The sequence below is a fragment of the Apium graveolens genome, chromosome 9 (genome assembly GCF_009905375.1).
Source record: "Apium graveolens cultivar Ventura chromosome 9, ASM990537v1, whole genome shotgun sequence".
Classification (NCBI taxonomy): Eukaryota; Viridiplantae; Streptophyta; class Magnoliopsida; order Apiales; family Apiaceae; genus Apium; species Apium graveolens.
Window position 1 is genome coordinate 108,211,354 of NC_133655.1, and position 72,089 is coordinate 108,283,442.

At 36.1% G+C, this 72,089-nt stretch overlaps 1 pseudogene; it reads left to right on the forward strand.

The window, feature by feature from the left end:
- Positions 1–35,551: 35,551 nt before the first annotated feature.
- LOC141685468 (GDSL lipase-like) lies at positions 35,552–46,479 on the forward strand (annotated as a pseudogene).
- The last annotated feature ends 25,610 nt before the right edge of the window (positions 46,480–72,089 follow it).

Below are 72,089 nucleotides of genomic sequence, written 5' to 3' on the forward strand. Positions count from 1 at the left end.
GACCTATCATTCTTCTAGATCTATCTCTATAGATCTTCATATCGAGAATGTAGGATGCTTCTCCCAAGTCCTTCATGGTGAAGTTCTTTGATAGCCATACTTTGACTGATTGCAGCATCGGTATATCATTTCCTATAAGAAGTATGTCATCCACATATAATACAAGAAATGTTACCGCGCTCCCACTAACCTTCTTGTAGACACATGGTTCATCTATGTTTTTGATAAAATCAAACTCTTTGATTGTCTCATCAAAACGGGTGTTCCATCTACGAGAAGCTTGCCTTAAACCATATATGGTTCGCAGCAGCTTACACACTAGGTGTTCATTTCCCTTGGAAAGAAAACCTTCTGGCTGTGTCATATACACTTCCTCCTCAAGTTCCCCATTGAGGAAGGCCGTTTTCACGTCCATTTGCCAGATCTCATAATCGTAGTAAGCAGCAATCGCAAGCAAAATCCGAATTGATTTTAACAGGGCTACAGGCGAATAGGTTTCATCAAAGTCAATCCCTTGTCTTTGATTAAATCCTTTTGCCACTAGCCTAGCCTTATAGGTCTCCACCTGGCCATCTGCTCCAATCTTTCTCTTATGATGAATCTTCGGATGATGATGTGGCCCCAAGGAGGAGGCGTGCTGGTAAAGAACTGATGCATGATGGTAACCAGCGTCCTAGAAGCACCCGAGGGACGAATCTCCAAGAAGTGCAGGAGAGAATCAGGGCTCACGAGGCTGAGATTCAAAGGCTGAAGCGTCACCTGGAGGCGCACCTGATCCCCAGATCCCCACTACCACCAGGGAGGAGAAATCCTCCTCCAATTATAGACCTAGATGGTCCAGAGCAGAGAAGGGTTGTTGTCCTAAGGGCTGATCCAAGTGATCTTCTACCCTAGGAGATCCTGACGATCCCACTCCACCATTTACTGAAGAGATAATGAATGCCCATATCTCAAGGAAGTTTAAGATGCCCACCATCAAGGCTTATACTGGCACTGGAGACCCCGCTAATCATTTCAGGACGTTCTCTAATGCACTATTGTTGTAGCCCGTGAATGACGCTATTAAGTGTCGAGCTTTTCCTCAAACCTTGTCGGGAATGGCTCAAAGATGGTACAGCCGTTTGCCTCCGAATTCTATTAGGTCCTTCAGAGAGCTAAGTCAAGCTTTTATTAAGCAATTCATTAGTGAGAGAGTGCATGAGAAGAGTTCAGCATCCCTTATGAGCATTATGCAGGGAGAAAAAGAGTCATTGAGAGACTATCTGAATCGTTTCACTAAGGAAACTTTGAAGGTCCCTGACCTTGATGACAAAGTAGCTTTGATAGCACTGCAACAGGGAACAAGGGACGAGTTTTTCAAGATGTCATTAGCCAAGCGACCCCCTGAAAGCATGTTGCGGCTCCAAGATAGGGTCGGGAAGTACATCAAAGTGGAGGAGATCATGAGGAAACCGGTAGTGAATAACGAGCATGCTGGTGGCAAGAAGCGAAAGACTGACCTGGAATATATAGCTAAGGACAAGTATCCTAGAACTGAGAAAAACACTGATCCAACCCCCAAAGAAGGGAGGACCTAGGCAAAAGTTCACTGAATATGCTAAGTTGAATGCTCCTAGAAGCTAGATCTTGATGGAAATTGAGAAAGATAGAGATGTTCGTTGGCCTAAGCCCCTGAAGGCTGACCCTACCAAGCTAGACAAGAGTAATTATTGCAGATTCCATAAGGATATTGGCCATGACACCAATGAGTGTAGAAAATTGAAGGATGAAATAGAGTTCCTCATTCGAAAAGGGAGGTTGAGCAAGTACACTGGAGATGGAGGAGATAAGAATAATAACAGAAGAAAGAATTTTGATGATCATAGGAGGGACCAAGACGATCAGGGGAGAAATCCCCAGCCTTGGGGAACGGTGATACATGCAATCTTTGGAGGACCACGACCCCGAGGACCTGTGATAAATACAATTTTTGGAGGACCAACTGCTGCTGGTTCATCTAAAAATTCAAGGAAAGCATATACTAGAGAAGTTATGCATATCATTGGGGAAGCCCCGACGAGGGCTAGGATGGGAGTGACAATGTCATTTGATGATTCTGACTTGGAGGGTGTGAAATTCCCTCATGATGATCCGCTGGTTATAACACCGATAATAGGGAACAACCCAATAAAAAGGGTCATTGTAGATAATGGTGCCTCGGTGGACATTTTGCTCCATGATACTTTTTTAAGGATGGGCTACAATGATTCTCTATTAACCCCAACCGATATGCTGATATTTGGATTCGCAGGAGTGGAGTGCCCTGTGGAAGGGATAATCAAGTTGCCAATGACCATAGGTCAAGAACCGAGACAAGCAACACAGATGTTGTCCTTTGTAGTGGTAAAGGATGGATCGACTTACAATACAATCATGGGAAGAACGGGAATACATGCTTTCAAAGCAGTCCCTTCTTCCTACCATTCAGTAATGAAGTTTCCCACCCGAAATGGGATTGGAGAAGAGAGAGGAGATCAAAAGATGGCAAGGAGTTGTTATGTGGCCTCTCTTAGGGCTGATGGAGTTGAGGGGCAGGCTCTGCCTATTGAAGATATGGATATCCGTTAAAATGATGAGAAAAGAGGGAAACCAGCAAAAGACTTGGTTCTGATTCCTTTGGCTCTCGAGGACCCTAAGAAAGTAACTTTCATTGGAGCATTACTGGAAGAGCCCCTCAGAGGGAAGTTGGTGAAGTTTTTAGAAGAAAATAGTGATGTGTTCGCATAGTCGGCGGCTGATATGCCAGGCTTAGACCCGGAACTGCTCACTCACAAGCTGAACATGGACCCAAATTGAAAGACTGTGAAGCAAAAGAAAAGAAGCTTTGCTCCAGAGAGGAAAGAAGCTATTAAACAAGAAGTAGAGAAGCTCTTAGAGGCTGGTTTCATTGAAGAGATATAGTTTCCAGAATGGTTAGCAAACCCTATAATGGTGAAGAAGGCTAATGGAAAATGGAGGATGTGCGTGGATTTCACCGATCTGAATGACGCATGCCCTAAGGACTATTTTCCATTACCAAGGATGGATACATTGATAGATGCTACTGCTGGTCATGAGATGCTGAGCTTCATGAATGGATTCAGTGGATACAATCAGATTAAGATGCATAAGGATGATATCCCAAAGGTATCGTTCATTACTGACTTTGGTGTTTTATGTTATCTTGTTATGGCATTTCGTCTCAAGAATGCAGGAGCCACCTATCAAAGATTGATAAATAAGATTTTCAAGGACCTTATTGGAAAAACTATGGAAATTTATGTTGATGACATGTTAGTTAAGAGTTTGTTAATAGCTGATCATATAACCCATTTGAAGGAAGCCTTTGAGGTGTTGAGATATCACAAAATGATGCTAAATCCTGCAAAGTGCGCTTTTGGAGTAGGATCTGAGAAGTTTTTAGGTCTGATGGTCTCCAAGAGGGAAATCGAGGCTAATCCTGATAAAATAAAGGCTATCCTGGATATAAAGCACCATGTTCCATAAAGGACGTTTAGAAACTCACTAGAAGAGTTGCAGCTCTAGGACGTTTCATCTCCAAATCTGGAGACAAGTGTTTTCCATTCTTTAAATCCCTGAAGAAGGTTAAAGATTTTATATCGACTGAGGAAAGCCATGAGGCATTTGAAGGAAAGAAATATATGGTCCAAGCCCCGTTGTTGGCCAAGCCAGCTCTGAATGAAACTTTGTACTTATACTTGGCCGTTTCAGATAATGCCTTGAGTGCTGTATTGGTTAAGGAGGAACTTAAAGTCCAGAAACCCGTATACTATGTTAGCAAAATTCTGTATGGAGTTGAGTTGAATTATTCAACTATTGAGAAGTTTGCTTTAGACTTGGTAATGGCTTCGAGGAAGTTGTGTCCTTACTTTCAGGCTCATAAAGTTGAAGTGCTAACAAATCAGCCACTGAGAAACATTATTCATAGTCCCAAAGCTAGTGGGAGGCTGATTAAGTGGACAATAGAATTGGGAGAATTTGACATCAAGTACAAGCCACAAACGGTAATAAAAGCCTAGGCATTGGCTGACTTCATGGTGGAATGTACCATACCCAACCAAGACTTATCGGGGGGCAGGAAGTTACCATACCTCAAGACACAGAAGGTGATAAAGGAGATGAAGAAATGGACATTAAGGAGAAGAAATATCGGGTTCTCTATTTTGATGGAGCATCAAAAACAAATTCAAGCGGAACATGGCTAATTTTACAAAGCCCCGATGGGTTCTTAATTGAATATGCTATGAAGTTAGACTTTCCAACTACAAATAATGAAGTAGAATATGAAGCTCTGATAGCCGGCCTCGGCCTGGCAGGGACATTGAGGGTCAAGAACTTAAAAGTCTGTGGAGACTCGAAGTTGATCATATCCCAGGTCAAAAGAGAGTTTGAGGCAAGAGATGATACAATGGCTAAGTACATCCGCTTAGTAAGGGTTGTGATGACTCAATTCGATGAATGCCATGTTGAGCACATTCCAAGGGAGGAAAATGCTAAGGCAGATGCATTGTCTAAGTTCGCTTCATCAAAGATAGAGAAAAGTTGTGGAAGCGTATACTTCCGTGTTTTAAAAACACGAAGCATTGATGTTAAGCTTGTAGCCCCTATAGGGATGGGGACATCATGATAAATCCCATTAAGGCCCATATTCAAACTGGTTGGCTGCCAAATGATGTGGCTGGAGCACGAAAGTTGGATGTTCGAGCACTGAGATACTCCTTGATCGATGGGATCTTGTATAAAAGATCTTATATGGTTCCTTACTTAAGATGTCTCAGACCTGATGAGGCACGTTTGGCTCTTGAAGAAGTACACGAAGGTATCTGTGGGCAACACCTGGGGGGCAGAGCACTGGCCCATAAAATAACCTGTTTAGGCTTTTATTGGCCAGAGATGATGGCCGATGCCAAAGATTATGTGAGGAAGTGTGAACATTGTCAGAAACATACACCGGTTGTTCGACAACCTCCTGAGATGCTAACTTCCATTAATTCTCCCATCCCTTTTGCTATGTGGGGAATGGATATACTTGGGCCTTTTTCCATAGCCACAACTAAAAGGAAGTTCATGATTGTAGCCATAGATTATTTTACCAAGTGGATTGAAGCCAAACCTTTGGCTAAGATCACAACTAAGCAGGTTGCACAATTCCTGTGGGAAAATATCATCTGCCGATATGGAATCCCCCGTATCCTGTTACCGACAATGAAACACAATTCAACAATAAGGAATTCAAGAAATATCGCGAGGAGAATGAGATTGAGTTGTGGTTTACCTCAGTAGCTCACCCACAAGCCAATGGGCAAGCGGAAGTGGCGAATTGTATAATCCTGGATGGACTGAAAAAGAGGGTCGAGAAATCAAGGAATAACTGGGTGGATGAAATACTCCTGATATTGTGTGTAACGCCTGTAAATATTTGATATGAATGTAATATGATAATCTATTTTGTGCTAAAAAATATTTGTGTGAATATAATGTGTTCGTATATATTCTTCGTTGTATGGCATTCCGAATATCGCTAGGTTATTTAAGTGTATAATTTAGCGTACACAAGCTAATTTCGTTACGCGAGTAAATAATATTTGAGTTGTTGTAGTTGCGATTAAGCGATAGATTATTATTCGGCTTAGAATCAAATTATTTGCATTTTCTTATGTGGTTTAGAATATTTATTATGGTTTGTTTAATAGAGTATTTACCTTAGAAAAATTCTTTTAAAATATATTCTTGTTCAAAATTTTTGAAAACACTTTTATAAAACTTCTAAAATTTTATAGTATTTATCGTATTAATTTTGTGATTTATGAAGCTATATTTTATTTACTAAAATTCATTCTTTTTAATCATACTTTTATTAATTATTGAATTACTAGTATACCCTTGCATGCATTTAAGCTTATAAGAGAATCCAAGGCTAGTATTGTCCATTCCAACCCCACTAACTTGCAAGATTACCTCTTTAACCTTGCATGCATTTTTGTCACTATTAGAAAGAAGGACATTATTGAACATTCCTCATTCCACTACCTTTCTAGTCAAATTAAAAAGACAAAAACCAAGTGAGTGCCCTCATTTTTATCAACACACCCACTCAAACACCCTCCCCTCTCCTCTCTTTACTCCCTCTTGGCCGAAGCCCATCCCCACCCCCATTCTTGCCATTTTCTTTATTTTTCTTCATCTTCTTTCACTTTTCAAGTTAGTCAAGCCAAGAACTTCATCATTTAGTGGAGTAGCATCATTTTGAGGTGAGTTTTATGCTTGCATGTTGAAGAAGCCGAGGTTGAGACCTTGGTTCTTATGAACTTAAGGTTGCAACCATGGTGGCTTATAGAATGAACAAGATATGATCTTGGGGAGATTTTACACTTATATTTTACCAAGTCATACTCATTGTTTATAAACATTTGGAAATGATTTCTTAAGAGCCGGATGTAAAGTGTTGATTTTGAGAAGTTTTTATGAAAAAGGACCATGGATGTTTATTTTTAAAGTCTTGCTCTTTATAAATGTTGTTTTGTTAAGTCTAAACCCTTGCATGCTATTTTTCCTTCAAGATATCTTAAGTTTAGTACTTGCATGTTGATTTTAGTACTTGCATGTTGATTTAAGCACTTGCATGTTGGATATAATACTTGCATGTCGACTCAAAAGTGATTTTCAAATTAGAGACCATACTTGTTGATTTTGTGCCTTGATACTTGACTTGTAAGAGATTGCATGCTATGGTTTTTGGTTATAAAATGCTAGATAAAGTATTCCAAGATGATAAGTGATTATATTCAGTAGATATCAAGTGATTATTTTGGGGTTATAGTTCGAATTTTTCTTAAAAACTCGAGGACATGATGTTACTATTATAGTTGATCTTTTAACCTCTTAATACTTTATTTTTGTGAGTTGCATGCTATGATACCTTTGATAAAATGATAGTTTAAGTTATATACAATGAAATGAGCTTAAGGTCAGTAGGTGTCATGAAGTTATCATGCATGCATACTTCGAATTCTTGCTTAAAAATGCAAAGTAATGGCTTGTCTTGTGATATATTACTTTGCTTGTTTTTATAAGTAATCTTCATGCTGAATAAATTGTAAATGAACCCTATATGTTGTTAGTCAGTAGGTATTAGTATATGTTAGTGCTTTCCTTGGTTGGTTGTTGAATTTAATTGGTTTGGTGTAGTAAAGGGAGTTAAGGTGTAAGGAGTCGCATTGATCTTAGTTGGGCAGATTTTTGTACTAGAGGTTTAGGTCACTTTAGGTGAGTTTTAGCAAGGTCTTGATAGGAATGAGATCAAGGGAGTTGGGAATTGGTTCATACTTGAGTCCAGTAGCTTTATATTGCATAAAAGCTTGCATTTGGTTAGGCATACACACACAAACCCGAGAACAACTCAAAACAGGGCAGATTTGGGTAAACTTGACTTTTGGTTGATTATCATCATGTCATAGGTTAGGACTTCATGGGGACTTGGTCTAAATAGATGTAATAAAGTCTTAGTAAGCTTAACAAGTCATTAAAACCAATAATTGAACTAAATAAGTGATTTTTAAGTTGGTAAAATCAAGGCAGTTTGGAAATCAGGGAAGGCAGTTTTGTGTCAACTTCCACTTGAGGCCTAGGGAGGCCTGAGTGAGGCCTTTGAGTCATTCCAACTTTGAGATTAATTTTAGAGTCTTAATAACCTTTGAGAGTTGGTTTGTAGTGAAGTCCCAAGGTGGAGATACCTTATTTCCACCAAAACATCTGAGAGTCACCATTAGAGTTGCCTTTAGAAGCTTTAGAGTGGTACGTTGCATTTGTGTGTCTTTTAAGTGAGGCTTTGATGTCAAACCAATTGTTAAATTTATGTTTAAGTCATAATAATTCATAGGATTCATAATATAGCAAAGTCCCAGGGTATAACTTCATATTTTTGCCAAGGCACAGAATTGGTGCCAAGGTGTGCATTTGGTAAAGTTTAGTAGTAGGCATTGTATTTGTGAGTCATATGAGGTGAGGCATAAGTGTGCCTTACTAAATTTAGGTTGAGTTGAGGTCTGTTAAGGAGGATTAGGAGTATTGGTCATGATAATTGTATGTATGTGATTGAATGCCTAAGTGACTAAGGTCGTAAATAGAGTCTAGTTGTGTACTATTAACTAAGTAATAAATTGCCATGTCATTACTTGCTATGTGTTATGTGGTTTATATGGTGCATATATTATTTGTAATTAGTAGAATTTAAGTGTATATATATATATAAGTGTGTATATGTGTATATGAATATTTATAGTATACGCGAAAGGGTAGTAGCAAGAGTTGTAATGAGGATACTATTTATCATAGGTCCTAGTAGGAGGCCAGGAAAGGAGCCCATAGACGATTCAATTCAAGTACTCAATAAGCATTGTCCAGGCAAGTAAACTCTCAACTTACCTCTATAATTATGTTGTTGGTGGTTAAAAACCATGTGAATTCTTGACTACAGTTTCAATAAGATTAATTAGTCTCTGACATCACCCAATGATTAAGTCTTGAATCTAGTTAATCTCTTTCATACTTGAATTGATTCATTTTCCTCACATATTACCTCATATCCATGTGAATACCCTACAATAGTTTCTTAATAAATCATGTGAATCCTAATACCCTCAAAACCTATAATTATTTCCTTTGGAAACCCAAACACTAGCATCGTTTCCTTCATTTGAACTTTGACAATACCAACCCTTGTTATCTTGTCCTTGATCTAGAACCCTTTTTAAATTAAAATGAATTGATTAAAAGGGATTAAATGGTATGTTTTGATAAGACTGAGGTGCCAGTCACTGTTAAAACCTCAGTAGTAGGGAGCCTGATGGTTTTTATATGGCCAATGTGTGTCAAGGATCCTCAAAGGTTGTGAATCACTTGTTATGTGGTTCAGAGCTTTGATGTGGGCTGATCACCCCTCATTGCTCATAGCGCTGTATGATTTCCAATCCCATTCACTCATTATAGAAGAAATTTTAGAGATTAGATTTTGAATTTCAGAGTTGAGTGTTAGCAGCTCCCCTTGAATAAATGAGGGAGCTTCAAAAGATGTTCTCTTTGTGTGTTCCATCCTTATTTCTTCTTTCATACACTTGAATGTGTTCAAGTGTTGGTGCAGACTCTTTACAAGGTGCACTAGGGATAATGCTCTTTTCAATAGAGACACCCTGTTGAGAGGATGTCCCTAAAGTCTGTTATATGCCCTCTTTGGTCAACTCAGTTTGCTTGACCTTCTTTGGTTTCTTGACCAAGCTAGACTCTGGTTCTGTTTGATTCTCACCACTCTCATTTATCACAGTCATAGGTGGCTTCTTTCTCTTCTTTTTACTCACTTCGCCCTTTTGAGATGATAAAGTTGTTGGTTTCCTAGCTTCTAATGATAGAGAAGAAATGGTCTCATCTTGGGAAGGTCCCTGTTGGTGTTCCTGTGTTTGTTCTTCCATAGGTACAGGAGCCATTAATGAACTAGTTGTGACTGTAGACCTCATGTCAGACATTGGGTAAGGGTAAGTCCTGAATCTCTCTAACATAAATGGAGTGATCCTAAGACTTACATACCTTGTTCTTTGTAATGAGTGAACCAAATAGTACTTTAAACACTTGTTTACAGTTTCCTATTTTAGTTCTATATATACCATTAAACATATGAATGTCATGAACTTTATGATTTAAAGCAGACATTATGAATCAAGGAAGAAATATTTCCTTACCTCTTGATGTCAAAGGCATTGTTAGCCTGGTGCTGAGCTTCTCCATTATCAGATGTCCTACATTGAGGTGTCTGTTGTGAGCCATAGAAAACACCAGCTTCTGAACAACACTTGAGATGTTTTCATATCCCGTCTTCCTACACTTGAGAAAGAGCTTGAAATGAGTGAAAACTATTTGGATTTAGAAAAATTAGGTCACTTAGAGATCTTGAAGGCGTAAAGAGGTGTATGTTGAGATGTCTGGGTATTTATAGTAAAAGGTAAATAACTTATCAAGAACTTAAAATAGACATTTTGGATTTGCTTATCGAGAAGTCATACTGAAAAAATAGATACATAACAATATGTTATTTTCCTAACTCTTATCGAGAACTAGAAAATGACTTATCGAGATGTCAAATAAATACCCAGTTTGTCCTGAATGGACTTAGTTTTTCCAATTTTTATTTGAATAAATCAAAATAAAATTAGAATGAATTTTATCAAAAGTATTTTACCAAAATAATTTATTAAATCAAATTATTTCAGTTCTAAGTTGTTGATAAGTATAAAATTTATACTTGTAAATAACTCTGTGAGTTAACACTAATAGAGATTTCTACAATGACTTATCGATAAGTCATAATGAAGTTTGTCGAGAAGTCCTTCAAGAATTCTGAAAAATGACTTATCGAGAACTCAGTTCTCTATATACTTTTGATCTTTTGGTTCTGTCTTGTGCTAATTTTACATATTAAGAATGTAAATTATCAGTTAAACAGTTTTCTCAGAATTGAAAAGTTCCAAGCTAAATTTTGAATTTTGGAAAATAAATATGCAGAGAATTCTGAAATATTTATAACTCATATTCCAGTTAATTTCCAATTAAATCAAATTAATTTGGATTTATTAGAAATCAATCTGCTACAAAATATTAGCTGAGTTCCTGACTTTAGGATGAAGAATTTAGCATTCCAATTTTACCTACAAGTCTAGTGAAAGTTGCTTCATCCAAAGGTTTAGTAAAAATGTGAGCTAACTGTTTTTCTGTTGGAACAAAAATGAGCTCAATGATACCATTTGCAGCATGTTCTCTAATAAAATGGTACCTTACATCAATGTTCTTTGTTCTAGAATGATTAACTGGATTAGCCACAATAGATATAACACTAGAATTGTCACACATAATTGGAATTTTGTGTAACCCTAGGCCATAATCCATTAACTGATTTCTAATCCAAAGCACTTGAGCACAACAACTTCCAACAGCTATATATTAAGTCTCAGCTGTGGAAGTTGACGCAAATTGTTGTTTCTTGCTATCCCAAGATACAAGTCTTTGTCCAAGAAATTGACAGCTTCCACTAGTGCTCTTTCTGTCAAACCTACATCCAGCAAAATCTGCATCTGTGTATCCAACAGCTTCAAATCCTGTTCCCTTAGGATACCATAATCCCAAGTTTGGAGTCCCCTTCAAGTATCTGAAAATCCTTTTCACAACCATCAAATGTGATTCTTTTAGATTGGCTTGAAATCTTGCACACAGAAAAATTGCAAACATAATGTCTGGTCTACTAGCAGTCAAATATAACAAAGATCCAATCATTCCTCTATACCCTGAAATGTCCACACTTTTCCATTTCCCATCTTCATCCAACTTAGTAGCTGTAGACATATGTGTAGATGCAGGTGAACACTCAACCATACCAAACTTCTTCAATAGAACTTTAACATACTTGGTTTGACTGATAAAGATTCCATCACTTCTTAGACTGACTTGTAGTCCAAGAAAGTAACTTAATTTTCCCATCATACTCATTTCATATTCACTCTGCATGAGTTTTGAGAATATTTGACATAGCTTTTTATTTGTAGAGCCGAAAATGATATCATCCACATAGATCTGAACTAGGATCATATCACTACATGTTGCATGTAGAAAAGAGTCTTATCAATAGTTCCTCTAGTAAATCCATGTTTGAGCAAACATTCTGACAGAGTGTCATACCATGCTCTAGGTTCTTGATTTAATCCATATAGAACCTTGATCCATATAGAACCTTGAGCAGTTTTTACACAAAGTTTGGAAATTCTGAATCTTCAAAACCAGGTGGATGTTGCACATAAACTTCTTATTCCAACTCACCATTAAGGAATTCACTCTTTACATCCATTTGATACACCTTAAAATTTGAGTGTGCAGCAAATACAAGAAAGATCCTTCTTTCTTCAAGTCTTGCAACTAGAGCAAAAGTTTCATCATAATCAATCCCTTTGGTGTAGGAACCAACTCCCAAACTTTGTTTTTTTCAAACTGATTTAGCTCCTCTTGAATAGCAGATATCCAATCAGGATCAAGTAGAGTTTGTTCAGATTTTTTAGGCTCAATTTGTGAAAGAAAACATGCATGTAAATATTCATTTGCAGTTGCACTTCTAGTCCTTACTCTAACATTTGGATCACCAATAATTGCTTCTCTTGTGTGACTCCTATCCCATTTCCTGGTTTGAGTTTGTTGACTTGGGTTCTTTGCATCTTCTTCATCATTGGCATGACTTGCAAAACTTTCCCCTCTTTCTCCCCTATCAAATTCAGGTGTTTGAAACTAGCTTCCATTCTCATGATTCACTTGTTCAGTTGACTCTTCATCTATTTTGTTCACTTCAGCTTCATCTTCAGAATCACTATCAATATTGAGATTTTCAAATTTAAGGGCCTCAGCTTCATTTTCATCAAGGCATTCCAAGCCTGGACACTTGTCACCATCAAAAGTCACATCTGTGCTTTCCATAATTTTCTTATGTTCAAGCACATAGACCTTGTAGGAAGTTCTCTTCAATGAATATCCCAGAAAATTGCTTCAAAAACCTTAGAGTCAAATTTTCCCACATTTCATAGTTGTCTTTCAAAGTATAACACTTGCTCCCAAACACATGAAGATGCTTCACAACAGGCTTTTTTTAGATACGATTGAGTAGGGTAATTTTCCAAGATTCTTGTTAATGAGATATCTGTTTTGAGTATAACATGCATTGTTGACAGCTTCTTCCCAAAAACATGTTGGCAATTTGGCATCCCGGAGCATTGTTCTAGCACCCTCTACTAGTGTTCTATTCTTTCTCTCAACTACCCCATTTTGCTGAGGTGTTCTAGTAGCTGAGAATTCTTGAACAATGCCTTTATCTTTGCGGAATTCAATTAAAGTTGCATTTATGAATTATGTGCCATTGTCACTCCTCAATCTTTTCACATAATTCTGATCTTCAGCCTGCTTCTCAATCTTCTTGATGTGTTCAATTATGACGTGTGGAGTTTCATCCTTAGAATGCATAAATTCTACCCATATGTACCTTGAGTAGTCATCCACCATCACAAGTGCATATTTCTTCCTTGAAATTGACAAGACATTAACTGGTCCAAATTAGTCCATGTGAATAAGTTGCAAGGGTGTACTTATGGAATTCACAGTTTTACTCTTGTGACATGAATTCTTCATTTTGCCTTTTTGAAAAGCCTCACAAACTTCATTTTGAGCAAACTCTAGATTTTTCATGTTTCTTACTAACTTCTTTTTCACCAGGGTGTTGATTTCCTTGTAATTCAGGTGCGAGAGCTTTTTTGTGCCACAGATTATTTTGCTCTACAGATGCCTTGGTGTAGAAGCAACAAATTCCTTCTTTATCTGCTGAGTGTAAATCTGCAACAAATAGGCTTCCCTTTCTTACTCCTTTCAGAGCAACTTCACTAGTCTTTTTGCTAATGATTAAGCATTCTCCTTTGTCAAATACACCATTGAATCCTCTATCTGTGAATTGAATGATACTTAGGAGATTCACTACAAACCAGCAACTAGTGTTACATCTTCAATGACAACATTTACAGAAATTAACTTGTCGTATCCCATTGTGAAACCCTTGTTGTTGTCTCCAAAAGTCACTAATGGGACAACCATCTCCTTAGACTGTGATAACAGGTCCTTATCACCTGTCATATGTCTTGAGCATCCACTATCTATGATCCATATGACTTTCTTCATTTTGCCTTGCACATAATGAGGATTAAGTGTGTTTAGCTACCCAAGCAGTGTTGGATACTTTCGTCTTGTTAACAAAAATTGTAGAATTAGAATGAGTTGATTCAGAAAGAATGGTGTTCATTGATTGATTTGTATGTTCCTTTTTATTTGCAAACCCAATATTGACTTCTTTGAAGTCTACTCTCAGCATGTGGCAATTTATCATTACTTTCATATTGCAAGGAATGCAATCAAACTTATCACAGAAAGAGTAGGAATCTTCAGTCTTTGCTTCATCTGATTTGCATGCTCCTAATCTTAGCTCACTAACAGCCTTTTTACAAAGGTGAGTTAGATGATTTGTAGAGTCACATTTTTGACACTATTTCCTAGGAGCATCTGCAATAAATGCAAAGTTATTGCACTTATTTATCCCAATCTTCCCATTTCTATTTTTTTTCTTCGTTCCTGCATTCTCAGTCTTAACCTCCTTGACTTCTTGGGGGTTTGATCCACCATGGTCTGCTTTTCAGTTTTAGAAGGTGGAGTTGTTTCTTTGCATTTCTTTTTATTATCCTCATCAGCAAGTTCTTGCTTTATGATCAACTCATCTTCACTGAAATGTACTTCACATGCTTTGAACAGTGGTGAACCAACCTTTCTCAGCAAAGCTAGGAAATCTTTGTAACGCCCCCAAATCCGGGGTCAGGGGATTTGGTCGTCACTATAAAACCTCAATCCAAAATAACCCGTTTAATCAATATACAATTTCCAGTGGAAGATATTTATCATTTATGACCCCAAACTAATCCAAGATCTTTTAAGGTTACAATTCTAGAAACAAGATATCCAAATTCCAAAAATAAATTTTCACTTTCTTTTAAAACTCTTTTCAATAATTGCAAACCTTAAAACTTAAACCGCTAGTATAACTTCAAAAAGAAGTATACTAGGCCCAAATACAATACACAACTATAATATATAATATAATATAAATAACTTTACAGAACAAGACTTACACTAGTCCACAAACCCTGGGCCAACCACCTTCCAAAAGCTTCTTCCTTGCTTCCTTGAATTACGTGGCTAAACAGCGCAAGTTAATCCTCACTGGAGGTTAGATTTAAAAACAGGCAAGTATGAGTGAAAGAAATGCTCAGCAAGATCATTTTAGAAAATATAGGGTCATTTTGATATAAAACCGACATCTGCAATAGCGCAGAACATTTTAAAAATCATAATTGTTGAAACAGAAAATTTATTAAAGAATCGGATAACTATTTCTCACTGTAATCAAAACTCTTTTTCATATTTTCGAGCGAAATGCTTCAGCAATACTTTGAATCTTGAAGAGAATAAAACTCGTAAAATAGTGTTTACGGAAATATCGTAAACGACACTAACATGAAACAATGATTATGGAGTGAATCATAAACATTATTCAAAACCGAACTCTTGATATTAATACTCATTTTGTTGTCATATCAAATTAGATATCAATACGAACTTTGATGCTCACAACATCCCATACCGAAGTCAACATCAATCATCTATACTAATACCACCTTTGATATTAACAACAAAGTAAGTATCAGCTTAAATCATAAACTAAATCAAAACTGCACTTCACCTTTTATTCAAAACCAAAACACTTGATAAATCATAAATGATATAATAATTTAGATTGGAATCTATCTCCGACAGATGTACTATCACATGCTGATCAGCCCGTGTGATAACACTGGATCATGATTCCTAGAAACATGTCCCAAAACATGAGTACTCAAATAAAAAGGCAATATATCTGCATGTGGCATAAATTGTGTCATAATATTTCATATAACACTTAGCAATATCCTTCGGCTGGACCGTCCGTCCCGGTCACTTATGCATTGATCCAATCTTAAAACCTTTTATTGAAAAGGAGTCATAATAATTGACACGCAAAATAATTATATTCCCCCCATTTACTTGGGTAGGAATACTCACAACCAAATCATCTTTCTCAAAATCCAAAACATTTATAAATCCAGTAATTTGATAAGTAAAACACTTAACTATTCTGAACAAAGAATAGCAGAAGAGTACTTACATAATAAACTTTTAATTCAGCGATATGTAAAATATTTATCTATTCTGAACTGAGAATAGAGAAAGCAATACTTGCATAATGGGATTCAAAATAAATATCACTTGAACAATAAGTGATGATAGGGATACTTGCCTTTAGGTTTTTAGCAGTTAAACACACTTGCTATAACACAACCCCTCATTCTGAAATTTCATGGCATCACTGTCTTTCCTTTCGCCACTTCATTGGTATGTTGCTCATGCGATTGCTAGAAGCTTGATTACCAACTCATCCCATTCCATTCTTTCCAATGATTGGTCCCGATCAACTTGAACAATCCGCATCTATAATTAAAAGATACAGCTTTAATCGTCTAAACGGTAATTACTCGAAGAACTGTGCGTCAAAATCCTATCATCTACCCATACGATAGCCCACATATAAAGAAGACAGTCAAATATAAGACCCTTGACCCACGTACACACGTACTACACATAGCACATAATAATATAAGCCACGTATTACATAATTCATATCATATATGACTCGGTTCATCAAAAGGTTCGACTGGGTACGTTTAAAACTGAAATCGGGTCAAAAATATGATTTTTCAGTCACTACGCGACTCAGAATCAATTTACAAAACAAGCGACCTTTCGAAACAAAAGGTTTTGGGTCTCGAAAGTATTTTTATTGAAAGCAGAATATATTTCTAAGTCTATACGCGTTCGTTCCGTATTAAACAGACAAACGGTCTATTTATTACGAATAAAATAAGAATAAATCAATTAATAATAATATTAATTGATTTTTTAAATACCAAAATATATTTTTAAAAGCTCAAAATAATTTTTAAATCATTATTTAGGAAAAATCAGAATTAAAAATGATTTTTCCATAATTTTTTGAATTAAAATATAATTAATACAAATTATCTAAATAAACTGATTAATTATCAAAATAATTAATCAATTTAAATGAATAAAATTTCAGATTTTTAAAAATAATAAAAGAAAATAATTTTTTGAATTTAAAATTATTAAGTAAATTTTTTTTATAATTTGAAATAATAAGTAAATGATTTTTAAAATTAAAGAAAATGATTTTTAGAATTTTAGAATTAGATTTTTGAAATAAAAGTAAAAAGAAAATAACATAAACATGATTATAAACTTGGAACGGGACTGAACGGATCAAAGGGCGGCCATCCAAGAACATGGTCGGAGTTCTTGAAGAACACCGTCGGAATCTGGAAAACCCAGAAACCGGTCGGTCCGGTCGAGTTCTGACAGCCTTACATGGGGCCAAAACAGCGGGGTTTAATCCCGTTTTCACCATTAACACACTCACAACACTGTCCATAACTCAGAATCACGATTAACACTAACAGACGATCGAACCTTCACCAAATTCGGCAAAAATCAAGCTCTTCTCCAATGAACCAAATCGGAAACTCGATTTCAATCAAATCAACACCAAAACTCGAGTTTTCGGTAACAAAACAAATCCCAAAGCAATTAGAAACCAACCCAATCATTAAAAAAATCATCAAGAACATCACAACCATCTCAAAAATCGACTTGAAAAATCAGAAAAACTTAGAACTCGAACTTACTCAAATCATAATCAAAACTAACGAAATAAGATGTTAAACCACTCCTTGTAATCCCAGGAACAATTATCAACCAACCAAATCATCAAACAATACTTCTAAAATCAAAAACGAATTTAGACAATAAACTAGAAAAATCGAATTTACAGAATACTGCACCTCGATTTATGAAATTGGTACCATTAGCTCGGGCTTCAAACAATGATCAATTTGATATATAGAATGTTCGATTTTGGTTTCCCAGTCAGTCCAAAATCATCAATCAAAGTTTGATTACGGGGAATAATTTTAAAAGTGATAAAATATAACATTTATATCAAAATTTCCCAGAAATTGTGAATAATTTAAAAAATGCAAAAATATTGGGTATTTGAAATACGATTGATTTTATAAAAATAAAAACATGAATTTTGTGGACTTTGACGTCCCGGTGGGGTCCCGGTCCGTTTATTTTTGAAAAATAGAAACGATTTCTAAATTAACAGAAAACCCCGAAAACATATAAAATGCATTCAAACACACATAAAATGAGTACCTCGATAAAGACAAAAATAAACACGCGTCCAGATGCGTATACTCTCATATAAACGCATTTTAAACACGTAAAGAGTATCCCGTTGGATCATATCAGATCCGAAAATAGATTACTTAGCCGCTAAGTAACTATAAATAAGATACAATTTAATATCAGATAAGGATAATTATCAAAACCGAGCTTCTTATAAAACACTTTATACGAAAATAATGTTATCGAAATGGTTCTCGTATCGAAAATTTTATGCTGGCACTCGTATGGGTCAAACCATAATCCGGATTGAAAAAGTCAAAATACGAAAAATGTCCAGAATTATCATAGCAGGTTAGGAAGGAGTTTTCCAAAGACTTTCGGTTATAAAAACATAAAAACGGTTAAGGTTGGACAATTCCCGATTTTATAAAATTAGTTTTGTAATTATACCGAAAATAATTATTAAATTTGTAAATCATTATAAAATCATATAGCAATCCAAAAATTAACAGGGAAATACTATAATTATCTATACTTTATTCTGGACATAGAAAAATTAGAATACTCAAAGAATATAACATATAAACATCCAAAACATCAACTCCAATTACCAGATAATTCACTAAAATTCACATAAAAATCACATAAACAATTTCAAATATCAATAATAATAATATCTGAAAATATGGGATATTATAATCTACCCCTTATAAGGATTCCGTCCTCGGAATCAGCAGAAGAAAGTACTAAGGGTTGTGTTACCAACTTCCCAATCTTGCATATGCAACTTTTCTCAAAATTTCAGATAAACTTGGATTCTTTGTATGACTCGATAATCAAGGGAGCTTCACTTCGCACTATTAATTTGACCAACTTCTCAATAGGATCACTTTTACTGGTCGGGAGAAAGAAGAATAGAGAGAAAGATAAAGAGGAAGAAAAAGGAAAAAGAAATAGAGATGAATAGAGAGGGAAATAAAGAAACAGACTGGCCGCGTTATACGCCACCAATATTTTCATCGCATTGCAATTCACTGTTGTTGTTGGTAATCCCATCACATAGCCTTACTTTGATTTGACAAAGATAACTCAGCCCAACTTGATTGGCATTCCTTCAAATATTTGAGATAATATAAATCATAGAATTCCAAAGAGAAAAGAATTTCATGTCACAACAGGACCAAAATCTGAATTTGTGAAAAAAATTGTTGAAATAAAGAATAACTGAGAGATCAATATGATCAAATGAACTTGGTGTTGCGTGTCCAAATTAAGACACGACTAAAGGTTGTTAACTTCTTATAGTCACAACACACAAAAGTGATGGTGTCCCATCCAACTCCTATCACACAGACAGGTATACCTTGTGTCCCTTATAGATAGGGTTGTTCATCTCAGTTAGAATAAAAGAATATCAAAGAAATTCAAAATCAAGTGAATAATCAAAGGTTTTTGAGAAATAACTTGTTAATGCAATCCTTGGATCAAAATTAAAAAATTTTAAAGCTGATATTTCTGGAGAAAATGAAATCCAGAAAACAAGATTCTGGAATAAAATGATTAAACGGGTGTTATGGATTATATCCTCTAACATATACCTCTTTTGAGAGAGGTCAAAATAAGTTATAGAAAGAGAAGGTATTGCCAAAGTCTTAATATTTATCTTTTATTTGAACTCTTCTGTTGACTCGTCATCCGATTCTAGACACTTCTTCATGTTCCAAGGATATCGATAATCTCCATCATTGTCTAAACGTAGTAGCCTCGAAAGATTCCACAATAGAAGTTTGCAACTGCCAGGATTTTTTTTTGTCCAGCTCATGACAACCAGCTCAAACGAATGCGCCTAGCTTATCTTACTCGTTCGTACTATATCCAATAATCCAACAGGAACTCGATATGAGCTCAAACATCCTTACATAACTATACACGCTCCTACACACTCTCATTTCTAGTTTACTATAACCTCGGCTCTAATACCAACCTGTAACGCCCCCAAATCCGGGGTCAGGGGATTTGGTCGTCACTATGAAATCTCAATCTAAAATAACCCGTTTAATCAATATACAATTGCCAGCGGAAGATATTTATCATTTATGACCCCAAACTACTTAAGATCTTTTAAGGTTACAGTTCTAGAAACAAGATATCCAAATTCCATAAATAAATTTTCACTTTCTTTTAAAACTCTTTTCAATAATTCCAAACCTTAAAACTTAACCTGCTAGTATAACTTCAAAAAGAAGTATACTAGGCCCAAATACAATACACAACTATAATATAATATAATTTAAACAACTTTACACAACAAGACTTACACTAGTCCGCAAACCCTGGGCCAACCACCTTCCAAAAGTTTCTTCCTTGCTTCCTTGAATTACGTGGCTAAACAGCGCATTCTAATCCTCACTGGAGGTTAGATTTAAAAACAGGCAAGTTTGAGCGAAAGAAATGCTCAGCAAGATCATTATAGCAAATATAGGGGTCGTTTTGATATAAAACTGACATCTGCAATAGCGCATAACATTTTAAAATCATAATTGCTGAAACAGAAAATTTATTAAAGAATCAGATACTTGTTTCTCACTGTATTCAAAACTCTTTTTTATATTTTCGAGCGAAATGCTTCAGCAATACTTTGAATCTTGACGAGAATAAAACTCGTAAAATAGTGTTTACGGAAATATCGTAAACGACACTAACATGAAACAATGATTATGGAGTGAATCATAAACTTTATTCAAAACCGAACTCTTAATATTAATACTCATTTTGTTGTCATATCAAATTAGATATCAATACGAACTTTGATGCTCACAACATCCCATACTGAAGTCAATATCAATCATCTATACTAATACTACCTTTGATATCAACAACAAAGTAAGTATCAGCTTAAATCAGAAACTAAATCAAAACTGCATTTCACCTTTTATTCAAAACCAAAACATTTGATAAATCATAAATGATATAATAATTTAGATTGGAATCTATCTCCGATGGACATACTATCACATGCTGATCAGCCCGTGTGATAGCACTGGATCATGATTCGTAGAAACATGTCCCAAAACACGAGTACTCAAATAAAAAGGCAATATATCTGCATGTGGCATAAATTGTGTCATAATATTTCATATAACACTTAGCAATAGCCCTCCGCTGGACCTTCCGTCCCGGTCACTTACGTATTGATCCAATCTTAAAACCTTTTATTGAAAAGGAGACATAATAATTGACACCTAAAATAATTTTATTCCCCCATTTACTTGGGTAGGAATACTCGCAACCAAATCATCTTTCTCAAAATCCAAAACATTTATAAATCCAGTAATTTGATAAGTAAAACACTTAACTATTCTGAACATAGAATAGCAGAAGAGTACTTGCATAATAAACTTTTAATTAAATGATACTTAAAACATTTATCTATTCTGAACTGAGAATAGGGAAAGTAATACTTGCGTAATGGGATTCAAAATAAATATCACTTGAAAAATAAGTGATGATAGGGATACTTGCCTTTAGATTTTTAGCAGTTAGTCAAAGTCGCTATAACACAATTCTTCATTCTGACATTTTATGGAATCACCGTCTTTCCTTTCGATACTTCATTGGTATGTTGCTCATGCGATTTCTAGAAGCTTGATAACCAACTCATCCCATTCCATTCTTTCCAATGATCGGTCCCAATCAACTTGAACAATCCCCATTTATAATTAAAAGATACAGCTTTAATTGTCTAAACGGTAATTACTTGAAGAATTGTGCATTAAAATCCTATCATCCACCCATACGATAGCCCACACATAAAGAAAACAATCAAATACAAGACCCTTGACCCACGTACATACGTACTTCATATAGCACATAATCATATAAGCCATGTATCACATAATTCATATCACATATGACTCGGTTCGTCAAAAGGTTCGACTGGGTACGTTTTAAACTGAAATCGGGTCAAAAATATGATTTTTCAGTTACTACGCGACTCAGAATCGATTTACAAAACAAGCGAGCTTTCGAAACAAAAGGTTTTGGGTCTCGAAAGTATTTTTATTGAAAGCAGAATATTTTTCTGAGTCTATATGCGTTCGTTCCATATTAAACAGACAAACGGTCTATTTATTACGAATAAAATAAGAATAAATTAATTAATAATAATATTAATTAATTTTTAAATACCTAAATATATTTTTAAAAGCTCAAAATAATTTTTAAATCACTATTTAGGAAAAATCAGAATTAAAAATGATTTTTCCATAATTTTTGAAATAATTTTTGAAATTAAAATACAATTAATACAAATTATCTAAATATATTGGTTAATTATCAAAATAATTAATCAATTTAAATGAATTAAATTTTAATATTTTTGATAATAATAAAAGAAAATAATTTTTGGAATTTAAAATAATTAAGTAAATAATTTTCAGAAATTAAAATAATAAGTAAATGATTTTTAAAATTAAAGGAAATAATTTTTAGAATTTAAGAATTAGATTTTTGAAATAAAAGTTAAAAGAAAATAATAGAAACATGATTATAAACTTGGAACTGGACTGAACGGATCAAAGGGCGGCCATCCAAGAACACGACCGGAGTTCTTGAAGAACACCGCCGGAATCTGGAAAACCCAGCAACCGGCCGGTGACCTTGATCTTCCGATCGAGTTCCGGAAGCTTTATATGGGGCCAAAACAGCGGGGTTTAATCCCATTTTAACCGTCAACACAGTCACAACACCATCCATAACTCAGAATCACGATTAACACTAACAGACAATTGAACACTTAGCAAATCCGGCAAAAATCGAGCTCTTCTCCGATGAACCAAATCGGAAAACTCAATTTCAATCAAATCAACACAAAACTCGAGTTTTCGGTACCAAAAAAAAGCCTAGATGATAGGGAATAAAATAAACCCTGATTGCGTAATTAATATCGCATTAATTATATAAGAACTGGGATGACAGCTAAGCCCGTTAGAAAGGGCCCAAAACCCTGAATATTAATTAATTTTGTAATTAATTAATATGGGATAGATCAAATGATAAATAAAGTCCGATTAAGGATACAATTCCTTGGAGATTGGTCTCTAAGAAACCTCATAGGATAACAAGTCAGTTTCTTACTTCCCAGGATTCCAAAGTCCATTCTAATTCAGAGACTTGCCCACCAACTCTCCTAACTCTAGTCCAATTTAAGGACTCCCAAACATCTATATAAGGGGACTCACCCCAAAGATCAGAACTACATTTTGACTTGATCCTTAGAATTCATCAAGGTACGTAGGCATCTTGTTAAGGCAGATCGAGTCACGAGACGTAAGAGCAGTCAAATCGAGCCTCGAAGCTCACGAACCCTAATAGTAAATACAACAATTAATATACCTTAGTTTTTAATCCATAACATTTGGCGCCCTATGTGGGAAAGCATAACAACAACCATGGTGAGAAAATGGAGTGGAAACAGCGCCCTTGGAGGAACACCAGCTGGGACGACCCAAACAATTTCGTCAATGGTGGAGATACCTCCGTATTCGACCTATGCCGCCACCCAAGGAGGAGCCCATGTAGGGGCAACTGAACCTCAACCACAAAGGACGATTCCCCCGACTCCTCAAGGGACGAATCCCCAACTTCAACAGCTACATACACCTGTGAATTCTCGACCCGTTGGGTATGAGTATTCAACTGTTGTGAACACTAACCCCCCTTATGGGATGCCCCTTTACCCCGAGGTTGGAGGAAGTGGACATGCTAATCGGAGTGAAGCACAAGGGCAGACGCCCCAATATATACTTTTGGCTCCTATCCCGGAGGATCAAGAATTCTCTAGTCCTTACCCTGAGAGAGACTCCGAATCTTCGGATGATGATGTGGCCTCAAGAAGGAGGTGTGTTGGTAAAGAGCCGATGCCTGATGGTAACCAGCGCCTCAGGAGCACCCGAGGGACGAATTCCCAAGAAGTGCAGGAGAGAATCAGGGTCACGAGGCTGAATTCAAAGGCTGAAGTGCGATTTGGAGGCGCACCAGACCTCCATACCCCCACTACCTCCAAGGGGGAGAAATCCTCCTCCAATCATAGACATGGATGGTCCGCTACAGAGAAGGACTGTTGTCCCAAAGGCTGATCCAAGTACTCTTCTTCCCCTGGGAGATCCTGATGACCCTACTCCGCCATTCACTGAAGAAATAATGAACGCCCATATCTCAAGAAAGTTTAAGATTCCCACCATCAAAGCTTATGATGACACTGGAGATCCCGCTAATCATGTCAGGACATTTTCTAATGCACTGTTACTGCAGCCCGTGAACGACGCTATTAAGTGTCGAGCCTTTCCTCAAACCCTGTCAGGAATGGCTCAAAGATGGTATAGCCGTTTGCCTCCAAATTCTATTGGATCCTTCAGAGAGCTAAGTCAGGCTTTTATTAAGCAATTCATCTGTGGGAAAGTGCATGAGAAAAGCTCAGCATCCCTCATGAGCATTGTGCAAGGAGCAAAAGAGTCCTTGAGAGACTATCTGAATCATTTCACCAAGGAAGCTTTAAATGTCCCAGATCTTGATGACAAGGTAGCTATGATAGCACTGCAACAGGGAACCAGGGACGAATTCTTCAAGATGTCATTGGCCAAGCATCCCCTTGAAAGTATGTTACAGCTTCAAGATAGGGCCGAGAAATACATCAAAGTGGAGGAGAGCATGAGGAAGACAGTAGTGAATAACGAGCCTGCTGGTGGCAAAAAGCGAAAGACTGATCTGAAATATATTGCTAAGGACAAGTATCCAAGAACTGAGCAAAACAATGATTCATCCTCAAAGAAGGGAGGACCTGGGCAAAATTTCACTGAATATGCTAAGTTGAATGCTTCTAGAAGCCAGATCTTGATGGAAACTGAGAAAGATAGAGATATTCGTTGGCCTAAACCCCTGAAGGCTGATCCTACCAAGCTAGATAAGAGCAAGTATTGCAGATTTCATAAGGACACTGGTCATGACACCGATGAGTGTAGATAATTTTAAGATGAAATAGAGTTCCTCATTCAAAAAGGAAGGTTGAGCAAGTACACAAGAGATGGGGGAGATAGGAATAATAATGGGAGGATGAATTTTGATGATCGTAGGAGGGACCAAGACGATCAAGGGCGAAATCCCCAGCCTAGGGGACCGGTGATACATGCAATCTTTGGAGGACCACGACCCCAAGGACTTGTGATAAATACTATCTTTGGAGGGCCAACTGCTGCTGGTTCATCCAAAAACTCAAGAAAAGCATATACTAGAGAAGTTATGCATATTGTGGGGGATGCCCCGAATAGGGCTAGAACAGGAGTGATATTGGCATTTGATGATTCTGACTTGGAGGGTGTGAAATTTCCTCATGATGACCCGCTGGTCATAACACCGATAATAGGGAATAGCCCAGTGAAGAGGGTCCTTGTAGATAATGGTGCCTCGGTGGACATCTTGCTCCATGATACCTTTTTAAGGATGGGTTACAATGATTCTCAATTAACCCCGACCGATATGCCGATATATGGATTCGGAGGAATGGAGTGCCCCGTGGAAGGGATAATTAAGTTGCCAACGACCATAGGTCAGGAACCAAGGCCAGCAACACAAATGTTGGACTTTGTGGTGGTGAAGGCTAGTTCAACTTACAACGCAATCATGGGAAGAACATGAATAAATGCCTTCAAGGCAGTCCCTTCTTTCTACCATTCAGTGATGAAGTTTCCCACCCGAAATGGGATTGGAGAAAAGATGGCAAGGAGTTGTTATGTGGCCTCTCTTAGGGCAGATGGAGTTGGAGGGGGGGGCAGGTTCTGCTTATTGAAGACCTGGATATCCGTGAGAATGATGAGAAAAGAGGGAAGCCAGAAGAAGACTTAATTATGATTCCTTTGGCTCCCAAGGATCCTGAGAAAGTGACTTTTATTGGAGCAACACTAGAGGAGCCCCTTAGAGGGAAGTTGGAGAAATTTTTACAAGAAAATAGTGATGTGTTTGCATGGTCGGCAGCTGATATGCCAGGCATAGACCCGGAACTGATCACACATAAGATGGATGTGGATCCAAATCGAAAGACTGTGAAGCAAAAGAAAAGAAGCTTTGCTCCAGAGAGGCAAGAAGCTATTAAACAAGAAGTAGAGAAGCTCTTAGAGGCTGGTTTCATTGAGGAGATACAGTTTACGGAATGGTTAGCAAACCCTGTGATGGTAAAGAAGGTTAATGGAAAATGGAGGATGTGTGTGGATTTCACCGATCTGAATGACGCATACCCTAAGGACTGTTTCCCATTGCCAATGATAGACATATTGATAGATGCTACTGTCGGTCATGAGATACTGAGCTTCATGGATGGATTCAGTGGATATAATCAGATCAAGATGCACAAGGATGACATCCCAAAGGTATCATTCATTACTGACTTTGTTATTTTTTGTTATCTTGTTATGGCATTTGGTCTCAAGAATACAGGAGCCACCTATCAAAGGTTGGTAATAAAAGCAGTTGAATTTGAGAATGATAAAAGAAAATAATTGAAATGAAATAAGCTTTTATACTGTCTCAAAAACAACGGATAAAAATAATAAAGAAGAGTAAATTAACCAATAGAAATTGCCTAAAATAGTCGTTTTAATAATAAACTGTAAACATTCCACCCATTATCCGTCGTGTAATGCTTACAAACTGTAAGTATACTCGATGGATAATGTTTAGGGAATTAACGGTTAAGATTTAGACAATTCGACGGATGAGGATAAACTGTTATCCGTCGATTTTTAAAAGGTTCCAGAAAAGTAATTGATTTTTATTTGCAAATAATATATCGACGGATGACTCAACTCGATGGATAATGGTCATCCGTCGAGATGCAAATTTTGACTTAGCCAAAATTTCATCCATGACTAAAAATCAGCTAAATTTCTGGCTACATTTCAACTTGCAAAATAACTCAGATAAATTTAAGAGTAATTAAGCATACCTAACTCACTTACCAACCTTGAAAAGGTGGATTCATCCAGTGGCTTGGTAAAGATATCTGTAAGTTGCTTCTCACTTGGAACAAAATATAACTCTACAGTACCATTCATTACATGTTCCCTTATGAAATGGTACTTGATGTCTATGTGCTTTGTCCTTGAATGTTGCACTGGATTTTCAGTGATGGCAATTGCACTTGTGTTATCACAGAAAATAGGAATCCTCTCAACTTGCAAACCATAGTCTAGCAATTGATTTTTCATCCATAAAATCTGTGCACAGCAACTGCCAGCAGCAATATATTCATCTTCAGCTGTAGAAGTAGAAACTGAGTTTTGCTTTCTACTGAACCAGGACAGAAACTTGTTTCCTAGAAATTGACAAGTTCTTGTTGTGCTCTTTCTGTCAATTCTGCAACCTGCATAGTCTGCATCTGAATAACCAGTTAGATCAAAACCAGAATCTCTAGGATACCAAATGCCAAGTTTTGGTGTTCCCTTGAGATATCTGAAAATTCTCTTAATAGCTATCAAGTGAGATTCTCTAGGATCAGCCTGAAATCTAGCACATAAATATGTAGCAAACATTATATCTGGCCTACTAGCTGTTAAGTACAGAAGTGAGCCAACCATGCCTCTATAGCTTGAAATATCCACAGACTTTTCAGTAGTGTTTAATTCAAGCTTAGTTGCAGTGGCCATGGGAGTTTTTGCAGATATGCAATCCATTAGATCAAACTTCTTTAAAAGATCAAAAATATATTTAGTTTGACTAATGAATATTCCATCACTAACTTGCTTATCTTGTAAACCAAGAAAGTAAGTTAGTTCTCCCATCATACTCATTTCATACTTACTTTGCATCAGTTTGGCAAACTTTTTACAAAGTTTCTCATCTGTAGAGCCAAAATTAATATCATCTACATAAATTTGAACAAGTACTCTAGAGCCATTAACATTTCTGAAAAATAAAGTTTTATCTACAGTACCTCTTGTGAAGTGATTTTCCAAAAGGAACTTTGATAAAGTGTCATACCAGGCTCCAGGTGCTTGCTTCAGTCCATAAAGTGCTTTCAGTAGATAATAGACATACTCTGGAAAATTTGGATCTTCAAAGCCAGGAGGTTGACTAACATACACTTCTTCCTCCAAATCTCCATTCAGAAAGGCACTTTTGACATCCATTTGATAGACCTTGAAATTGGCATGGGCTGCATAGGCTAAGAAGATTCTGATGGCTTCAAGTCTTGCAACAGGAGCAAATGTTTCATCAAAATCTATTCCTTCTTGCTGGCAATAGCCTTTAGCAACCAATCTGGCTTTGTTCCTTACTACTATGTCATTTTCATCCATCTTGTTTCTGAATACCCATTTGGTGTCTATTGGATTCTTTCCTTTAGGCTTGGGTACCAGCTTCCATACTTTATTCCTTTCACATTGGTTTAGCTCCTCCTGCATAGCTAAAATCCAATCAGGATCTAACAAGGCTTCTTCTACCTTCTTTGGTTCTTCCTTTGACAGAAAGCTGTTGTATAGACATTCTTCCTGAGTTGCTCTCCTTGTTTGGACTCTAGAAGAAACATCACCAATAATCAGTTCAAAGGGGTGATCTTTTGTCCATTTCCTTGGTTGAGGTAGATTAGCTCTAGATGAAGAGACCTCAATGTTGTCTTGATGTGTGATTGAGTTTTGATTGCTAGAAACTCCCCCTGAGTTTGTAGATCTTTGATTTGAGAAATGGGTACTTTCTATAGGTGATCTACCTTGACTTCCTGCTCCTTTTGATAACCCGACGGATGGTGAATTTTGAGTACCGACGGATGAGGCAGGTTGTCTTCCAACGGATAATACAGATTGCCTTCTGATGGATGAAGCATTATGCAACTCGACGGATGTTGAGTTTTGTGCTTCATTGGTGGTAGATTTGTCTGCATTATCCTTAGATACTGTTTCTTAATCACTCTCATCATCACTTTCATCACTGACCATCTCAACATTGTCGAATTTGAGGCTCTCATGGTAATCTCCATCTTTCATTCCTTCAATCTTTTTATCATCAAACACAACATGTATAGATTCCACAACAATGTTGGTTCTTAGATTGTAGACTCTATATGCTTTACCAACAGCATATCCAACAAAAATCCCTTCATCTGCTTTAGCATCAAACTTTCCATTTTGATCAGTTTGATTTCTCAGAATATAGCATTTACAACCAAAGACATGAAGAAAGTTTAGAGCTGGCTTCTTGTTCTTGAACAAATGATAAGGAGTCATGCATCTTGCTTGATTAATCAGAGAGATGTTCTGAGTGTAGCATGCAGTGTTTACAGCTTCAGCCCAGAAATATGTTGGTAATTTTGATATTTCAAGCATTGTCCTTGTAGCTTCAATATCTGTTCTTCCTTTCCACTACTCCATTCTGTTGTGGAGTCCTTGCTGCTGAACTCAGTTCTTAAACTCAGTTCCATTATCACTCCTGATTCTTCTAACTTTGAAATCAGGATGATTGTTAACTTGCCTTATGTAATTGACGATGATTTCACTAGCCTCATCTTTAGACTTTAGGATATATGTCCAAGAGAACTTTGAAAAATCATCTACAATTACTAGGCAAAATCTTTTCTTTGAAATTGACAATACATTGACTGGTCCAAACAGATCCATGTGAAGCAATTACAGAGGCTCTTCAATTGTTGAATCAAGTTTCTTCCTGAATGATGCTTTGATCTGCTTCCCCTTTTGGCAGGCATCACACAGTCCATCCTTAGTAAACTCCACTAGAGGAATGCCTCTTACTAGTTCTTTCTTTACCAGCTCATTCATGGTATTGAAGTTTAAATGGGATAGCTTCTTGTGCCATAGCCAACTTTCATCTTGACTTGCTTTACTGAGAAGACAAGTTACAGATTCTGCTTTAGTTGAGTTGAAGTCAGCTAGGTACACATTTCCTCTTCTCACACCAGTGAGAACCACTTTGTTGCTTTGATTATTAGTCACAACAGAGGCTTCTTTATTGAAGATTACTGAGTTGCCTTTATCACAAAGCTGGCTGATACTCAACAGATTGTGTTTGAGACCATCCACTAAGGCAACCTCTTCAATGATGACATTATCCTTTGAAATCAAGCCATATCCCACAGTATAACCCTTGCTGTCATCTCCAAAAGTAATACTTGGGCCAGCCCTCTCCTTAAACTCTGTGAGCAGGGTAGAATCATCAGTCATGTGTCTTGAACAACCACTATCCAAGTACCACAGATTCCTTTTGTTTCCCTGCACACATCAAAATCAAATCAAGTTGATTTTGGTACCCAAGTTTCTTTGGGTCCTGCCTTGTTAGCTTTCTTCTTCTATTTCTTAGGTCTTAACTCATTTGACTTAGGAATTTCAGATTCTTCCTTAGTCATTTGGGTTGGGCCTTTGAAACCATTTAATGCAACAGAATTATCATGCATATTATGGCTAACAGAAAATGACATGCTTGGTGCAAACATGTTATTCCAGTAAGGCATGCTAAATGGCATTTGAGGCATATTGTATGCATCATAATATAGATTAGGTGCAAATGGCATATTAGCAAACTGTGCATTCATATTCTGTGTAGGCATAGCATTAGCAGGCATGGGAGGCATGGCATTTATGTTGGGAAATTGAGACTGAACAGACATGAGAGTAGGCATGGCTGATTTGAAATTAACAGACAAATGATTTATACTACCACACTTGACACAGATTTTTCTAGGAGCATATTTATCAGGTGTGTAGTTATTGTGTTTGTTAATCCCTACTTTACCATTCCTATTGTTTTCCCTTTTAGTCTCTGTTTTTACCTCAATTTTCTCAAGTCTGTCACTTAACTGTTTGACAGTCATGTGACTAACATTAGCCTTTTTCCCTTTCTTAGCTTGACTTGACTCACCTGAAACAAAGTTCTTGGAAACAGACCCATACTTTTCATTTAGCTTGATTAATTTGGCTTTGCTAATGGTTTGCTTACAGCCGACGGATGAGGATTTTTATCATTCGATGGATAACACTTTTTGTTATCCGACGGATAGTCCTCATCATCCGTCGAGTCTACATCTGTTAACAACCCATCTTCAAAAATAGGTTCTAGTTTCTCTTTATTCTTCTTCCAGGCTTCATCACAAAAAGACTCAATTCCTTGAACTTTGGTGATTTGAGCATGAACATCCTTGGATGTTTTCCATGCTTTAATCACCTCTTGTTCACGCTCGAGCTGCTTCTTCAAAATTTCTTCCTTTTTCAAGGACTCAGTTAATTCCTCCTTGGCAATCTTACACTCAATTTTTAGTTTCTCAAACTCAACAAACTGAGACTCAAGCACATTATTCCTCTCACTTAAAAATAAGTTGTTTTCTTTGATTTTAGCATTTTCTTTAGTGAGAGACTTAAGTGTAACACGCAAATTATACAATTCTGTAGACATGTCATTTATGGCATCATTACACTCAGCTTTAGATAAATGTGCAAGGTTTGTAGTGATTACCTGATTGCTTGAGGAACTTGTCTCTGTTTCATCAGACTTGGCCATTAGGGCTAGATTGACATAGCTAACATCTTCATCTTCATCCAAACCATCTGCTGCCCAGTCATTCTCTTGTGTAATAAAAGCCCTTTCCTTTTGTTTGAGTAGATCAAAGTATTTTTGCTTATAATCCACAGACTCAAACCTTTTCTTACTGGAATCTGACTTTCTACACTCATTTGCAAAATGCCCTGCCAAGCCACATTTGAAACATTTGAATTTTGACTTATCCATCATGTTTCTATTTGGCTTAGCTGCTCCAAAGTTCTTTTTGAACTTGAGCTTGGAAAATCTTCTGGAAAGAAATGCTAGGTGCTCATCAATGTCCTCCATGTCATCTTGGCTCAACGAATCTTCACTTGCTGCTGCAAGCCCCTTACCCTTATTCTCACAGACCTTTGAAGTTGATTCTACAGCTTCCATCTTTACTTCCTTCTCCTTTTCCAGATCAGCAACTAGTGTAATGGATCCTCCTTTCTTCTTTCCTCTCTCCATTCTTTCATCCTGCTCTATCTCAAGCTCATAGGTCTTCAGAATGCCATACAGTCTCTCCAAAGTAAACTCCTTATAATCTTGTGAGTTTCTCAATGAGACTGTCATTGGTTTCCATTCCTTTGGAAGAGATCTGAGAAAGTTCAGATTGGAGTCTTTAGTTTGATAGACTCTTCCATACAACTTAAGAGCATTTAGTAGTTTTTGAAATCTACTAAAAATGTCAGTGAGTGATTCACTTTCTTCATTGTGAAAATGCTCATATTGCTGAATCAGGAGCTGCATTTTATTTTCTCTTACTTGCTCAGTGCCATCACAAATTATCTGTATTGTGTCCCAAACTTCCTTGGCAGTTTTGCAGTTGATAATGTTATCAAACATGTCTGCATCAACTCCATTGAATAGAATTTTCATGGCCTTTTTATCTTTCCTGACCTTTCAATGTCAGGATCAGACCATTCATGCCTTGGCTTTGGAACAGATGACTCATTTCCTGTTGCAGCTCTCATTGGAACATGAGGGCCTTTTTCTATGCAGTCCACATAGGCCTCATCTTGAGAAAGCATATGAAGATGCATCTTTACCTTCCAATGATGGTAATTATCTTTATCAAGAAAAGGAATCTTGACTCCAACATCTTTCTTGTTCATCTTGCTGAATTGTTTTGATCTTTAAACTCTTTGAAGATTAAGAGTTTGCTGTGATACCAATTGTTAGTCCCTTAACAATATAGCAAGAATTACAGAAGGGGGGTTGAATGGAATTCTTGAACCTTTTTCTCAAAATAAAAATGATCAACTCGAATATAGATATAATGTTTTGATTAGCACAATGCGGAATAGAAACTTAATTGAATCAAAACATAAGTAATTAAAAACAAGAGTCTTTAAAAACTTTCTGGTGGATTTAAACAATTCCACCAGAGATATATATAATATATCGAGAGGACTCTGTGTGCAGGAATGCTCACAGCTGCTTACAAAATTGAACTACTGAGAATACAGGAAATGCTAATGATTCCGCTTACAAAGATTTCTCTGTTTTTGTATTTCTCAGCTATCTCGGTTATTTTTCTATTTGCTACTCTCTTGGTTTATATAATACCAAGATTACAAAGTAAAAAAGACTGAACAAATATAAAAACTATCAGTCTTAAGCTTTGCTGCTTTTCGTCCTCTATTACCCAGTTAATGGGCTTCCACAGTGTGTTTGTATACATCTCGACGGCTGTGTGTCAGCTTTCACTGTTCAAATGCTGTTTGAATTCTTCATATGATCATCCGTCAACTTTCAGAACATCCGTTGATGGTTTAATTGATCATCCGTTGACTGTTATATTAAACATCCGTTGATAGTCATTTGATCATCCGTCGATGGCTTTGTTAATCATCCGTCGGTAGCTATTTTGGCACTTGACTCTATTTCACTTATGCAGAATTACAAGACATCATTTATGTACAATTAATCAACCTATTCTGCATATCTAGTTAAAGTCAACATGACTTATATGCTACTACAGATTCTATACAAAGGTGCATACATAACTGTGCTACAAACTTATTATTACATAAACTACTCACTCGATGGATAATAAATTAATCATCCGTTGGGACTATAATGAGTTATTCGTCGGGACTATAATTCTTATCCGTCGAGTGCTACACAATTTCACTAAGTAAAATCTACTTAGATGTTTTGTTTATTTAATCATCAAGTACACAACATATGCACAACACCACCAGATAACAGGACAGGTGATCCCAAACTCTTGAGTGCAAAGTGCAGGATGACTCCAAAGTTCTCCAACGAGGACACCCGTTGAATACAAGAACAGAGTTCCCAAAGCACACACCAATGTTAACCCCGCATCCCCAACGAGGACACCGGTTGAATACAGGAGGAGGTCTTCAATCATCAGGCATATCCCTGGAGGCCTTCAAGCTTTTCACGAACATCCCCCTCCTTGACCGTCTCAAGGAGGGAATTCTTCAAAGAGTACCTGCAACAAATACATTAGTAAAAATAATCTCCACTGCTCCTCTCCATGCAAGCTTTATCCTAAAGTCACCATTGAGAATACATAGACAAGGCACTGGACGCGTCCTAAGACCCTGGGCGCGTCCTCTCTTTCATGAAACCTGCGTAGCCTCCTCAAAAACCCTAGTGCACAACATTCCACTACACAGGGCGCGTCCTGGGCAAGACAGGCGCGTCCTCCAGCTGTTATTGCTACAAGACCATGTTTGCCAAATGCCTTCACTACGGTTGACGCGTCCATGTAGCTTGGGCGCGTCCTTTATCAATCATGCACTCCCAAGTTTCGCCATCACTAGACTGTAAAATATAAAACATCTCCTCTAGATTAGGCGCGTCCTCTCTGCCTGAAAGCGTCCTTATCTTCTACAGCGCAACAGCGGGTTTGACTGTATTTAATCCGCATTTGATCCGAATCAATTCAATGCCAAATTTTAGGTATAACAACAACTTTATTTATAAAGCGGAAGCTTTTATAATGCAAAGAGATTGTCTTTGGAAATAGATCTTGGAATTATTCTACATGTCACACATGCATAAGAGATTGTCTTTATGTACAAGTCTGTCTGCGACTCTTATCTGTGTGGCTAAACCTTGCCTGCAGCTATGCTTAATAGCATTGAGCTGAACATTTTCGTTCACCAGGAAATGAACTACCAGCAGTTTAAGAGTTAAACTCTTTCAATATCACTTGCATACAAGATATTAAACATAAAACTTGCCTCCAGAGTTGGACTTAGCATAATCGTTTTCCCAAAGTTGAAACAGCAAGACAATATTGTTTCCAGTGCAGTAACATATATACAATAATGGTTAAAAGAATTCATACAACGCTTTTTAAGAAGGAAAATGCTAGAGGCCCGAATATTATTACAAAAAAATTCCCCAAATATTTTATAAATGATAACTTTTCTCATAATAATATAGGACTTCGCATACATTCATATGCGCCCACGTTTTAAATTTCGACACGTGTCATTCCCCCGTCACTTTGTAACTATTTTGATACAAGTTTTGTAACTATTTTGATACAAGTTTTGGCTTACCTAGCATTACTCTTTTAAGAAATGCCTTTAATTTAAAAAAAAATCATAAATTTTCCGTTTGGAGGGTTGAATCGAATAGATAAGTTGCAGAAGGTCAAAATATAGATAAAACACAAATGTTGTCCGAGATTTGATGCTTCAAGTTTCATATGAAAACTTGTAGGGGGGGGGCTTAAGATTTTAACAGATATGATATTTAAAGTTAACAGATATGATATTTCAAGTTTCAAATGAAATTTTGACGGTCTTCGGGGGTTTAGGATTATATCATACTAAATTCTACTGATTATAAAAGATGTCCATCCTAGTAGTTTAAAGCTGAATTCAATCCTCCTACCTATTTTCCTCACAAACTTCTATCAAAGAAATTTTACACCATAAATTCCATTCCCTCTACATTCATTATCTCCATCCAGTTGGAGCATAAAGCTTTTAAAAATAGTTTTAAAAAAAAAACAAACTGAGAGTGCTACACTGCAATGGCAGAACGTGCAGCCCCATCAGCAACAAGGCTTCGCTTCTGTGCCCTGTTGTTTTTAATCAGTAGCACAACTGTTTTGTGTCAAAACACAAGCTCAATAATAACAAAGCTGTGGGAAAAAGAAAGCAGCCGAAACATAATTAATCATAAAGCAGCCCTGTTTGTGTTCGTAGATTCACTATACGATCCTGGTAACAACAATTATATCAGTACAACCAATACCCATTTCTAGGCTAACTTTTGGCCCTACGGAAAATCATATTTCTCTGAACCAACAGGAAGATTTACTGATGGCCGTACAATCCCTGATTTTATCTGTAAGATCAACCACACACACACACATATAGCACACACACGCGAGCATACAACACACACATACAAACACCTGTTAGCTAATTTAAGCAGACATCTTAAGTTTTACAAGTGACAATTATTTTTGAGGCAAGTACGCTGGACTGCAGATAATTCCACCATTTCTCCAACCCGGGAATCATGATTATCTTTATGGAGCAAATTTTGCCTCTGGGGGGGCTGGTGCTCTCGATGAAACAAATCCAGGACGGGTACATATCTTCTAAAGTTCTAAACAAAAATATATCTGCAAGTAAAAGCTTTATCATTTAATCTAAATACCTCATGAGATTGGTCAAATCTGTTTCTTCTGGCAGGTGGTAAACCTCAACACACAATTGAATCAATTCAAGAATGTAACAGATCAACTAAAGCATCGGCTAGGAGATAAAGAAGCTTCAGTCCTCTCCAGATCTGTTTATATGATTAGCATTGGGATAAATGATTACTTAAGCACCACCAAGAGAGACTCTGAACAACATAGGAGCATGATCATAGGAAATGTGACCTCTGTCCTTAAAGTGCTTAGCTTAACTTTGTACTTAATTTAATAATTTCCAGCTCTTAAAATACCTTTAAAACTGTATTCAACTATTGACAGGAAATATACACGACCGGGGGAAGGAAATTCAGTTTTGTTACCATACCGGCCTTTGGTAGTGTGCCAAGCATGAAGGCGCACAAAACAGAAATCAGAACAAGCCGTGAAGACTTCTGCAGAGAAAATTTAACAGCACTGGTACAAGAACACAATAAAGCAGTTTCTGAAAAGCTGGAAAAGTTAGAGAAGCACTTAGAGGGGTTTATGTATTCCATTTTTGATTTCTACACTGCCTTTAATGACAGAATGATCAATCCATCGAAATATGGTAATCCGGAACTACTTTCGGTGATAACAAACTTAAAATGTACTACAGATTTATTATGGCCTAAATTGATGTGTTGTTTACTATATATGTCCAGGTTTTAAGACCGGGGACAGTGCATGCTGTGGCAGCGGTCTGTACAGAGGAATTAATAGCTGCGGTGGAATGAGAGACGTAAAAGAATATGAAGTATGCAAGAATGCTAGCGAGTATTTGTTTTTTGACTCTGCTCATCCCAGTGAAATGGCTAACCAGCAATTGGCCAAGCTAATGTGGGAAGGAAGTTGTAGTGTCACAGGCCCTCACAACCTCAACTCACTCTTCGAGTCTTGATATGAAAGCATCCCTGTAACTTCTGCTTGGATATTCACTCTATATTTTTAGAAATAATAAAACATATGTAATTTTGTGTTGTCCTGCTGAATAAATTGCAGACATAATAGTTTCCACCCAGCCTGCATGCCTTGTTGCGGGCTTGTCTCTTGGGCTTACTCACAACTATGGTGTATATTGAAGTTTATTCAATGAACCGTATAGTTTATTTACTAATTATCTAAATTTTTAAAAAATTGTCCATAATTTATATGTCACTTGAATTTACGAGAGTGTCAATTGCTTTGGCTTAAAGGAAATGACTTGATACATAATAATGGAGCGCGCGCGCATTTGGGAATATTCAATTTTGAAATCTCAAAGTATTTTTTTTAATACCCTGTTAGTCTATTTAATTATTTATTTATCAAAATGTATATTATATTAATTTTTTATTTATTTATCAAAGAGTATATTATATTAATTTTGTATTAAAATATATGATTGTAATTATATTTCTGGAAGTGTCTAGAATTTTGTATCGAAGTAGTAATCAAATTTGAGGCGGTCAGTGATAAGTCAAAAGTTTATTTTTATCCTATTTCTAAATAGATTACTATCTATAAATACTTCTTCCGTCCCAATTTATCTATCATGTTTGATTTTTCACGATCAAACTGACCCAACTTTAACTGAAAATTTCATATAATATATAACTAAAAATATGTATAAAAATTATATCACTAGAAAGTACATATAATATACTTTAATATGCAATTTTCAATTTTACAAAATAATGAAATAATGAGTTTATTTACGGTCAAAAGTCAATTTGACCATAAAAAGTCAAACAAGACAAATAATTTAGGGATAATTTGGGATGGAGGAAATATAAAATATTATTTTATTTCTGAGTGTATAACCGCGTTCAACGAATAGACTAGGCCAGGGTGATCACTAGCATGAATCATCAATATACTTATATAAAGGAGAAAACGAGAGCGTTTAGGTGGCGCATCTCAAATCGTCTCATTCTATTTTTCTAATTTTCTCAATTTTTTGAGTTAATAAATCTCAAAAATTATAATTACCTTGTATTCTCCTAAATATATTATCATCGCTCGTAATATTCTCCTAAAATTTCTATAAAATCTTTCATTAAGATTTTTGAAATCAACTTATCATTTTTTTTACCTAAAACTTCTACTTTCTATTTAAATCAACTTACCATCTTGATATTCTCATAAATTTCATTTTTACTATAATTTCTCCTGTTTTTCCTAAAATTAACTTACTAAATTCTATTTTTTACCTAGTAGGGTTTACCCAGTGCACACCCAAAGGGTAGCGGTTGCGGGTTACCTAAGATAAAAAATTCTATTTTTTAACCTCTGAAATATTAAAAATACAGATATCTATAAATATTTATACAACATCTTTCATTAATATTTTTTAAATGAACTTTGTCATCATAATATTCTCCTAAAATTTCTACTTTCTATTTTAAATCAATTTATCATTTTCGTATTTTTCTAATTTCATTTTTATTATCATTTTTTCTATTTTCCTTAAAATCAACTTACCATAGTGTTATGGATAAAAAATTAAGTTATATTTATACGCGTGTTTAATTCTAGGGTTCGTGAGCTCAAGGCTTTTAATGATTGCGCTTGTGTTTCGTGGCTAAAAACTGCCCTCACAAGATGCCTACGTATCTTTGTATATTTAGAGAATCAAGCCAAAACGTAGTTCTGAATTGTACGGTGAGGCCCCTTATATAGGCATAGTATGCCTCGAATTGGATTAGGGTTAGGAGACTTGGTGGACAAGTCTCAGATTTAGAATACACATTGGAGTCCTAGAATGTAGGGATTTGCTTCCTTATAGGATTGTGTAGCTTGAGGACTACTCTTTTGAGAGTTTGATTCTGTTTTGAACTTATTTTCTTAATCATAATTTGGGCTGATACTAGGCCTACGAATTTTAATAATAAATACTTGGTTTGCGGGCCCTTTGAGCCCAATAATGACATACTAATTGTTGGGCCTTAATAACTCGACTTCGTCTTTAACCAAATCAGGCATAATTAATGCACTTAGATATCACGCAGATAGGATTATTTTTATCCCCTATCATTTGCCCCCCCAACTTCTAGGAAAATATATAAGATTTCGGAGAAGTTAAGTTGTCATTTTGCCCTTGCACGATATCATTTTTATCGTAAAGTGTGGAGCGACCTACACGTTTACAACGATTTACCAATCTCGAGGCTTCAAATTGTTTTCTGAAAATTTTCCATACTCATTTTCCTGACACACTTCCTCTGCTGTGATATGTCTTGATTCGGTCGAAGCGCCCTGGTTTAGGGGTTCCGAGACGTAATGTGGTCCCTGATGGGGGTTCGGATCCAACGCCCCCGGCCTTTAGTAATTTTCAAGAATTACTCTTTTAATTCCTTAATTTTTCGGGAATTTTTCAAATTTTCTACTAATTTCGACCATGATCCTAGTTACTTAGTAATATTTATGTACCTTGATTGTGCAATTGTTAAATATTCATGTCACACTTGAATTCTATGATGCAGTGACAATGGTTAACAACTCTTGAGTACAGAGGAGTACAGGGTGTAATAGGGATGGTCATTAGGTCACTTCGGGGTCGGGGAGTGATATCCCTGCCTCCGATCCCCGAACTCAAAACTGATCCCCGAACCCGCCCCGATCCCGAACGGAGATTATTTTATTCCCTGATCCCCCGCCCCAAATGGAGAACAGGGATGGGATTCGCAAAATTTATTTATTTATTTATTTCATTTAATAAAATTAAACTGTAAATAATATTATTCAATAAAAATTCACATAGTAAATTATAATACATATTTTTTTTTAAATTTAAATATTAATTTTTAACCTTAATTTGAATTAATATGTATTTTTAGTATCAATAATAAACAAAAATAATATTATTATAATGAAATAAAAACACGATAAGTAAGCTTAAATCATTTTGAAGATAAGAAATTGAAAATAATAATATGTTGTATATATTTCAATAGTTATTTGATGTATTTATATATATATATAATATTTTTATTTAATAATATTATATATATTATTAAATTATATATTCCATTACTTAACAAAAGGTACGTATATATTTAAGTTGTACTAAATATTATTTATATTAAAATATTAATTTTATATGGTTATTGATTTAAGATATTGATTTTTCTTCTAAATATATTTTTGTTTATGTTTGAGCTAGAGATGCGCAAAAGGCCCATCGGACCGCGCTTTATCCAGGCTTTAAAAAGCCCGGTTTTTTGAAAACGGATTGTTAGTCCCTAACAATGCAACAAGAATTACAGAAGGGGGGGTGAATGTAATTCTAGTAAACTTTTTCTTGAACTATAAAATGTTCTAACTCAAACTATGTATATATATGTGTTTTGATTTGCAAGGTGCGGAATAACAAGTTAAGTGAATCAAAAACACAAAGTAATAAAAACACAAGCTTTTAAAACTTTCGGGTGGATTTGAAAGTATCCACCAGATATATATATATATATATATATAGTATCCACCAGATATATATATATATATATATATCGATTTAAGAACTCTGTGAAGAACAAATTATCTCACAGCTACTTTACAAGTGAACAAACAAACTACAGAGAAATTCTTAACAGTTACAGCTTTTTCTATTTCTCTTCTAAAAGTGTTTGCTTAGTTAGTTTGTTTCACTAGCTACACTTGGTTTATATATCACCAAGTTTACCTGGTAATAAGACAGATTAATAAAACAAAACTATCAAGTCAAACTCTATGCTGCTTCACTACTCTATTCCAACATCTTTGAAAATCTTCTTAGCTTGCATGGAAATGGTAATGCTTCTTTGTTCTTCATTTCCCGTTAAACAGGCTCCCACATTCCTTTTATAAACACCCAACGCACGTGATTGTCTTGTCACTGTCAATAGATATGAATTGATCATCTGTCGGGTACATGCTTGTCATCCGTCGGGTTGCCTTATTGATCATCCATCAGGTTGCCTTGTTGATCATTGTTAGTCCCTTAACAATATAACAATAATCACAGAAGGGGGTTGAATGGAATTCTTGAAACTTTTTCTTGATTGAAAAATGTTCTAACTCGAATATATATATAAGTGTGAATTGATTAGCACAATGCGGAATAGTTACTTAAATGAATCAAAACACAAGTAATTAAAAATAAGAGTCTTTAAAAACTTTCTGGTGGATTTGAATGATTCCACCAGAGATATATAATATATATCGAGAGAACCCTATGTGCAAAAAGCTCACAGCTGCTTATAAATATTGAACAACTAAGAATGCAGAGAAATGCTAAGAATTCTGCTTACAAATGTTTCTCTGCTTGTCTCTCAGATAGTTCCTTAGTTGCTACTTCTTGGTTTATATATCACCAAGATTATAAAGTAATGAGACAGGATAATAAAACAAAAACTATCTAGTCTATTACAATGCTACTTCATTACTCTATTCCATCATCTTTGAATATCTTCATAATAGCATGGAAATGGCAATGTTTCTTTATTCTCGAAAACCCAGTTGAATAGGCTACCATATTCCATTTGCATCCACTCGACGCATGTGTTATCACTGTCAACAGATATTTGAATTCTTTATCCGTCGGGTTCATGATCATCCGTCGAGTTATTGATCATCCCTCTAGTTATTGATCATCCGTCGGGTTGTTCATCATTCGTCGAATTCATTGTTGATTATCCGTCAGGTAGCAATCAGGCACTTGACTTCATTTCACTTATGCAGAATTACAAGACATCATATATGTACAATTAATCAACCTATTCTGCATATCTAACTAAAGTTAACATGACTTAAGTACTACTACAAATTCTAAACAATGTGTATGCAGGAATGTGCTACAGACTTATTGATACATAAGCTACTCACTCGATGGATAATAAGTCATCATCCGTCGGGACTATATTGAGTCATCCGTCGGGACTATAAACCTTATCCGTCGAGTGCTACATAATTTCACTAAGTAAAATATACCAAGGTGTTTTGTTCATGAAATCATCAAGTACACAACATATACACAACAATCATCCGTCGGGTAGTTTTGTTGATCATCTGTCGGGTAGCTATTTGACACTTGACTTGTGGCGCCCTCCAAACCCGGGTCAGAAGTTTGGGGTCTACACACACACACACTGATTACAACCTGCTTATAACAATAATAAAGATAATAATAATAATAATATGCAGTGACCCTACTTACCAACTACCACGGATCACAACAGGTTAAAGTATGCACACAAGCCAAACACACTAATATATTATATATCGATTAAATCCCAACCATTCAAACTCAAACTGAGTATTAAACATATTACAAACTTTTATAAATTTACATTATTCCAAAAGAAGCCTACTAGCTCAGCTTCAACGGCCTTAATCCCTAGCTCTCGCACTGGACTGGGGATCCTTGTTACCAACTGGTTCCTTTTTAACTGGAAAGAGTATAAACAACATCGCACAAATGAGCTAACTAGCTCAGCAAGTCACAATGACAAAACTGAGAATAATGATCATCAAGTGAATATGGTTATGATATCAAGTGAACAATGAATTATGATTTAGAATTGGATACTATATTTTTTATTTTAAAACCAAGGTTAGGCTGCTGATCAGTCACGCACTAACCCCGAGCAAAGCACACAACATTGCTCTAACTACTGGATCCAAGGCACACATTGGCCTAACTTGACCATTATATGGTCTGACCACGAATCTGGTCCACAATTTTATAAAAACAATCCAATTCTAACATAATAACAAAATTAAACAATAATAAACAATAATCAGAATCATTAACAACAGTGAGTGTTTAACAATGAAAGGGTTTCAACCCTTGTGTGGATCAACAAGGTACTTTCAAGGCTTGGATGTTGGGTAATGAAAGAATTGGATAACAAAGGAATCAATGTTTCAGGGTTTCAAGAATTTGGTCTTTCAAAGCATAAGATACCATGGGTTGAGTATATAATAATTCAGTTTAGTGTTTGGTATTTAGTTTGTATGTATTTATGGAGTAGTATCGTAGATTTGTGGTTCGTGTTTGGGTATACAATAATCAATGGCTTAGAAAGAATATGGTTCATGGCACAAGAACAATAACTGAAATCAGGGTTTAGGTTTCCGTGCTTCAAAGCACTTGCAATGTCAACAAGACTATCAAGTACTATAATATCTCGAGAAAGTTCAGAACACTTGCCTGGTATTAGCTTACTATCCTGCACTCGCTTCCAATCACAATCGTCTTACTCCTCAACTACCTGTTTCCCTTTCCTACGTCTTGCCTCTTCTGCTCATATATTATAAGCATCTATCAATCATCAACTCATAGGATTCTATTCAACACATACTTCTATCTACCCTTCGTTTTACCCAAATCCGATTAACGGATTGAAAGTTATGCAATAATCAAGTAAACACCGAATATATAGACCGATAGTCAATCAACAAGTCACATATAACACATAATACATCACATAATCAATGACAAATCATTTATAAAGAAGTCTCGGGTTATAAATAGGCTTTCGGGTATTTAAAATGATTTTTAAAACATTTTTCGGAATTAAAACGGGTCGTTGGATCAATTTTGGGTTAATAAACAGGGTTCGGCTGGCCAATTCTGGCTCCGAAACAATTTTATAATAATTATCGAGCCTTGGAACTAATTTAGAATAATATTTTAAAGCTCGAAACTATTTTTCGGAATTTTTAAATCATTTTTAAATAATTAAATCTAATTAAATAATTAATTAAAATCAATTAATAATTAATTAAATCAATTAATCAATTAATTTTCGAATTAATTGACCAATTAATCAATTAAAAATTAACTGAAATTAATTAACTAATTAATTCAGATTTATTTTTGAATTAAAAATAATTTTCGGAATTAAAATACTATTTTTTTTAGAATTTTCAGAAATTAAAAATGAATTTTTATAATTAAAATGAATAGGAAATATGATTTATAAACATTTTATAAACATGAATCCTATTTTTGAAAACTTTGCAAACTACATGGACTAAACTGCAATTTTGCAGTTCCAGTCGCCGAAAAATCGAGGGTGGCCGGAGAAGACGATCTCGGCGTCCTCACCCCACCAACACCTCCAGATCAACACTACACAACACCAGGAACTTGTTCATGCAATCAAAACATTCTAATCATCCCTGTTCTGGCCGGAAATTGGCCAAGAACATCGCCGGTTTACGGCGAACATCGTACATCTTTAAAACACAACTCCCTTCAATTCAAGCATCCTCTGTTATCGAGTTATATATCAATCGATTGCAAATTTCATAAGGAACACAACCCACTATAAATCAACAGCTAATTACCCCTGAATAAAAAACCCCCAAATTTCAATTGAAAATATTCATACGGGTTATAAACCCTAATTTTAAAATTCGAAAATCAAACTCAAATTTGAACATGTTATTGAACTCCAAATCAGATGTATAATATACCAAAATCATCAGGAAAACAAGCTCTACAATATGCAATCATCAAATCATACAAACAATCATCTGAACAAAAATTCATATTTTTCATAAAAATAATTCGAAAATAAATAAATTTTTAGAAATTAAACCTTTGATTCTGTAGGTGTATGGATTACAGATTCTGATAGAGCTTCTCAAGACCTTCAAATCCAATACTCGAGCTTTTCAAACAAAGATCAATAACACCTTCAAAAGTTGGTTTGATTCTTGAAACAATTTATGAATATAGGATTTTTCTCTGTAAAATTATATATTTATCTGTCTGCAAATGATTTTGATACGAAATAAAATACGGTAAAAGGCTATTTATATTTATGGAAAATTAGTATCCCGTTGGATCATTCCGGATATAAAACGGTACGTTTATTTGTAAAAACTGATCCAAACGGTATCGGTTTTCGGGATAATTATCCAAATCAGTACAATTTGTATTGCGGTCTTGGTCTCAGCGCCTGGTTACACGTATTACGAAGTGATAATTGTGATATTTTAATAAAAAGCTCCCGTTTATCGAAAATACGGGTTTTTATTGATTTACCGAAATGAATACTGTATCGAAAATATTACGCCGGGACCCGCGCAGGACAAACCGTACGCCGGATCGAAAAAGTCGAAACATGGAAAATGCTCGGAATATTACAATTAGGTTAGGAAGGAGTTCTCGGAAGAGTTTCGGGTTCCAAAAACGTAACAACGGTTGACGTCGGTTGGTTCCTGTTTTTATAAAATAGATTTTAAGTACTCGGAAAAAGATTTTATAAATTTCATATGATTCATATAAATTCATAAATCAACATAAAAATAGTTAGGAAGATATGACAATTATCTATATTTTATTTTGGACATATAAAAATTGAAATACTCAATTAATACTATTTTTGAATATTCAAATACAAATAACACTTAACAGTTAATTCACAGAATAGATATTGAACACACATAATAATTATTTAATTAGCAAAAATAATTACACGGTATATCCCAGATATTACATCCTTCCCCCCTTAAAAGGATTCTGTCCTCAGAATCTCCTAAGAAAACAAATGAGGGTACTTTTCTCTCATATCACTTTCTAATTCCCAGGTTGACTCTTCAACCTTTGGGTTTCTCCATAATACTCTTACTAACTTTACCACTTTATTTCTCAATACTTTCTCTCTGTCCTCTAGAATCTCTATCGGACTCTCTACATATGACAAATCTGCCTGAAGCTCTATTGGCTCATATTCTATTACATGCCTAGAGTCTGGATTGTATTTCTTAATCATTGATACGTGAAAGATATTGTGAATGTGCTCCATGTGCGGTGGTAACGCCAACTCATAAGCTACTTTGCCAATGCGCTTTAAAATCTCAAAAGGTCCGACATATCTTGGGCTTAGCTTCCCTTTCTTCCCAAACCTCGTTAGTCCTTTCCATGGTGATACTTTCAATAATACCAACTCCCTTCTTCAAATTCCATGTTCTTCCTTGACTGGTCTGCATACTTCCTCTGACGATCTGGTGCGGCTATTAATCTCTTCTGGATAATTTCAATAACTTCCTTTGTCTGCTGCACCAATTCAGGTCCGAGTATTTTGTGTTCTCCTACTTCGTCCCAATATACTGGAGATCTACATTTGCGTCCATAAAGGGCTTCATAGGGTGGCATCCCAATGCTGGCGTGATAGTTGTTGTTATAAGCAAACTCTACCAGGGGTAAATGCTCGTCCCAACTTCCTTTAAAATCAATAGCACAAACACGTAACATGTCCTCGATTGTCTGGATCGTTCTTTCACTTTGTCCATCCGTCTGCGCGTGATAGGTCGTACTCATATTCAATTTTGTTCCTAAACATTCTTGAAAACTCTTCCAAAATCTTGAATTAAATCTTGGATCTCGATCAGATACAATAGATACTAGAACTCCATGATGAACTACAATTTCCTTTAGGTACATATGGACTAACTTGTCGAGTGAAAATCTTTCATTTATAGGCAGAAAATGAGCTGACTTGGTAAGTCTATCCACTATAACCCAAATGGCATCATGATTAGCCCTTGTCCTTGGTAATCCAACTATAAAATCCATGGCAATGTGTTCCCACTTCCATTCTGGAATCTCTAATGGCTGTAGCAATCCGCTTGGTCTCTGATGCTCTGCTTTAACCCTCTGACAGGTATAACATTTGCTAACCCATTTCGCAATTTCCCTCTTCATATCTGGCCACCAATAATTCTTCTTTAAATCTCTACACATCTTGGTACTACCTGGATGGATGGAATACCTTGAATTATGTGCATCCTGTAGAATTTCATTCTTTAACTTTGTCACCGGTGGAATCCAAATTCTAGATGAAAACCTCAGAATACCTTGGTCATCTTTCTGCCTGCATAACTCTTCGCCTACCAAACGATTTATATCTTGATCCATTACATCTTCTGACATTTTTTTATTTTCTCTAATAATTCCGGTTGGAAATCATACTATACACTTTTACTTCCTTAGGCTTGCAAACTCTAATCTCCAATTCCAATTTCTGAAATTCCTTATATATATCTTCAGGTACGGACAACACATTTAACCTTTCCTTCCGACTTAACGCGTCTGCGATAATATTCGCTTTACCGGGATGATAATTAATCGAGCAATAATAATCCTTGATCAACTCTAACCATCTCCTTTGCCTCATATTAAGTTCCTTCTGGGTAAATATATACTTCAAACTTTTGTGATCCATATAAATTTCACATTTCTCTCCATACAGATAATGTCTCCAAATTTTCAAACCAAACACTATGGCTGCTAGTTCCAAATCATGAGTAGGATACTTTTGTTCGTGTGGTTTTAATTGCCTTGACGCATACGCAATCACCTTGTCGTGCTGCATAAGAACACATCCTAATCCTTTGTAAGAAGCATCACTATAAATTACGAAATTCCCTTGATCATCTGGAAGTGACAAAACAGGTACCGTGATTAATCGTCGCTTCAATTCCTGAAAACTTTCCTCACATTTGTCGTTCCATATAAACTTCTCATTCTTTCGTGTAAGCTTTGTTAATGGTATGACAATCCTCGAGAAATTTTGACGAATCGACGATAATATCCCGCCAATCCTAAGAAACTTCTTACCTCGGTGGGTGTTCTCGGTCTCTCCTAATTCGTAATTGCCTCGATCTTTGCCGGGTCCACTTTGATCCCTTCATTACTAACTATGTGTCCTAAGAACTGAACCTCCTGTAACCAAAACTCACACTTCGAGAATTTAGCATACAACTTCTTTTTCCTTAAAATCTCCAAAGCTGTCCTTAAATGTTCCGCATGATCTTCTTCCGTCTTTGAATAGATCAAAATATCGTCTATAAATACAATAATGAACTTGTCCAAGTATTCCTTGAAAATTCTGTTCATCAGGTCCATAAATGCTGCCGGGGCATTGGTCAATCCAAAAGACATTACTAGAAATTCATAATGTCCATACCTTGTTCGAAAAGCTGTCTTTGGTATATCTTCTGGCTTGATCTTCAGTTGATGATATCCCGATCTTAAATCGATCTTGGAGAAATACTTGGCTCCCTTCAATTGGTCAAATAAATCATCAATCCTAGGTAATGAATACTTATTCTTGATTGTAAGCTTGTTGAGCTCCCTATAGTCGATACATAGTCTCATGCTTCCATCTTTCTTCTTGACAAATAATATCGGTGCACCCCACGGGGACACACTGGGTCTAATTACTCCTTTCTCTAACAGCTCTTGCAATTGCTTTTCTATTTCTTTCATTTCGACGGGCGCCATTCTATACGGGGCCTTGGATACTGGTTTTGTTCCAGGTGCTAAGTCGATCGCAAATTCAATTTCTCTATCTGGAGGAAGTCCTGGCAATTCGTCGGGAAACACGTCTGGAAATTCATTTACTACTAGAATATCTTCAAGTTTTGCTGGCTCCTGACTCTTGTCAATCACGTAGGCTATAAAGTGCTTGCATCCTTACCGTAATAACTTCTTAGCTTGAATTATTGTTAAGAACTTCTTTACTTATTTCTGGCCCTTGAATGTTACTATCTTTTCATCAGGCGTCTTTACCATTACCTTCTTATTTCGATAATCTATCTGGGCATCGTGCTTAGATAACCAATCCATCCCCTAATATAACGTCAAATTCTCCTAACTTAAATGGTATCAAATCTACACAAAACTTACTACCAGAAATCTCAACCTCACAATTCCCACAAACTTGATTCACAGTTACACGTTCTTGGTTTTCTAATTCCACAGTCATTATTTCATTTAAATACTCTACTAGACAATTTAACTTGCTAACAAAATCTTGTGAAACAAACGATCGAGTTGCTCCCGAATCTATTAACACTTTGGCACATAAAGAATTCACATTGAGCATACCTGCCACGACATCTGTATCCTGGATAGCATCCTTCACTGACATGTCGAAAACTCTAGCCCTTGGAGTCTCATTTACTGTTGGGGTAGATCCCATAATCCTCAATGCATTATTGACTGGGGCTGGTGTCTTGCAATCCCTGGCCATATGTCCTGGCTTTCCACATTTGAAGCACGTAAATCCAATGGCTGGAACCTTCACTGCTGGATTCCGAATAGGTTGATCCTTATTTGCTGGCTCTCTTGCTGGCTGATTTTGGCACTCCCTCGAATAGTGCCCTTTCTGATTATATTTGAAATATACCACGTTCAACTTGTTACAAACTCCCCCATGCTTCTTTCCACAAACTTGACAATCTAGAAAAGTTAATCTCAACTGATTCGGCTGATTCACATTAGCTGGACGGTTTCCCTGACCTCCGTCTCCTGCATTTTGTCTCCTGAAATTAAAATTTCTCCTTGGCTGAAACTTGCCCTTCTTAAAATTTGGAAACTTCCCTGGTTGTGACTGACCCTCACTTCCCTCAACCTTCCTTTTCTTGCTCTCTTTCTCCTTCTGTGACATCTCACTTTCTGTCTCCGCAATCATAGCCTTTTGTACAATTCCTGCATAGGTTTCCAATTCAAAGATAACTACCTTTTCTCTGATCCATGGCTTCAAGCCTTGCTGGAATCTCTTAGCTTTCTTCCTATCAGTATCAACATACGATGGCACATACCTTGACAATTCCTCAAATTTACTCTCATAATCTGACACCGACATAGTTCCTTGCTTTACTCCTAAAAATTTCAGCTCCATCTGGTCTTGAACAAACTGAGGAAAATAATTTTCTAAAAACAATTCCTTAAACCTTTCCCAAGTAATAACATCTGTACCTTCCAATGTCTTCACCATCTCCCACCAATGGGTGGCCTCATTCTTCAAATAGTAACTTGCAAACTCAACCTTCTGCTCCTCTTTCATTTTTACCAAGGCAAATGCCTTCTCTATTTCCTTTAACCACACATTTGCTTCAATTGGCTCTAAGGAACCCTTGAATTCTGGTGGGTTTACTGCCTGAAAAGTTTTAAAAGTTACCTGGGAATTGGTCTGTCTTTGTTATTGTTGTTCCAGGTGAACTGTTTGTTGGGCCAAGATTTGGAGAATCTGGGCTATTGCTGGTCTATGGGTCCTGGGTTCACATTCTGGTTTGTCTCATCTTGGTTGTTATTGTTGTTGTTGTTGGTTTCTTCATTTTGGGTATGGGTGCGAGTATTTCTTCTGGGAGGCATTTTCTGTAAAGAATCAAACAATTTATTTAGCTTTTGAATCAAATCTTTGCATAAAGGAAAAGTTTTGTAAAACAGAAATATCTCTTTTTGAAAACAGTTGTAACTAAGTAAATTGCATGTTTTTTTACAGAATATAAACAGTTATGGAAAATAGGGTATATGGTATCACAGGGTATAACTGGTGCAATAAATAAGGTAAAGTAAAATAAGTGTGATAAAGTAAATGACAGTGCTGGAAAAGAAAAGGTACTGATATATATAGATCAAAAGTTTTAGGTGGTACAAGCGTAAAAACACTTTGAAAGTAAAAGCAAAAGGGTACAACAACCTACTCACTAGTCAACATCGCTAGTCTATAAATACAACTCAAAAGTCTACTGATACACACTACACACTACTGTCCATACTACATAACCATAACAGCAGTGCTCAGAATCTCTGAGTCATGGAAAGTCTGGACCTCCAATCTCCTCAAGCTCCTCTAGAACCCACTTAGCCCACTCCACAAGGAAATCAGGGGTGATGTCCTCATGTGTAGCCTCAGTAATCCTCACAGCAGCTGCTCTATGAAATGCCTGTAGCCTCTCTCTGGGTCGCCTCTCACCACTCCCAACCTCTCTGGTACGCATGATATGTAGTAACTCCTGAATCTGACCCTGAAGGAATCGCTGCTCCATAAGGCAAGCCTCAAACTGATGATATGGGACAGGATAGGAAGAGAACTGAAAAGGTACTCCTGTAACTGAATGACTAGTAAAGCCTGAATCAGCAGGTGGGGGTCCTCTAACAGGTGGCCTCATGCCTGGAGGTGGAATAGCCTGCAGTGGTACGGGCTGCAACACCGGTGGAGGTAGAATAGCCAATGCTGGTGGAATAACAGGACGGGGATCCGATGCTGGTGCTCCAACTGAAGGCTCTGAGTGATCAGCTGATACAGGAATAAAAGAGTCGGCCATTGCTGCTATATAAAATTATATCGCAATATAAGAATCTCGAACCACGACGTGAATTATAGTACTATTGGTTATACCGTAACACTCAACCTCTCAACGTTCTTATCATTCTATTCCTTACTTCTAATCCTAACCCTCTACCCATTCCCGTCAACCTAGGCTTGTGTCAGTGACTTATAACCTGTAGCTCTGATACCAAACCTGTGGCGCCCTCCAAACCTGGGTCAGAAGTTTGGGGTCCACACACATACACTGATTACAACCTGCTTATAACAATAATAAAGATAATAATAATAATAATAATATGCAGTGACCCTACTTATCAACTACCACGGATCGCAACAGGTTAAAGTATGCACACAAGCCAAACACACTAATATATTACATACCGATTAAATCCCAACCATTCAAACTCAAACTGAGTAATAAACATATTACAAACTTTTACAAATTTACATTATTCCAAAAGAAGCCTACTAGCTCAGCTTCAACAGCCTTAATCCCTAGCTCTCGCACTGGACTGGGGATCCTTGTTACCAACTGGTTCCTTTTTAACTGGAAAGAGTATGAACAACATCGCACAAATGAGCTAACTAGCTCAGCAAGTCACAATGACAAAACTGAGAATAATGATCATCAAGTGAATATGGTTATGATATCAAGTGAACAATGGATTATGATTTAGAATTGGATACTATATTTTTATTTTAAAACCAAGGTTAGGCTGCTGATCAGTCACGCACTAACCCCGAGCAAAGCACACATTGGCCTAACTTGACCAAGGCACACATTGGCCTAACTTGACCATTATATGGTCTGACCATGAATCTGGTCCATAATTTTATAAAAACAATCCAATTCTAACATAATAACAAAATTAAACAATAATAAACAATAATCAGAATCATTAACAACAGTGAGTGTTTAACAATGAAAGGGTTTCAACCCTTGTGTGGATTAATAAGGTACTTTCAAGGCTTGGATGTTGGGTAATAAAAAAATTGGATAACAAAGGAATCAATGTTTCAGGGTTTCAAGAATTTGGTCTTTCAAAGCATAAGATACCATGGGTTGAGTATATAATAATTCAGTTCAGTGTTTGGTATTTAGTTTGTATGTATTTATGGAGTAGTATCGTAGATTTGTGGTTCGTGTTTGGGTATGCAATAATCAATGGCTTAGAAAGAATATGGTTCATGGCTCAAGAACAATAACTGAAATCAGGGTTTAGGTTTCTGTGCTTCAAAGCACTTGCAATGTCAACAAGACTATCAAGTACTATAATATCTCGAGAAAGTTCAGAACACTTGCCTGGTATTAGCTTACTATCCTGCACTCGCTTCCAATCACAATCGTCTTACTCCTCAACTACCTGTTTCCCTTTCCTACGTCTTGCCTCTTCTGCTCACATATTACAAGCATGTATCAATCATCAACTCATAGGATTCTATTCAACACATACATCTATCTACCCTTCGTTTTACCCAAATCCGATTAACGGATTGAAAGTTATGCAATAATCAAGTAAACACCGAATGTATAGACCGATAGTCAATCAACAAGTCACATATAACACATAATACATCACATAATCAATGATAAATCATTTATAAAGAAGTCTCGGGTTATAAGTAGGCTTTTGGGTATTTAAAATGATTTTTAAAACATTTTTCGGAATTAAAACGGGTCATTGGATCAATTTTGGGTTAATAAATAGAGTTTGGCTGGCCAATTCTGGCTCCGAAACGATTTTATAATAATTGTCGAGCCTTGGAAATAATTTAGAATAATATTTTAAAGCTCGAAACTATTTTTCAGAATTTTTAAATCATTTTTAAATAATTAAATCTAATTAAATAATTAATTAAAATCAATTAATAATTAATTAAATCAATTAATCAATTAATTTTCGAATTAATTGACCAATTAATCAATTAAAAATTAACTGAAATTAATTAATTAATTAATTCAGATTTATTTTTAAATTAAAAATAATTTTCGGAATTAAAATACTAATTTTTTTAGAATTTTCAAAAATTAAAAATGAATTTTTTAATAAAATTAAATAGGAAATATGATTTTTAAACATTTTATAAACATGAATCCTATTTTTGAAAACTTTGCAAACTACAGGGACTAAACTTCACCATCTTCAAAACTACAGGGACTAAACTGCAATTTTGCAGTTCCAGTCGCCGGAAAATCGAGGGTGGCCGGAGAAGACGATCCCGGCGTCGTCACCCCACCAACACCTCCAGATCAACACTACACAACACCAGGAACTTGTTCATGCAATCAAAACATTCTAATCATCCCTGTTCTGGCTGGAAATTGGCCAAGAACATCGTCGGTTTCCGGTGAACATCGTAAATCTTTAAAACACAACTCCCTTCGATTCAAGCATCCTCTGTTATCGAGCTATATATTAATCGATTGCAAATTTCATAAGGAACACAACCCACTATAAATCAACAGCTAATAACCCATGAATCAAAATCCCCAAATTTCAATTGAAAACATTCATACGGGTTATAAACCATAATTTTAAAATTCGAAAATCAAACTCAAATTTGAACATGTTATTGAACTCCAAATCAGACGTATAATATACCAAAATCATTAGGAAAACAAGTTCTACAACATGCAATCATCAAATCATACAAACAATCATCCGAACAAAAATTCATATTTTTCATAAAAATAATTCGAAAATAAATAAATTTTTAGAAATTAAACCTTTGATTCTGCAGGTGTATGGATTACAGATTCTGATAGAGCTTCTTAAGACCTTCAAATCCAGTACTCGAGCTTTTCAAACAAAGATCGATAACACCTTCAAAAGTTGGTTTGATTCTTGAAACAGTTTATGAATATAGGATTTTTCTCTGTAAAATTATATATTTATCTGTCTGAAAATGATTTTGATACGAAATAAAATACGGTAAAAGGCTATTTATATTTACGGAAAATTAGTATCCCGTTGGATCATTCCGGATATAAAACGGTACGTTTATTTGTAAAAACTGATCCAAACGGTATCGGTTTTCAGGATAATTATCCAAATCAGTACAATTTGTACTGCGGTCTTGGTCTCAGCGCCTGGTTACACGTATTACGAAGTGATAATTATGATAGTTTAATAAAAAACTCCCGTTTATCGAAAATACGGGTTTTTATTGATTTACCAAAATGAATACTGTATCGAAAATATTGCGCCGCGACCCGCGCAGGACAAACCGTACGCCGGATCGAAAAAGTCGAAAACATGGAAAATGCTCGGAATATTACAATTAGGTTAGGAAGGAGTTCTCGGAAGAGTTTCGGGTTCCAAAAACGTAACAACGGTTGACGTCGGTTGGTTCCTGTTTTTATAAAATAGATTTTAAATACTAGAAAAAAGATTTTATAAATTTCATATGATTCATATAAATTCATAAATCAACATAAAAATAGTTAGGAAGATATGATAATTATCTATATTTTATTTTGGTCTTATAAAAATTGAAATACTCAATTAATACTATTTTTGAATATTCAAATACAAATAACACTTAACAGTTAATTCACATAATAGATACTGAACACACATAATAATTATTTAATTAGAAAAAATAATTACACGGTATATCCCAGATATTACATGACTTCATTTCACTTATACAGAATTACAAGACATATTATATTTACAATTAATCAGCCTATTCTGCATATCTAATAATAGTCAACATGACTCATATGCTACTACAGGATCTATACAAAGTTGTTCACAGAAATGTGTTACAATACTTATTGTTAGATAAGCTACTCACTCGATGGATGTCCAATCATCATCCGTCGGGACTATATTAAGTCATCCGTCGGGACTATATCTGATCATCCGTCGAGTACTACATTTTTCACTAAGTTAAATCTATTAAGGTGTTTTGTTAATATAATCATCAAGTTCACAACATATTCCCAACAATCTCCCCCAATTTATGCCTACTAGATTTGTAGTCATAAATTAAGAGAAACTTGATGATAACAAAATACCCTAAAAATGCAAATTTAAAAGGTAGTAGATAAAACTAAAAAGTGCTGCAATATTTACTAAAAAATTTACAAGATAAAGTGTTTAAAGATTTGCTCACAATCATTTTCAAGGTGTTCCTCTAGTCTGGGCAAATTGATCTATTTCCTTGATTGTCTAGATTTCTTCCCAAGCCTCCTGTTGTTTTCTTCTATTTGATTTTGGAGCTGTCTGTGGAATTCAAGTTCATCAAATTCTGAGAGATCTAGCATTCCTTGCATTTCCAGAAGAGTCTCATTGCTAGAGATGCTCAACTGGTCTTCTAATCTGAAGAATCTTCTAACTCCCTTATCATCCATGAATTCCATCATCCAGTAGGGCCTTAGATGCACTCTACTCCCTGTGTAAGGAATAGTTAAAGTCTTTGGGAGTGCATCTTTGGCTCTAATACTCCTCAGTTCTTCAATCTTCTTTAGAACTAATCTTCTAGCTGTCATATTAAATCTAATTTTCTTTGAAGGATGAATAAACTTTTATCAGTACAGATTGGATCTCTTGAAGAATCCTGTGAAGTGGCCATGGTATCTCTTTTCCTCCCTTGTACTTGAATACTAACCTTTCAGATAGATTCCTGTAAACATCAATTCCTCTAACTTCTTCCAGTTCATCTAGATAGAGGTTTAGAACAGAAAATTCCTTGATGTCACAGATGTACATGATATATCCCTTGTTGACCTTGGTTTGAGCTTTGGTTAGGGACTTGGATCTAAGAGTTGAGGGCTTCACTTTCTTGACTGCTCTAGTCTTTGTCTTCTTTGGCTTCATGAATTGAGGTAGATTGAGTTCAGGAATTGTTAGACTATCCCAGTCTATTGGCTCATCCTTTGGAATGATAGGTTCACCATGGAAATTCTTGGATGGATCTATCTTGAATTCTTCATGTGCCACCGAGGGCATGGATGTTTGAGTTGTTGTAGAAGTATACTTTTTGGGAAACTGATCTTCCAATCCTTCTTTATCAAAGTTCACTTTTCTCTTGGAGTGAAGTTTGTATCCAAACCTTCTTTTCTGCTGTGATTCTTCTTGTATTTTCAGATACTTAGATCCAGTGGTTTCAGATGGTTGTTCAGGAATTTGTTGTATGGGTTTCACAGCTTGTAGCTTGGCCAAGATAGCAGCTTGCTCCTTCTTTTGTTTGAGCTTTTTAGCATCTAGAGAAGCTTGCTTTTTTTCTTGCTTCAATCTTGCCTTTTCTTCCCTTTTTGCTTCAGCAAATTGAGGGTGTCCAGCCACCACACAAATTTCCTTACCATTTATGAAAACCTTGGCAATTCTCCTTTTCAATGCTGAATCAGCTGGATCCTTGTAGAATGCAATAGATCTTGACAATAGTTTCTTCTCATCAAACTTTGGTGTCTCATACACTGTGTCCAAAGGGTTCTTGAGTGAAGACTTCGGGTAGTTCACCTTTGGCTTCATAATTAGATCTGCCTTAGGGGATTTGATGCAGGATTTTGGCCTCTTTCCGAATAGTTCATGCTCATATCATTCATATAAACTTTCTGACTTAAGAGTGATGAATGACTGATTTTTCTGGCTTCTTTGCTAGACCAAATTTCTTTTGAATATCCACATCAATTTTGTCCTAGTTTATTGGACTAAGCTGCTTCTCCCCAGCTGCTTTCAAAGTGGTTGCTGCTTCATTTATTAGATCAATGATATCTTTAACTGGTGGCTTTGTGAAAGCAATTGTTGGTATAATTGCTTTACTCACTTGAATGTTAAGCACTTTTTGCTCCCCCTCACTTCTAAAACTCTCTTTCTCCCCCTTTTTGTTATCATCAAGCTGAGTAGAGGAGGAGGTCTGTGCAACCACCAGTTTATTAAGCAAGTCTGTTTGTTGTGCTTGGTGGAGATGAAATGCTGTGAGAGAGGCTTCCATTGCTGTCATTCTTGTATCCAAGGCATCTATTTTTGTGGCAAGATCAGAATTCTTCCTGAGTTGTCTCTTAATGTCAAGCATTGTAGCTTCTGGAAGTTTGGAGTCCAACCTTTCAGAAATGTCCCTTTTCATTTGATCAATATCACCTTTGATAGAGTTGACATCTTGAGTATGTTGAAGACCTTGGATTTTTTGTAGTTGCGGAGAAGTAAGGTGTGCTTGAATGAGCTTTTTGGTACTGGCATTTGTGGTGGTTTGAAGAGAAGAATGTGTCTGATTTATAAGTTGAATCAGGGTTGTCTTGAAGTAGTGTTCATCATACTGCTTTGAAAATGCCCAAGATGGCATACCTGATCTGGAACTAGGGCCTACTTCTCCCCCTATGTCCAATGGCTCTTCTTCACTATCTCCACCTTCACCTTCAAAGAATTCTTCTGAACCACTAGTCTCATAATCAACATCACCAGCTGTTGAAGGCAAAGCTGTGATGGCATCCTTAGCTCTTTGCATGGACTATGTGGTGTGCACCAAATTTAGCATCCTTTCTGCATTGTCATTACCCTGTCCAGCTAGAAGTTGGTATGCTGGAATAGGGTGAGTAAATGTCTCAGCATTCAAGGAGATGGAATCTACAACAGCTTGACTTTGCTGAAATAGTTCCTCCCTGTTAGCATCCTGGACATTCATTAACTCACTTACAATGACATCCACCCTTATATCTCCTGTACCTGTATTTCTCTCATTATCTATTTTTTCTTGTATCAAGGTCTCACCTTGGCTCCCCACCCTCACACCCTCACCTTCACCATCTAAGGTGGGACTCCTCACACTCACTTTTTCCAGTCCTGAAGAAATGGATGGCATTAGATAACTCTTTTTCTCTCCTTTTTCCTGGGAGCAACCCAGACTCTCACTCAAGTCACCACCTTCCCTCAATCCTAATAGTGATTGCAAAATTACTAAGTCATTTGCACTTGTAACTATAGTTGAACTTTGGAGATGTGCAGAGACACCCGACGGATAAGAAATATCCATCGGGTTAGTAATTTGACTATCCGACGGATGACTGCTGTTAGGCACATCCGTCGGGATACAATCACTACTCGACGGATGAACAATATCCATCGAGTGAGTAGAAATGAATGAGTTTGGAGTGGAGACTATTGTGGACTCTGTGCAGATTGATGAAAATTTTGGCACAGATGTCTCAACAGTCTCAGAAAGAAATGGCAAGTGAGCCAACAAATCATCTAGAAGATGATGCTCACTTGCATGGATTTTTGGCTTCTCCAACAGAGTTAAAGATGGAGAATATGGTTGTGATGTTTGAATCATGTCAACATCCAAAGAGTGTGTGGGAGAATTTGGTGTTTGAGGTGTTTCAATTTGTAAAGATTTTGGCTGTTACTCCATATTTGTTGGAGCCACATCAATTTGACTTTGAGATGGTGCAGTGACTGGGTCTTTAGCTCCAGTTTGCACTGTATATGTACCCTGTGCGTGTACCTTGTGCATCCCCAAGGATTTTAGTTTTCTTCTTTCTTGTGTAGGTTTGTGGTGAACTTGTGTCCCTACCCCTTTTGTTCTGTGCTCCTGGTTGAGAGCTTGTTTCAATAGTTACATCCTTTCGGGAGGATGAAACTAGAATTGAGCTTTTATCCTTATTAATAACCACAGTTTATCGGGAAACTGTGGTGTGGCTTGGTTTGGGTACACTATGCTCACCATCCTTATCCATAGGGCTTCTTTGATTTTCACCATGTCCCTCACCTGTCTTTCCCACGTTCACACTCCCCTCTTTGTGTTTAGTGGATTTTACAACTGGCATCTTTTGAGAGACACCGGAGGGGGCTTTCTTTATCTTTGATTTTGAAACTTTAGTTTTGGTAACTTGGGTAGGCATCTATCTGGTCATTGACACAGATGTCACTGCTACACTAGAAGGCAAAGAAGTGTCTGAGGTTGGAAGAGTAGGGGCAGTTGAAATTACCTCACTTACCTGAGGTGACTCCATTACTGGAAAGTAGAAGAGTGGCACCTCTTTGTGGTGATCTGCTGTATTGAGATCTGCAATAATTCTTCTCTCTTGAACCCAACAGTTTAACTTATTGGTTGGATTCTCAAGCACAATGTAATAACCCCAATTTTTGGAAAATTTTTGAAACCCTTATGAATAGTGTTTTTGCTGAATGAGAAAACTTTTCATGCCACACTATGTAGGGGTTCTGATATGGATATTCTGAGATTTTATTAGTACTTTATATGGGATATAAGTGTATGTAAAGATCGTCAGAATCCAAATCCGAACACTTTGATTTTTCCCGGAAATCCACTAGATACGGAGAGAATTGAGAAAAAGGTAACAGGATAAAAAGGATTTAAATTAAAGGATTATAAGAGAGGATCATAAAAAGGAATACAATGTATTGAGAAAGGTTAAGGGAACCTAAGTAATAAGATCCCGGGTATGATCCCTCAAACGAGAAACGAAAACGAAAGTTAAGCGAACCTTATAACAGATCAGCGGTCATTAGGCAAACAATTAGGAAGTTAATCAAAGGGATTAGAGAGGATGGTGTCATCCAACCAATAGAAAGAGGACAAAGGACGGGTGATGACATCACAAAGTGATGCAAGCATGACATAAGAGGGAAGGAAATGTGGTGGAATATTAACCACACAAAATCAAGGGTAAATGGGTAATTGACCTAAAACAAAACAAAAAAAAACCTAGCAACCAAGCAAAACAAATCACAAAACACCAAACCCTCCATTTCTTCATGAAGCTCTCGGCTTCTTTCTTAAGAATTGGGAAGTCCAAGCTCCTCCACTTGCTATTTTACAAGGTAATTATCCTAGCTTCTCCTAGTTAAGTTACATACTTCCTAGAAATCTTAGCTTCAAAATCCTTTCCTAGCATTTCCTATAAATCATTCAAGAAGATGGTGAATAGTACTTTCTTGAAATTAATTTTCGTGTTCTTGATTTCTTTGAAAGAACAAGCTTGTAGGAGGTTAGATTAAGGCTTCCATGGGCATTCCAAGGACCTTTCATGGATTAAAAGCTTCAAGGAAGGTATAACTCTTCATGGTCTTAGTTTTAAGTTTTGTTGTTTAGATTTCCTAATGTTTAGATGATGGGTTAGTGTAATGGGTGTGTAATCATGTTTAGAGCTTGTTATGAGTAGTTTAGTTGGTGAGAGGCATGATTATTGTGTGTTTAGAGATTGGTTGATTTTGTGGTATTGTTGGAGTTGTAAATCTTGATAATTAGTTAAAGAACCTAAGTAAAGCTTTTAGTTCATGTGGGGAATAAGTATAAATGGTTAATGTGGATTTGTTGGGGCTGTTATGATGTGGTTTGGATGGATGTTGGTTGTATGATTGATTTGGGGTTGAATTGTGGTTGGTTTTGAATGGTTTAAATTTGGGAAATCACGTAAATATAGCCGTCGTAACGTCCGATTTTCTTTAGACTGTTTTTGTGCATAACATTAGGATCCGAGAACCCCCTGCTAGATTTTGACCATTTCCATGTTTAGATAGTTCATGTTACGAGCTTCGTTTTGATATATAGTTCGTTTGATTCCGATGTACGGTTTAGGAGAAACGGACGTTTTAAGTAACGACGTTTCGCGAACGAAACTTTTCCCCTCGCCTTACTTTGAAACATAGGTTAAAGACCAAAAAGGGTTAATTAGAGTATGAAACAATTATGGTAAGAGTGTTAGGCAGTTGGTAAGACACTCGCGAAGGAATCGCCTTAAAACTCGTAATGGTTAAATTATTAAAAATGGTGGAGCCGAGGGTACTCGAGTGACTTAAGAGAATCAGTAAGCGCAAAACAAGCGTTAGAGTCTAAGTTAGTTAAAGTATAGATTTACAAGTAACTTTGGTTTAATTCCAACTTACTTGTTGTTTATAGGTTACCAGACTCATCCCGAGCCATTTGTAACCCCCAGTCGCTCAGGCAAGTTTTCTATCCGTTATACTGTTGTTGTGATGTATACACTTGTATATGCATTATCTTGTAATAGATGCATGATGGTTATATTAGCAAATTCTTGCGATATATTGTAGCATGTGATATGGTACATATGCATGCCTGTTTCGTATTCTTGCCATATATATCTGTTGGTTCAGTTGATAATACCTATGCTAGAGAATAGCGGTAATTTGCATATACCCTTAGTATAGGGACCCAAAGGTGAAAACATTTTCTAAAACCGGGAGTCGAGGATCCCGAGTAGATTTTATATAGAAATATATATTTATATATATATGGTTATAGTTTTCAAAAACTATTAATCGAATAAGGTTTATTCGATAACTTTATTTTATTATTTGAATATTATTTTGAATATTCATTCGAGGACTTATGACTCCTTTTATTTTATTATTTGAATATTATTTGAATATTCATTCGAGGGCTTATGACTCTTTTATATTATTTATTGAATATTATTTGAATATTCATTCGAGGGCTTATGACTCAGTTTATATTATTTAATGAATATTATTTGGATATTCATTTGAGGATGTATGACTCCTTTATTTTATTTAATGAATATTATTTATAATATTCATTCGAGGTATTATGACTCCGCTTATTATTTATTAATATTCTTTATTTTATTAAAAAATAATGTGTCGAAAATCAACTTACTTTTGATTATTCAAATAAAGATATTACTTTCGTATAAGTATATCTTTGATTATTTACTATCCATTTCAAGTAAATTTTCCAACTTCTACCTCAAGTATTCTTATGGGAATATTATTTAAATAATAATATTCAGATATTTCTTTCATATCGGGACTGATTTATTTTAATAAATCAGTATTACTCCAAACACTCTTTAAAGTGTTTTCGAGTCTTCAAAATGATTTTTAAAAGTTAGAGCGGATCCCAAAACTCATTTTTATATTTAAGATCTTCCTTTTAAAAAGGGGATTTAAATACTCGCTCAAAACCTGAGGGATCCGGCTCTATGGTGTATTTTATATTCGCAACAAGGTTGCAATTTTGGTAAATGAATTGATTACTTACCCAACGTTCGGGAAGTAAGTCCATCTATCGAGTCGGCATAAGCAACATGGGCTCAGTGGGCGTCCATGATAGTGTAAGTGGCTCAGTGGGAGTCCATCAAATGCATAAGTGGCTGAGTGGCAGTCCAGCATAAGGTCCTATTGCGACCAGGGTGATGACCAGTGGGGAATTCGTCCATCTACTAGTAGAAAAGGTTACTTATTGGTATCTTTGCCTGATCAGCAAGATATCAGGTTTATGCCAAAATTCTTTCCTTTCCAAATTTATTGGATATTGCAATTATGTTCATACTTTACATGACAGAGTTTTTCAGGAAACGTATGTATATATATAGGTGTATATATATATCGGGACTTAATGAAGTATATCATAACTTCATTTCCTTCAAAATATTTCAAAGATTGAATCTATTCAAGTCTTATCTTGTAGTCTCATCAGTGTGATGAACTTTTGAAACTAATTATAACTTGAACGGTGGTAGTTCAAGTAGTATTCGGAAAAGATATAAGTATATTGGAGTATCTTGTAACTTCATCTTTTAAACTTATATCTAGTTAATGATTATCTTATGCATCACAAAGATTTTCAGAAAAACGTTGAGACAAGGTTAGATATATGAGATCACCTTGCAACGATATTTTTATACAGTTATACACTGGAACTCTGTGTGTATTATGCATGGAAGAGGACTTCCAATATTTTGAAAAGTATATATGTATATATACTGAATATTTTGCGACTTCATCGCATTAAGATATCAACTTAGTTCATTTCTTTTGACCAAGATTTTCATGAGTACTATGAGAAGGCTCATATATTGTTAACCATTATACATATTATTTTGGTGGGCTTGCTGCTCACCCTTGCTTTCTTCTTTCATCACACAGCATCAGATAGACAAGATGAACAGGACCAAGCTCCCAATTCGCAAGCGGATAGGAAATGTTCCGCAGCTTTCGAGAAGCGTTGAGGCCGCTGTAGCTGAGGTAGAAATTACTAATAGGCTAGGCTTTCAACTTTTGATGTACCAGACTTATGTATCTTTATCAATTGTAATAATGGCAAAGAAATGTAAATCTATTCAGAAACCTTTTTAAGGTGTATTGACATATAATTGCGGAATAAAATGACTTGTGATTATTTTTGGATATTTATCTCTGAGACTATAACTTGTGGTGTGTGTGTTTATTGTGGGGTCACAGTACAGAGTAGTTGATTGTGTATTAAGATTGGGTGTTATTAAGGGAAATGGAACTCGTGACAACCCGGATCCCCGACCCCGGATTTGAGGGTGTTACAGAAGTGGTATCAGAGCTAAGCGTTATAAACCTCAGAGATGATGTGACGTTAAGATAATAAGTTCACTAAGATAATAAGAACTCTTGCCAAGTTCATAGTCGGGCTACCTAACGTAGTACTGACAGTTAAAACCCTTACGGGAACCCTTATAAGTATCGTGATAGTAACGTAGTTCGTTATCGTATATAGTAGCGGGACTCCGAACCCTGAGGTTGAGGAGTAACAGCGCGATGATGTTTTATTACTAATTGGAGATCGGATTGTGGATCCGATGGAGCGTCTTAATACAGGACCGGATGATGTTGATATTGAGGATGTAGCGGTTGAGGATGTTGTCCTAGAAGGGATAGTTGCTGAGGAGGATCCCATGGAGGATCCTGACAAGGATGAATAAAGGACCACTGATGAATTGATAACCATGGTTAGGGCGACTACCAGAGGTAGGATTTGCCGGTCACTGCCGGAGGTTCGTTCAAGTTTGTAAAGATAGTAGCCCCTTTAACACGGCTTACTCGTCAGACTGAGAAGTTCGAATGGACAGAGAAATACGAGAACAACTTTTAAGAACTGAAGCAAAGGTTGGTGACGTCCCCTATTTTGGCGTTGCCAGATGGAAAATGAGATTTTGTGATGTGTAGTGACGCTTCGCATAAGGAATCAGGGTGCTTTTTATACAGCACAACAAGGTAATCGCGTACGCGTCAAGACAATTAAGGGAATATAAAATTCGATATCCCCACCCATGAGCTTGGGCTCGTGGCAATAGGTTTTCCCTAAAGATTGGAGGCACTACTTGTATGGAGAGAAGTGCAAGATTTACACAAGCCATAAGTGCTCTAGTCCATTTTTACGCAGAAAGAGCTCAACATGCGCCAAATGAGGTGGTTAGAGCTAATCAAGGATTACGATTATGAGATTCTTTATCATCCAGGGAAAGCCAAAATGGTGGCTAATGCCCTTAGTAGAAAGGAGAAACTCAAGATGATATTGTCTCTAAGAGAGTTGATTAGAGATTTTAAGAAAATGAAAATAGAAGTGAACGCAACCGGGGCCGGTACCGAAAAGCTGTTTGAGATCGCTATGCGGTCTGGATTATTGGAAAAGAGCATATTGTGCCAGAAAAAGGTGATGAATGAAGGCAGAGAGCCAACAAGTAAATATGAGATTAATACCGAGAAAGATGATAAGGGAATAATGAGGTATTCCTATAGAATTTGGGTTCCGAAAGTTCAAGAGCTTAAGGATGAGAACTTAGATGAGAGCCATAGTTTGAGGAATAGGATTTAGGGCAAACCCTGAATGTGATAGTCAGGGAGGTTGCCATCAAGAAAGAAAGAACCCATAACATAATAGAGTGGAAAACAAGGTTTTTAATGTATAAGATAATTCCGATTATGGGAGAAGGTTGAAATATTTCATACTAAGGAAACAGAAAGTCGAGTAAGGAAAGGAGACCCGAGACGGTACTCCTATACGACAATTTATGGACCTGTCTAGACAGAACTTAGACTATTATCCCCAACCACCACCTTGAGGAAACAATGCGATAGTTCTTTCAGGACCTTTAAGTCTCTAAGCTCTCAGAGTTCTAAGGAACAGGTTGACCTAGTCGAGGCAAGAGCCTGACTAAAGGAAATAGAGGAATCATTTGAGATTCTGAATGATTGATGAACCACAAAAGACTGTTTTTGTCACTTACCCTCCTAAGAGAGAGACCACCCGCTGGTGAAAGGCCAAGGAAGGCACGAAGCAAGAGATTATAATAAACTGATTTAAGTTCAGTCAATTGTTTTCGGGAAAGTAATTCCCAAAGATAAGGAGATAGTGTAAAAGCTTTAGAGCCAGAACAAAGGCAGACGAGTATGACGAATTATGAATCTAAGTTGTAAAAGTTATCAAGATTCGTTCTGAGGACACGAATCCAGAATGACGGGATGTATGAAATCAATGCTTATGTTGTGTTGGTTCATGAAATAATGATAAGAGAAAGGAAAAAAAAACTGGAGTGGAAAGGAATATAAAGGCAATAGAGTTTGAGGAATGATAAGGAAGTTGGGTATGAGGAAACCCTCAAGACTCATAGCAATAGAAATAGAAAAGTAAGTAATCGTCAGGATGAGGGTGATTCACCATGAGTTAAAGTTGATGGTTGAAGGTATAAGAGATACATATAGTTTATCCCCTGTAAGTTAGGAGGATTCAAGGAAACCTTGAGATAGTTCGAAGGATAAATAATAAGACGCGGATAGACTAAGGAGACAAGAAAGTAAGAAGGTAGGAAAATTGGATGAAGGAAGTGACCTTCAAGAATGTGAAGTGTAAGACCGGTGGCTTGATACCCAGAAAGGGAGACGCCATGTATGAAAGATATCCCAACATTGAGATGACTTTCGAGATAAACAACAAAAGTAGATAATGAATTATTAAGAAGAGGTTCACGTTGAACACGACCAATATCCTCCAGAACATCCTTGTCATCGTTACCAAATTAGGCAAGAAAAGCGGGTAACCATTGTTATCTTTTGAAGGCCATATGGGTTGACCTCAGTTTGAATAAGGATGCTATCGTGAAATTGGTATAAACTATCGAGGTGGGAATGATTAAATAAGATAATCTATCAAGGATATATAACTTTATTTATCCATGGAAGGATGCATGTACCTTTTTAAAGGTGGAATTAAGGATAGAACATCGGTAACTTAAAATGAATCCTAGGGGAATGCATACAGATTGGCATTTCACCCTTAATAGGGATAGTATGAGTTTTGACAGTATGAATTGGAAAGGATTAAGGTAATAATAACTTTTAAGGATCAGTGGAGAAATTTTTCAGAAGTATATAGACAATGGTTCTAGTATTAGTAAATGGTATTTTGATATGCCCTGTATATAGGGAATACAGGAGGAATGATTGAAGGATAACCTTAGAGGTTTTACAAGGAGAAAGGTAATATTCAAAATTTTCAAGAATAGAAATGTTGATAAAGGAAATATGAAGTAATTATATTGATGCCAAGTGAGGCACGTGTTAAACCACGAGAAAGTATGGATCGAACCAGTAAAGGTCGAAATTGTTCAGGGCAATTAGGACCTAAGATAAAAGATGTTCTAAGTATGATTGAGAGTCAGTCGTGACAGTGATTAACCTCTAAAGACTGAGGCAATAACTTATGGAAAAATGGTGATATTTATTTACTCATCAGATATTAAAGAAAAGCATTTTCACATAAGCTGTGATTGAAATGAGGTAGAAAATTATTTGGAGGTGGTTAAAATGACATTGACTGTAAGGAAATTTTACTATCAGGAAAGGCCAAAGAGGTGGCCGACACTTTAAAGGTAAGAGGATAATTATAGGCACTTGTGCCAAAAGAATACAGTGATGATGGTTGAAGCCGGGAAGGTTGTATTACGGTTCGGAAGATTGACATTCCTTCTGATGACTGTGCAATACCCAACCGTAATAGTAGTTGGTAAAGGTTTAATTCGTGTAATCGCCATGAACGGGCTATCTATCTTAGAAGGTCCTCTCTTGAGAATAATCCAGGACCATATTTCAAAAAGGACTAAACGAACCTTGGAGTTAAGTCTTCTATTGAAGGCATATGATTAAGAATGGTATTAACCTGCTATCGTTGCTTTGACTGAAACTCTTCTGCACTTTTATCTGCTTCATATCATGAAAGTACGTCAAGTTCAAGAGTGTTCTTCATGAATCATGAACGGTGATCATGTTACCTTCTTAGAAGAATTTGATACGATATGTATGGACTCCGTATGGTTAGCTATTAAGACTTCATGGAAAATGAATGACGACAGTAGGTCAGTGGTGGACCATAATAATGCAGCAATGATTCTGCGAGTAATGAGCTGATTACAACCGTGAGAGTTGTATTGGAATGGATGTTGAGATTGAGTACCACTAATCGGGTCGTGGTAGGGTATAAGTTATCATTGATGGACTAATTAAGTAGAGTATCTACCTAATGAATATTTATTCTTTCTTATCAATAGAGAGTCGTATCATTATACGAGGAAGGTTGCGGTGCAAGCATAGAATTCTAGTAACGATGATGTCTAGAATGAGATCCCAGGTTCGATTTTCGGTATCGAAGGAGTTTCAAAGGTGATTGTGTATAAGCTCGAGGAAGAGCATGGGTCCATAGAATGATGGACGGAATAGCAAAAATATTTAGGCATGTAAAATATGATGCTATAATACTTGATGTTGATATAAATACATATATGTTTTATTCTCCTATGACAAACCTCTATAGTTCAGAGGTAGGTTCCAAGCCAGATATTTTGTGGCAGTATATTTTTTTTTATATATACAATTCTCTTCAGTTCGTTCTTTTCTCTTCTTTTCATTTCATGTAAGCTGAGAAGAACAACCCTTCCAGAAGGGGAGGTATTGCCGAATGACTATCTATCTGTGTGATAGAAGCCTAGTAGGATACCATCTATTGTTTAATTGCTTGTCAAGTACTAAAGGCTGGCCACCTTCTGTACTAACTATGCAATAGAACAAGTGTTCATGATCATAGTGATCTCTCAACAAATTCCTTTACTTCTATATGATTGATCAAACTTTGGGAAATAGAAATAGCTGAAAAAGGAGTAATAAAGTTGTGGTAGTATTCGGAATGGAAACACATTCGTGATACTAAGGTTGACGTGGTTATTAAAAGGTTATAGAACGCTAACGAGCAAAAGTATAACCAGTATAATATTAGGAACGGAAGGTAGTAGCGATTACGAACTGGAAAAGAATGGGTATTAAGAAGCAAAAGCTATAATGCTAAAAGCTATAATGAGAGTCTGTGCAATAGACTTGAAAGAATTTGGAATGATCACTTAACGCGGATTAAGTTATATCACGATAATCGATCGTATGTCAGTATCGAGGTATCACCTTATGAGATCCTTGAGGGAAGACAATGTCGATCTCCCTTATGTTAGGATGAAGTTGTAGAGCGCAAGATGCTCGGACCCGCAGTAGTCCAAAGGACCAAGGATATAATAGATCTAATCAGAGGATGGCTGATAGTAGCCCAAGATGGACATAAGAAGTATGTTGATTTGGCATGAAAGGACAAGGAATGGGAAGTAAGGGACCTAGTGTTGTTATAGGTATTCCCTTAGAAGGGGTTATTGAGATTCGGAAAGAAAGGAAAGCTAAGTCCACAATTTGTCGGACCCTTGGATATATTGAAAAAAAGTATTGGGAAGCTAGCATATGAGCTAGCCCTACCCCAGAACATGTAGCAAGTCATAACGTGTTTCACGTATCAATGTTAAGGAAGTATAATTCGGATGCCAGACAAATAGGGGCATATGAGCGCATAGACATGCAACCCGACGTAACCTATATGGAGCAACCAGGAAGGGTATAGATTGAAGAAGGAACAAGTGCTTAGGAGAAGGGTTATCAAACTAGGCAGAGTTTGGTGGTAGGACCACAATGTGGGAAAATTTACTCGAGAGTTAGAAAGTGCAATGTTAAAAAAAAGTATCCCTATTCATTTTCTATCTGATTCCGGGACGGAATTCTTTTAAGGAGGGGAGACTGTAATAACACCAATTTTTGGAAATTTTTTGAAACCCTTATGAATAGTGTTTTTGCTAAATGAGAAAACTTTTCATGCCACACTATGTAGGGGTTCTGATATGGATATTCTAAGATTTTATTAGTACTTTATATGGGATATAAGTGTATGTAAAGATCGTCAGAATCCAAATCCGAACACTTTGATTTTTCCCGGAAATCCACTAGATACGGAGAGAATTGAGAAAAAGGTAACAGGATAAAAAGGATTTAAATTAAAGGATTATAAGAGAGGATCATAAAAAGGAATACAATGTATTGAGAAAGGTTAAGGGAACCTAAGTAATAAGATCCCGGGTATGATCCCTCAAACGAGAAACGAAAACGAAAGTTAAGCGAACCTTATAACAGATCAGCGGTCATTAGGCAAACAATTAGGAAGTTAATCAAAGGGATTAGAGAGGATGGTGTCATCCAACCAATAGAAAGAGGACAAAGGACGGGTGATGACATCACAAAGTGATGCAAGCATGACATAAGAGGGAAGGAAATGTGGTGGAATATTAACCACACAAAATCAAGGGTAAATGGGTAATTGACCTAAAACAAAACAAAAAAAAACCTAGCAACCAAGCAAAACAAATCACAAAACACCAAACCCTCCATTTCTTCATGAAGCTCTCGGCTTCTTTCTTAAGAATTGGGAAGTCCAAGCTCCTCCACTTGCTATTTTACAAGGTAATTATCCTAGCTTCTCCTAGTTAAGTTACATACTTCCTAGAAATCTTAGCTTCAAAATCCTTTCCTAGCATTTCCTATAAATCATTCAAGAAGATGGTGAATAGTACTTTCTTGAAATTAATTTTTGTGTTCTTGATTTCTTTGAAAGAACAAGCTTGTAGGAGGTTAGATTAAGGCTTCCATGGGCATTCCAAGGACCTTTCATGGATTAAAAGCTTCAAGGAAGGTATAACTCTTCATGGTCTTAGTTTTAAGTTTTGTTGTTTAGATTTCCTAATGTTTAGATGATGGGTTAGTGTAATGGGTGTGTAATCATGTTTAGAGCTTGTTATGAGTAGTTTAGTTGGTGAGAGGCATGATTATTGTGTGTTTAGAGATTGGTTGATTTTATGGTATTGTTGGAGTTGTAAATCTTGATAATTAGTTAAAGAACCTAAGTAAAGCTTTTAGTTCATGTGGGGAATAAGTATAAATGGTTAATGTGGATTTGTTGGGGCTGTTATGATGTGGTTTGGATGGATGTTGGTTGTATGATTGATTTGGGGTTGAATTGTGGTTGGTTTTGAATGGTTTAAATTTGGGAAATCACGTAAACATAGCCGTCGTAACGTCCGATTTTCTTTAGACTGTTTTGTGCATAACATTAGGATCCGAGAACCCCCTGCTAGATTTTGACCATTGCCATGTTTAGATAGTTCATGTTACGAGCTTCGTTTTGATATGTAGTTCGTTTGATTCCGATGTACGGTTTAGGAGAAACGGCCGTTTTAAGTAACGACGTTTCGCAAACGAAACTTTTCCCCTCGCCTTACTTTGAAACATAGGTTAAAGACCAAAAAGGGTTAATTAGAGTATGAAACAATTATGGTAAGAGTGTTAGGCAGTTGGTAAGACACTCGCGAAGGAATCGCCTTAAAACTCGTAATGGTTAAATTATTAAAAATGGTGGAGCCGAGGGTACTCGAGTGACTTAAGAGAATCAGTAAGCGCAAAACAAGCGTTAGAGTCTAAGTTAGTTAAAGTATAGATTTACAAGTAACTTTGGTTTAATTCCAACTTACTTGTTGTTTATAGGTTACCAGACTCATCCCGAGCCATTTGTAACCCCCAGTCGCTCAGGCAAGTTTTATATCCGTTATACTATTGTTGTGATGTATACACTTGTATATGCATTATCTTGTAATAGATGCATGATGGTTATATTAGCAAATTCTTGCGATATATTGTAGCATGTGATATGGTACATATGCATGCCTGTTTCGTATTCTTGCCATATATATCTGTTGGTTCAGTTGATAATATCTATGCTAGAGAATAGCGGTAATTTGCATATACCCTTAGTATAGGGACCCAAAGGTGAAAACATTTTCTAAAACCGGGAGTCGAGGATCCCGAGTAGATTTTAAATATAAATATATATTTATATATATATATGGTTATAGTTTTCAAAAACTATTAATCGAATAAGGTTTATTCGATAATTTTATTTTATTATTTGAATATTATTTTGAATATTCATTCGAGGACTTATGACTCCTTTTATTTTATTATTTGAATATTCATTCGAGGGCTTATGACTCTTTTATATTATTTATTGAATATTATTTGAATATTCATTCGAGGGCTTATGACTCAGTTTATATTATTTAATGAATATTATTTGGATATTCGTTTGAGGATGTATGACTCCTTTATTTTATTTAATGAATATTATTTATAATATTCATTCGAGGTATTATGACTCCGCTTATTATTTATTAATATTCTTTATTTTATTAAAGAATAATGTGTCGAAAATCAACTTACTTTTGATTATTCAAATAAAGATATTACTTTCGTATAAGTATATCTTTGATTATTTACTATCCATTTCAAGTAAATTTTCTAACTTCTACCTCAAGTATTCTTATGGGAATATTATTTAAATAATAATATTCAGATATTTCTTTCATATCGGGACTGATTTATTTTAATAAATCAGTATTACTCCAAACACTCTTTAAAGTGTTTTCGAGTCTTCAAAATGATTTTTAAAAGTTAGAGCGGATCCCAAAACTCATTTTTATATTAAAGATCTTCCTTTTAAAAAGGGGATTTAAATACTCGCTCAAAACCTGAGGGATCCGGCTCTATGGTGTATTTTATATTCGCAACAAGGTAGCAGTTTTGGTAAATGAATTGATTACTTACCCAACGTTCGTGAAGTAAGTCCAT